Genomic DNA, 72,089 nt, shown 5'->3' with positions numbered 1-72,089 from the left:
ATTTTGACCGTAGTGGTGAAAATTAAGGTTAATTCGCCGGATTGGATTCAGGACATGGTCATTTAAGAGATATGTGTTGGTACGTTACTTTTGAATGTATATGTGTAGTTTTTCAGTCTTCTTGCGATTCTGAAGCGATAAAAGACGCGTGAGAAAAAGTCGAATCGAGCGAAGGGTTGTGGTCACGCTTGCACTCCTTGTGTTTATTTATATAACCGATAAGGGGATTTCACAGTGTCAGATATTGATAAAACGTCAGACTCCTGTGATCTTTGGTACATTTTACCATACAAAGGTAAGGGAGATAATCAAAAGTGCCCTTCATACACATGTTTAGTGAATTTATTCTGATAAGTCTATAAAGCTCCAAAGTTAAGTATTGATGGACGGAAAAAGCTGACTCAGTGAATGTCCTACACTTTTAAAGCAAGTTTATGGAAATACTGAAACCTAATGTCATAATTAATACAATAACTATAATGATTTTACCCTCACACATAACCGTCAAGGTTTTTGTGTCAATAAGGTGTGTGTTTGCGCGAAGATCATCACAAAGGTATGAAAAGAAAAGAACTCACCTAAAAATATTCTGTGATCTTCCTTTTAGATCTGAATAGACACCTACAAACAATGGGTTCTAACGATTGGCTCGTCAAATATATAGGGCTGCTTTATATGATCAGACGTACGTCAACACCGTATAGTGCATGATTGACTCGTCAATTTCTGTTTTATCGTCCCCCACAAGAGATAAAAAGTAACAGATGTACATAGATATAAGAATGACAAGGACGTTACATAACAAAGGCAACAATGTCACCTGTGACTCGCGCATACATTGGACCAAGCTGTAACACTATCAATTGTTATCGCATTATTCCCACGCCATTCCAGTATTACCAGGTGAGAATGCTTCTGGCAAATCGACGACAACGGAAATCTTCCCTCTCTTGGGTGAAAGGCGAGATGGCCACACTTTACCAGACATTCAAGCATACACATGTTATTTCACAATAAGATAATCGTGATGAAATAGTTCAGTCGACCGCTGACGATGGTACCATTTGCGCTGCATGGAAAACTGTCTTAAACATATGTTACTCTTTTGACTTAATTCCATTCTAACTTAAGAGTGTAAATGGCTAATCTACCTTTCTGTATCAATTATTTATTCTAAATACACAAGCACATTTTAACAGATGTTAATTTATTAAAATTTCACTTCGTATTTGTATGATTTTTTTTGTCTAACCATCAATTACCCTTAAGCAAGAAAATTTTAGGATGCTGTTTATTATTTGCACTTTCACCCTCCCCCCCCCCCAGACACAGGCACACACACACACACACACACACACACACACACACACACATATATATATATATATATATATATATATATATATATATATATATATATATATATATGAAAGAAAACAACTCATCTGAAAATATTCTTCGAATATTCCTCTTAGATCTCTTGAAGTAAATTCATCGGAATTATGCAGCTCTAAGCAAACGACTTATTCAAAAATCTGTGTTTGTGTTTGGATTTGTAACGTAGCTTTAACAAGTTTGCAGTCATATTGGTACGATGCATGCAGTATGGCAGATTATAGTGTTGTCCCACCCAGTCACCTCATCCTGACACCAGGCCGATCAGTCCTAACGCTAACCTCTTAATAATGAGCACCTAGCAAGGTAGCTGTTAGTACCATTTTATAAGTTTTTGGTATGGCTCGGCCGGGGTTCAAACCCGCGATCTCCCGCATCCGAGGCAGACGCTCTAACCACTAGGCCACCGGAGCGGTCATATTATTCAAAAGTCAATAGATTACACACATCATTCTAAGATCCTTAAATATTGTGTGCTTGACCGTTTTCCGTGGCAGAGGTTAGATGTTACAGGTTTAAGTATGAGAGATGGTTTGTAATTACAGGCAGCATAATATTTCATATTAATAATAATGTTATCGGATTAATTATTCAACCTTTTGAAAAGTAATTAGTCCCTTAGTCGCAGATATGTGGTACAGGATACACCTCCTTTGCTTTACTGCAAGTGTTATTGAATTTGGACATTTGCCTTGCTATTATAGCTGATTTTTCAGTCGAACAGCGATACACGAAAGCTATCGAGTCTACAATAAACGCGACTTGGTATTACTGTTGTGTCGGATTGAGTATAGCAAGATGTGCCCTTTTGTCAGATAAAACGGACAAAATCAAAGAAACTCTCGCCAGGGCCGATGACACTGATCACGGGCCCTGGCCCTGGGGTAAGAAACACTCTAGCGTATTCTAGTTCTCGTTCAAACAAATGTTTCTTTTATAAAATCAAAATGCTTTGTTTGGCCCGGGCCTCTTTCAGGGCCCGGTCCCCAGGGATATATTTCGAGTTGCCCCCACCACCACCACCACCCCATCTTGTCATCTCTGACTCTCGCCGCTCTTTTAACAGGGAGCAGGATTCCTAACAGCAAAGTGTGATGCTGGTGTTAAAGCGACCGTAGAATCGACACATGTGTATAGGTCTATAGGACATTACTGCTATCTTACCACAAAATAATCCGGGTGTGTAGACAAAGACAAAAACCAGTGTGAATATACTGCATAAGCACCACGCATTAAGGTATAGTTAGAACATATATTAAAGCATTTATTTCCCCATCAAAGTCAAATTCAATGATATCCTCTTTGTATCTTTATCACATGTTTTTCTTTAGTTATATTTTTGGTGGACTGTTATTTTTACTTTATTATGTTGTTTGGTTTCCAATGCAGGTTTTAAATGGGAATTGAATGAAAATCCTTCAAACAATACCTGCTAACAGTTAAGTGGCCTTGTTTTGCTCTTTCCCATAACCCTATGCACTTTAGCTGCGATTGTGAAAGATATTGTGACTGAACAATAATAATTCCTGGGTCCAAGACATTTACGACTTTTATGTTATATACCATGCCAGGTTCACGCTTCGATTTTCTATATTGGCATAACAGTGAAAATATTCCCTCCTAAAAGATAATATCGGTATGTTAATTTACTGCAATACAGCCTTCTATAATTATGTAATATCTTTTCTGAACATTTTTGTTGTGCTATCCATAATTCGACGCATGCTTTATGTTCATAAAAGGATCCTTTGCCTGATTCTGCATGTCGCTTACGTGTCATTTCCGTGTTAGGTAGAGCTGTGTTAATTCATTGTTGTTTGTTTGCATTTGAGACCATCTTTTATCTGTACATTGTCATTCTTGTTTGTCTTTACCTCTGCATTGCCATTTGTCCCTGCGTCTGTGTGGTCACTTAGCTGTCTATCTGGCATGTCATTGTCATTCTTTGTCTCGGCGTCTGCATTTTGTTCGTCTTAGCAAGATGTTCAGTGTTCTCCTCATCAATGAGCCTTTTGCTATCTGGCGGATTCAGCTAAAATAAGGTGTCGACATTTTAATATTCGAATTGTATTGTGTATTTATAAAGTAGTGAATTCGGGTCAGTACAAACCGGGTGTAGAAGATATTTTAGTTTACCTTAAACGATAGCAATAATTTCGCACTTTTTCAACGAAATCTTGCGTATAAGGGTCTCAGGCTCAGTCTGTATATATGACGTTACTTGAGCTGATTTGCAGAGGATCTTATATCGCATTCTTACAAATCTCAATACCATTACTGTATTGACAAATTTTGTATAAGATTCTTCAAAAGAATATGGACGGATATTAAGATTCTCTACAGCACCAAAAGTACTTGTTCAATTTGTGGCTAACAGAACAATTTTATTTGGACAAAAGTTGAATATATTGACGTACCCATTTTAAGTCTCCTAAATATAACTTCTCCCCATGCAAGAATGTTTTTGATTTTATTGATTGGAGTAGTTACAATAAGATGACGTGGAGTTGTTTTGTTTTGCACAGATTGTATTTCATATCCGATTAAGTATTTTTGATACTCTTTATTAAATTTGTGCTACCTGTATTTTACCTTGGTCTTTCATGCCAAAAGTATAATATGTCAAATATATTTTCATTGCTCATTCTATTCCATCCTCGATGCAACAAGAGCATTGCACTGTAGGGCTGAAAAAGGAATATAAGTTAAATAACTAATTGTGAATATGGGGAAATATGATATAGTGTTCATGACGTCACGGCAGGGGATGTTTCTCTAACTTTAAAATGGGCCCTTTCTCTATATATTTAATAATCATCGCTTTTTCTTTAATTTTTTTTATATTGTTTGTCCTTTATTTCTTCGTTCAAGATTATATAAAAGCAAATGCAACATTACCCGAAGAGGGTAAGATCAATGTTAGGTCCATGTGTGAAATCATTTATTTTCCTTTCAAATGTTTCCCTGTTGTCTGCGGTCCAGATTTATAAGACTTTCAGTTATAAATTACTTTGATGCAACAAGTGTTCACAAACATATCTAACTCAGTTAGCTCCTAGTTTAACAAACAACAACAACAAGATCTTTTTTTTTAAAAAAAACTCAGTCAACCAGAAAGTAGAAGCTTATTACCGCTCATTGAATCTAGTGAAATGTCAAACCGCACTTAGTTTGAAAACACTTTTACATACCTCGTGTTATTTCAATAACATTGTGTCTTCTGCCAGTTTAGCTAAAGAAATAGATATTTCGTAATATCAACACGTGTAAAAGAGTGAAATCAGAAACGTTTTGTCAGACCAACAGCACACATGTCGTTGGCCTTGACCTTATGTACATTATCCGAATCTTGATGACTACAAATGCTGGCGTGTAACCCCCTCCCCTCAATACATGCATTATATACGCAAATAGTTGGCTGTACTTGTTCATATGTGTCTTATACATTTATGTAATCTGTCTTGTGTAAATTGAATCTCCTTAAGAAGGAAATAACAGATGTATGAGTGCAAGGTAACGTATGCATACTTCACCTTTTTCCCAAGGAGTTGGGAAGACTGTCAAAGTCGTCGAAAGGCACTAAGCTGGCTAATACAATACTGCAACGGTGCAGGACTATTATAAATGCAGTCCGTGATACGACAATTGTGTCGTTGTATCCATGTGAAACTGAATGTATGTACACTGTTACATTTATTATGCAACGGTATTGTGATTCGTATATCTTTGAAAGTTTGTTACCGAATGCGCCTATACAGGTGATACGGAAAAAAGATAGAATGAGGCAATCATTAATCACACGGTGCTAAGGTACATCCGGTCAACGGCAGTAGCCATTATATTATGATGTGCCAAGCTTTATAACTCATTCAGTTTGTACAGGAAAGTTCAGCAAACAATTCTGAGGGTGAATGGTGTGTTTTATATCTGTATATACGTTTGCAATCATCTGTACCTTAAAAAACAAACTTTACACATATATAGTAAACTGCACTAACTTACAATGCTGAATTTGATTCCGTTTGGCTCTCGTTAAAGTGCAAATTAAGAACACGTTCATTCTCATCAAGTTTCAGTATTTCCCAAATCTATCTTTTACTTCGTCCAGCTAATGCGATATATATATATATATATATATATATATATATATATATATATATATATATATATATATATATATATATATATATATATATATATATATTCACTACAGTTTTGCAGTCTTTCTCTTTATTAGAATCACATGGATGATGGGTATTTTTGTTGTTGATCCCTTTCTAGTTTTCCTGGTAGGGTAGGTCATGCTGAAAGTTAGAAACCAATTCAAGTTTAGTGTCATTTTATGATAATAGTATACTGTCAAGATACATACTATGTTTTTACATTGATTTTAAGTTAAGACCCTTTGGTTCCCATATGGTGGAGGAAAAGTATAAGGTCTAAAAAATAGTTTCTTTAAGAACGAAACTTATGGAAAACATAGCAACTTGCGTTCGTGTGTAATCAATTGTGCTTTAGTTGTATGTCGTTTTCGTTTTTACGCTGGGTCATTCATGACACCTGTTACGTGTTTAGGCTCGAATAAACAGTAACACAAGAAAGAGTGAAAACAACAAGCTTTGAAAAAATATACGAATGTATTTCCTTGGAAACATTCTGCAAGAATGAAAAAATATGAACTTACGGTTCTAAGAATCACATCCAAAATTAATCCAAGAATAATCCACGAATAAAAAATTTAGTAGTCCTAATAATAAAATGTTCTAATGATTTCAAGTTCGAGTCCCGTCAAAAAATCCATATGCTGTAATCTGTAGTGTTGAAGTCTACAGTTCCTTGTAGAAACAAGAAATATCACTCCGGGTTTGGAAATCCAAATAAATTTTTAAAAGAGCTGTCTTTGTTCAGGAATTTTGCATGAACACACACACACACACACACACACACACACACACACACACACACACACATCATTGATTCCTACCTTTGGTTTCTATAATAATAAAAAAACGATGGTCGTAAATATGTTGATGATAAGAAAAAATCTCCTCAGATTAAATTTCCTCTGATTAAATTTGATGATACAATCAAAAGTGTATATTCTATTCTTCATATATATAACTTATGTTATTCCTGTATAAAGTGTCAGAGCAATATCCCGATGATCCCTATGCGCTTTTGCAAGTATTCATCGTCAGATAGTTTCCAGAGAAAAATTGGAATCCACAGATATACAACATGCGTATCCCATTGATTCTTGTGTGTCGCTTGATTTACTTTTAAACTGTATCTTAACTATTGCTGATCCACATTACTGTTTCTTCCCACACGTTACTTGCATGAGTGATTGGCTTTTGATGCAAAATGCTATAAATATGTGAAAAAGGGGATAATATGTACATTGGATAAGACCCTATATGCAAAAGCACAATCAAAACTAAAACAACATTATATTGCCTTTTTACAGTCAACGTGGGTATCTTGCTGGGGAAAAGTTCTTGAGATTATCTTTTTTATGTTAACACAAACACTGACTGGCAGGTAAGTTAACCAATATTAGGTCTCACTATTATTATACTATTACTTGGCATGGATCAAATGGATTTTCTCGTTTGAGCTGAAGATGACACTAATTGTACTATAGAAGAGAAAACAGTTTCTACTATTATTGTTCACCTCTTTTTCTTTTCCTTGCTCTTTTTCTCGTGGCTTATTGTTGTTATCATCATCATCATCATCACCATCATCATCAACAACAACATCTAGTGCTTATTATTAACAGTTTTTATTAACTATACACATACAGCAAAGTCAAAGTAAGAAATGAGAACAAAGTAAATGTGTTATACGTTTGATAGGCACCATCAAAACTCTTCGTATAGGGATCACATAATTCTGCTATATGCAAACATTTGAGGACGTCACTTGGGGGTTGTGGGGTGGGGGAGTTTGAACCTAGGTTTCAAAGTCATCTCGAGTGATATAGCAAGCGCTTGCACACAGCAAAATGTGCATAATCATGTTTGATGTTTTACACATTAAATCACTATGGAAGCAGCATGCAAGATTGATTTCAGGACACACATCCGACCTGCCTTTACTGCAGACATGTTTCTGCTAAACAAAACTGAAAAGAACAAACCCTCAGTACTTCCCTTTCCTATATATATATATATATATATATATATATATATATATATATATATATATATATATATATATATATATATATATATATATATATAAAGAGAGAGAGAGAGTTATAAATTTATACCAGACAGAACGGAAAGTGCCATACATAGATTATATAACAAAATGCTTGATAATAGGAGGCAGAATTAATATTTAATATAAATAATACTATAATACAGGTTAGAGAATTTATAATTCGTACTTTATTGGAATATGGGCTGGTGTGTGCAGGCAAGGCGATGTGTGCCGTTTACCAGCGGAAATGGGATCGAATCTCTGTAGAAGACGAATTAAAAATTCTCTAACCCGTATGACTGTATTATATTTATATATAGTATGTACGCTGTATCAGTGCTGTACCTCAAGATGTATACATTTTTCAGTAAAAGGAAACGAGGATTGCCAAGTTTCCTTTCAATGAAAAAATTATACAACGAGTGGTACATCATTGATACAGCGTACATACTATACATATATTTATTTATATCACTTACAAATGCACATATTTGCACTTTGAATGGAGTTACGATATGCTCCTGGTAACTGTGCACTGACCGAGTGAATGAACTAACCTCCATGCGAGTGTTCCCGGTACAAAATATAGAGCAGCAGAGGAGGCGAACAGACCTTTTGCTAAAACGTAACTTTGAAAACTAAAAACCTCAAACGAAAAAAAAAAATAAGGTCATTGACGCTAAACCAAACTCTCTAACATACCGAGAGTTTCTCTCCAGGAGTCTCTCTTGGGGTTAGTTTTTTTTGTTGTTACTTTGTTTTTGTCGTTTGTGTTTTTCTAAATTTGTATGTGTGTTTTTGTTTACCCGCCTGACGTCTTATTGAGATCATGCCTCCTCTGCTGCTATGATTAGATCAACCAAATTATTTTTATCAAGACCTACACGATATCTTGTTCTAGGATCGTGTACATTTATTGTTATAAATCCGTGTGGAGTAGTTTCTGCTTCTGAGAAGAAATTTCTAAATCTAATTATGTCCATATCTCCGCTGCGCCAAGTTTGATGAATATTTCTCAGAGTATGTGTATCAACTCCATTAAACACAACTGGTATTTGTGTGCATCATTGAGTGACATAAATTATATCTGTATTTTAAAGCATACCTCTAGAAAATATTCTAGCTGGATTTGGTTGTTTGTCCAACATTACATCATCGTGCACAACTGACCAATTTTGTTTAAATTGTGTCAAATTAGAATATATCAGCCTACAGTATCATTATTGAAAATGTCGTTAGAATCAAGAAAAAATATTCCGGTGTGTAAAGCTGAACCAGTAAGATCATCATCCTGCTCAGATCAAAGAGATATTTTGAAAAAATATACTGCGATACAGGCAAGTTTGAAGAAAATAGAACAATATATACTTGAGGAAGCTAAAACGTCAAATATAGATCCAGCTATACTTGAGGAAGCTGAAAAGATAATAGCAGAGCAAATCAAACGTGAAGAAGCTGAAAAGATAATAGCAGAGCGAATTAAACGTGAAGAAGCTGAAAGGTTAAAAGCCGAGAAAAAAATACTTTAGAGATCAATCAAATATAACGTTAAATTTAATAGCTTTGAGATATCAGTATTATCCATAAAAACAATTATTTACTTATTTTCACATTTTTATGCGTGTTAAATTTTAACTGTTGGATACAACATTTATTTTGTCAATCTAATGCTTTATTGTTAAAAAAATAAATCACTTATATGTCCTTGCGAGTGAGGAAAGTCCGCATTTTACTATATAATTATAATAATTGCGGACTTTCCTCAGTGACGGTGATTTTTTTTCGATCCTGTTTTTTTTTCTGATTCGATAAAAATTCCCCAGCTGTTGGATCGTTTTCTTTTGATACAAAATGTTTCGTGTTTCCCTTTTTATAATAAATCAACATCGATCTGTAATTATTTCCTCCACATCTTCTGCAGATTTCTATATCGCCTTGCAGACCTCTTTTGCAACCAAACACGCTTTACGTCCAACAAAACCTTTCTTGACATACTGATTTGCCATCCGCAATATTCGCCGTGACATCTTCTATTACAAATATCGACTGACCCTTCTGGGAGACATTTACTGGTATTCGTACCTTCTGGGAGACATTTACTGTTATTCGTACCGATGTGAAACGACATTATATATATATATATATATATATATATATATATATATATATATATATATATATATATATATATATATATATATATATAGATATAGATAGATATATAGATATAGATATATATACATGTATATATACATATATATATACATACATATATATACATATATACATATATATACATACATATATATATATATATATATATATATATATATATATATATATATATATATATATATATATATATATATATATATATATATATATATATATATAATATGAACAAAATAATTATTCAATTTTTTGAATTAGACATAAACCCGTCTTTATATTTATATATAGAATGACGTCAGATACTCACGTGTGTAATGTCATCTGCAAATTAATTGCAGCGGATTGTCCATTTCGTGAAAACGATGACAGAAATTATCAACATCAACAAAATCGATAACAAGATTATTATTAAAAAAAGAGGAATGTTGTATTTGTTTGGAAAATGATCCTGATTTTATTTATCCTAATTATCTGCTTGAAGAAAGTAGTGAAGATGAGCTGTTAGACATCGCCAAGAACAATTATTTCATTTTAAGAGACTAATATTCCTTAATGAATATTAATAATTATTTTAATTTTCGACAATTTGATTCTATTTTGAATAATGTTTTCAAACAAATAATATGTCCGGGACTTTTTCAAACGTCCATAATTGCTAGGGAAATTCCTATGGATAACACCCTAATTGCTTAATTCTTTTTTATAATTATAAAATCATTATTAATTTTCAAAAATTCTGAACAAAAATAAATGTTTGTTTGTCTGTTTCGTTGTAACAAGTAAGAAAATCTCATATATATATATATATATATATATATATATATATATATATATATATATATATATATATATATATATATATATATATATATATATAGTATTTTTAATTTTGTCACCTTGAAAATTACTAGATGCTTGTTTGTAAAGAAGTTATTCGTTGTGCTTTGACGCTTCTGTTTGTATTGTGACAAATAAATAAATCTCATATATATTATATTTGTGATATTTGTCACGGTGAAAATTGTTGAGTGTTTTTTGATAGATTTATTTCTGAACATATATTTATAAATAAAATACATATTTTCCTTGATTACCAAAGATAAATGCTTTGTTTGCAAGGAATTAATATAGAATAGTTATTTTGTCGTGTTTTAACGTTTTTGTTTCGATGTGACAAGTAAACAAATCTTATATAATATATATTGTATTTTTGATATTTGTCATTGTGAAAATTGTTGAGTGCTTTTTGAGAAATTTCTGAACATATATTTACTAGAGGGTAAATATTTTCCTTGATTACGAAAGTCAAATGCTTTGTTTGTAAGGAATTAATACAGAACAATAAATGGTTTTGATAAATTCATTTCTGAACATATATTTATTGGAGAGGAATTTTTCCTTCATTACGAAAGATAAATGTTTTGTTTAAATGTCTAATGCGGGACAGTTATTTGTAGTGTTTTTACGTTTTTGTTTCGCTATGACCCTCGTGTAAAGTATTTATATATCATGTGTGTTTGGCGAAAAAATAATAAAAACCTCCGATAACATCACTGGTATTTTATAATATTGAATTTTGAATCACTGATGATCATGATTATCAATAAAATCTGATTTAGGCCAGACAGGATATTCTAGAGTGTAATCACTTCGATCAGTATTTGTATTATCGTTTGATGTTAAAGTTGCTCCGAATCCCTTATATTTCGATTTGATCTTTTCCATGACATCTCTGATCGTTAATTTTGCTGGTCGAATTTTCGTCTCAGGAAATATATTGTACCAGTTTTTCATCAGCATGTTGTATTTAGCCATCTGATCTTTATCCTGCTCATTACTTCTACACGTGTCTTAAGATCTTCTCTGGATATCGTGACTAAGGTTTTGTTGAGATATTTATCCTGAACGATATCCGGTAAATTCAACATCGTTAAGAAATCTCTTATCATAACAATTTTTTCAGGAGGACTGATTTTATCAGATCGAAACATTTTGTTGTGTATCGCCTTGCCGTTGTTAAATTTATCAACAATAACTTGCTAAGCCAGTATAAGATGATTAGATCTCTCATATAATTTTTCAATCTCATCAGCAGGTAACATTTCAATATTACACTGAAATAGATTGTTGAGATATTTCTTCTTTGCAACGTATCGTTCTAAGATCTCGTTGGGGTTATATTTATAATATATGGTTGTTGTTTTACTTTCCTCGATAAAATCATTGTTATTTTCTTCCTCGATAACAGTATTGTTATTTTCTTTCTCGATAATATCATTGTTATTTTTCTTCCTCGATAACAGGATTGTTATTTTGCTTTTCTTCATTTTTATCATTATCGGGTTTGGCATTTTGTATTCGTTTACCAACACTGGTATTTAGAAATTCGTCCACGCCCATATTATCGTGTTTTATTTTAATATTTTTTTTTCTTTCGATAACCAGGTTTGGCGGTATCTGTATTATTTCATAGCCAGTATCTTTCATTATCGATATCAATCTCGGTGTAAAGAATTTTTTGGAATTATTTTCTACGGCGATATCATGCATATATGCGAGTCCACATGGAGTTGATAATTCTTCGGAATTCAAAGCTCTGCGTAACTTTATTTTACCAGTGAGTGATTTCTCGCGATTTGTTATCAATTTTCTGATATCAGCGTAATTAAGCGGTATTTTACCCTGATGTGATTTTGTCACGGTTGAATAATTAATCTCATTAACACACCGGAATCTATGTAGTGCTTGTTTCGTTGCTTCAACCGATCCTAATTCATATGAAAACATAAACATCGTAGTGAATCTCTGATCAGTTATGCTTACTCCTGCTTCGAGTGTATGATTATAAATAACAACATCGGTATCGTCGTACGCGCCATTGATATCAGCGAAATCTAACTTCTTTTGTTTTGGATCGGTATCAGCATGATAATATCTCACACGGTATCCTTGTGATTGTAGTATTTATGCAAGATCCTCTACATAATAATTTGTGTTGGTCGTGTAATGTGTGAATGTATCGATTTTCTCGCCACATGCTGATGACTGTTTTATTTTATCCAATAGCGCTGGCATATTATCTTTATGATATATCGTCTGAATAACTATTATAATGACAATGATAATTATCTTCCTTCTCATCTTATCTTACTTCTTTATGCTGGGCGCATGTTGGGCGGGCGAATAATTCGGACGGTGAAACATATCCATATGAAATGCATCTTTTATTTTTTGTTATTTTACCTGGTTAATAAGATCTCGTATTTGCTAGTTTTATGCTGTGAAGTCCGGCTTGTGGGTCTATATGCCATTTTGGGTTATCTGTTTTAGCCTTTTGGGTTAGTTCTTTTTGTTGTTCTAATGTTACAGGTGTGGATTTACAGAGAATATGATATCCGTTATTTGTTTCAAAGAGATAAACTCGCGATCGTATACAATCACATAAGTTTGAAAAGTAAGCAATAATTTCATCCTGATTTTTTTTCATCAGTGATTGTAAAAGTCCCTAATTTATCCTCGAAACTCATGTGAATAATTATACACTTATGAAATGAATCGATGTCAAAAATCGGATATCTCAATCTAAACTCCGGTATAATTTCAACAACCGAACATTCGTTAATGAATTTGTCAGCAACTAGTTCAAAATCATTATCTGAAGAAAACAGATAGAATTTGCTGAAATGTTGGATTATCAATCCACGAAGGACGTATTCATGCATAAATTCACTTCTCAATGCTTTTATTGCTTCGGATTTACTATCGACGTATACAGATTTTTTTAGTGAAAAAATATTCATTAAGGAATAATAGTCTCTTAAAATGAAATAATTGTCCTTGGCGATGTCTAATAGCTGACACAATAAAAAAGCGATCGCTCACATGCGAAATCGTTGGAACCAATAGTATACTAGTATTCAGTAAAATATTTGTAAGATTCACTCTCATTGGTTGTTTCTCGAAATGCTGCAGGATGCTGAATCTTTAGTACTGAAGAGTACAAAAATGTATAAAAGTCATGGCGGGCAAGATGTTTAGTATTTTTCGTAGACCTAGTAATTCACCTAGACTGCGTTGTTTTATAGCCGAAATTGTTATACAAGAGACTTTAAATGCATCGAGGTAGGTAGATTTATATTATATTTATAGTATTCGCATATCCTCCCGTTTGTTTGTAAGCCCTCTGTCTATTTCTGATTTTTAGAATAGTCTATTTCAGTAGTAGCCTTAGTTCTACCTGTAAGACCCGACGCTGATATAGTAGCCTCGTCCTACATGTAAGACCTCGACACTGGTATTTATGTTGTGGGCACCATGTCACTAAAACAAAAATAATATGTGCTATGTCTTACATTGTAGGACTAAGTAGAAGCAGTGCCATCTGCATCCAATATGTGCAGTGTTTTTTTCTAATATTTCAAGAACAATTTGAACAAATAAATAGAAGGAATTCTTGTATACACGTGTTCAAAGAGATGTAAATCCCAAATTTATGGAATTACTGAGAGTTTGAAAGACAGTAATTTCAATCACAACTGTGTTTGAAAACAAGCTGGCCCAAGCAAAAATGGCGACCATGTTGCTAAAGAAGCTCCCTTTTGATTAAAAAAGTCAGTAGTGTTGGAGACCCACCTGGAGGCAATCAGTTTAGAACTCATAAATCAGTGAATGCAATGGCTAAGTTTTGTGCATTTTTGATATCTTTTATTCTTTCTGTTTTTCAAATCAGTACGGTGGTACAATCAAAGGGTATGGTGTGAGAATACTTTAGTAGTTCATAACCAATCAGCAGCATAACAGGCAGTCATTTGTATAATGTAATGTGCAGGTCAGGGTTATTGTTGCTTACAATTTACTCTTCAAATTATTTATTTATTATTATATAGTACATTTAATATTTACAGGAAAATTTAGTCTCGGGCTCTGCTCCGTTTTGAGAGAGCATGCCACTAGCTTCCCATCCGTCCGTGGTTTTTCCCAGTGGTTTTCCAGGTTCTTCCTCCACCAGATATATTTACTGTTGTGTAGCATGAAAAATGGCCTTAAGCTAATCATAACAGTGTAAGACATCAACCCTGATATTTATGTTTTGGGGATTTAGGTTTTACGGACTAAATAACGGTATGTGTAGTGAGTTCCAATGTTGACTAACATCAGAACAAGAAGTCAAATTGTCAGGAATATCTCACACTCTTGGCAGCCTGTCTCCACATTTTTCTACAAATTAAAGTAATAAAGTTTATCAGACTTTACTAACTCTGATGTCTTTTTTCTAATTCAAATTCTCACATAAGACATGATTTCAAGTTCGTTGGCCTACATTTCAGTTGGCAGTAATGCAACGGAAGTCAGAAATGCCAAAATTGGTTAAAAGGATGAGAAGTATCTTGAATGAAATGAAGCTATTTAAGCACTTTCTTAAGTATTAATATATTTTTTATTCTTTTCATTAGCTAAGTATCCTTCAACTTCATCTGATTTCAGCATTCCCAAAATGAAGTACATACTGTACGTACAGCAAGAGTAGTATATGTCTAAATACTGTGTTCTCAACACATTGAACAATTTATCTCCAAAACATTAGTCAGTTTGATTGTGTAAAATATACAGATTCACTGCTTATCTATAAATCTGCAGTAGCATGGAATAAATTGATACAAGTTGTACTCTTTAGATTAACCAGCCATGCTGTAAGAGTAGAGTGTATGACTTAAAATTTGTATGAAGTTGTTCTGGTGACAAAATTAAATTATTTTTGTATTTTCAGCACTGTATACCTCAATTTTGCTTGAGACGACCTGTCAGAGAAACCACCTGGTGTCACAGCAGATAGGTAAGTACCACACCCAGACAGGAATACAGAGCTGAAACAACAATGACCACAAACCATAGTAGGAGGTATAGCGTGACCACTCTTTTTATTGTATGCATAATGACGCATTAGAATTTTATTTTACATGTATCAGTTAGTTGCTACCATGGGTAAAAAGTTGATTGCATAATCATTGACCTAGTAGTAAACTGAACACCCAGTTGTTTCCAACCTATCAATTTTGGCCATTATTTCTTTTTAATTTTGGTTACGATTATTCACAATGCTACTTTTAACCGATGTGATGATAGAGATTTTGTGATTTAGGGTTTTGTTAGCTTAGCCACCAATGTTTTGTTTTCATTATTTGAAAATATGTTTGAAAATTTCTGAGAACATAAAAGTTATTTTAAGATCTTTTAAAGCCCACATTACCCATCCATTGATAATTGTTAAGTTTGGAAACAATTTATTATCCATTAGTTGTTTTTTATCTTTAGATTCATTACAAATCAGATACAGAGATGCTTCCAGGGCATCAATCATGCAAAATTTGTATGAATTTCCCAAATATTGATGCACAGGAACTCCAACAATTTAAAGTCACACATAGGAAAATGTACTCTGCACTGTAAACAGTTTTTATTTAAAGTACTTCGGGTAAGTCACACCAGTAGAGGTATCATCATGTTTTTTGCAACATAAGTCTTTTTTCAGGTAGACAACTGTTTACATCTGGATTCTTCAACTTGACATCAATGGTTCTTAAACTAGATTTTATTGGCACATTGTGCCCTGTAGCAAGCATTATGTCATAGTATAAGCCATGTAAAAAGGAAGTTTTACAAGTGCATGTTAAAAATACAGCCTACCCAGAAAAAACAAAAAGGCTAATTCCCTGCTTGGTTCATCTTCTTTTGTTCCGCAAATACTGGCCACTGACACTGATGAAGACAATGATTTCTGTTATTATGAAATATATCTGATTACTGGAGCTGGGAAAGTTTTAATGGAGATACTAGTGACTGATTGGTGTTAAATACGCGTCTGATGTACACTCTGAATGGACAAAATAGTTTTTCCAGTCCCCCCCCCCTTGAGCAGTAAATCAAACTTTAATGTAAAGCAGACATGATACAAAACCTAATTAAATTTCATACAATTTAAAATTAGAGTGCACTTTTCATTTCTTTTCTCAAACAATTTAGCCCTGCTGGATCATGTGCTTCAAAACTATACAGCCTTTAAGGGTTAAGATCTGTTGAATAAATAAAACTAACAAATGATAATAAGAAGTACAGTTATTTATTTGGTCAAAACACCTCTGTCGGAGCAAGCAAGCTATGGCATTTATGGACCTTAAACCCTAATACAGCATTAAAGAACAGATAAGAAATCTGTCAGTAGTGTGTGTGTGTGATTTGGATTTTTAATGTAGCTTTAAAAAAAATTGAGTCATATTGCTATGATGCCTGCAGTGTGGCTGTTTATAGTGATGGCCTGCAATTGGGCATCATGCTGCAGACATGTAACATAATGTCCTAGCCAGTCACATTAACCTGCCACCAGGCCAGCCAGTCCTAAAAATAACATCTTAATGTTGAGCGCCAAGTGAGGCAGCTGTTAGTACCATTTTTGAAAGAATTTGGTATGACTCAGCCGAAGTTTTAACCTGCGACCTCCCACATCCATCGTGATGCTATAACCACTTAGGTCAACCAGAGCAGTCTAATCATAGTATTCAGTAAAGCACTAATTTGAGAAAGTGAAACTTTGGCACAGCTTAAGTTTGTTAAAAATTCAGTTATGGAGCAGAAGTATCAAAAAGATAAAAGATAATACCTTTGAGCACTAGGAAATTGTACTTAACTACCATAAAGAACCATTGTCTGTCTGTATGCTTCTTTAGACATCATACTATGAAAGGAAGTTTCACAGAGTGGAGTTTCAAAACACAAGTTATCTGGCCAAAATAAGGAGTTAATCAATTGGTAATTAAATATTAAGCATAATCATTGTCAGAAATGGAAAATCACATATTCTGAGAGCTACATAAAAAATGGAATATGTGTTATTTTGAAAAATTATCTTTGTTCCTTTAAATATTTATAATTTTAAAAGATGAAGTTCCCTAAAATTATATAATCAATGTACCATTAAAAAATTTGTTGTGAATAATTAGATATTTGATACGTGGAGTAACTTAGTCTTTAAACATGCCACAGTTTGTATGCAACATGTCATTTTCAGTTAAACAGCTTATTTCTTTTTCATTTTTCAGTTACTTTGTTTCAAACAGTGATAAAATTGATATAGTGAAGGTTTCTTTTTTACTACATTTTCAGATGCAGATGTCATCATTGCTTGAATATATGTTATGTATAAAGACTGGCATTCTCAATTTTTTTTTTGCCTATAGACTATAATGAATGATTAGTTTTATTGTAGAGACTATAGAATATAATTTTATTTTTTGTGCATTATCAGATTTGATATGAGGACTTTTAATTTTTATTTGAGATCCCACCAACTTGTTGTGCTGCCTGTTCAGATAGAAGTTACATTATGATGAAGTAAACAATATTTTCCCAAATTTGAATTAAGAATATGCGATTTCATCGTGACTTTAAATTTTAAAAAAGCTGTCAACATTGCGTGAGGTTTTTTTACTTATTGATTATGGAATTTTATATTGTTACAGGAGGCATGACCTTTAATGAGATTTTAAAAATAATTTTGGGTTAAGAATATCAGAGCATTATTATCTTTATTGTTAAGACTCTTTTTCTTCATAATGGGTTTATGATTTTGATTTCAAGTCCATACTCGTATGCTTTGACTGAATTGTATTTTGATTGGGTTTTAACAGCCATTTAACACATTCCATATTATATGGACCATTTTGCAAGAGAGGATAAGGAGGAATCTGGGACTTCCTTATTTTTAATAAACATTTTCTATATTAAAATGAAGTTAATAACAGTAAATTTGTCATATACTAGGTTGGAATTAAGAAGGTATATTAAGATATACTGTTTTTATTAACTTCAAAGAAGAACCAAATTTTAATGCCTTATAGTCTCATGTAGCAAATATAATAATAATAATGAAATAATGAGGACTTTGTATAGCGCCTAATCTTTAGAAGCTCTAAGCGCTTTACAACATTAGACAACACCTATAAGATAAAAAAACATATATAATGATATAATTACAAAACAAACGCTACGAAATTAGAAAACATAACAAACATGCTGAGAATATTTAAGGTAGGAAACATTAGGTCTTTAAGTTTGTTCTTGCAGTCGAAATAAGTGAGTTTTTAGAGCACTCTTCAATGGGATCACTGTGTCTTTGTGTCTGAGTTCAATGGGCAATTCATAACACGTTGCTGGGTCCTGGTATGCAAAAGAACAATGTCCATATGACTTTGTTTTCATAGTGGCAATAATGAGTATATGATTGTCAGAAGAGGAGCGTAAGTATCTTGCTGGTGTGCACATATGGGTGAGGTCGGATAGGTATGTTGGACTATAGTCCGACAGTGAAACATTGCACAGAGAACAAATTTTGTGTTTGATTCTGGATGGAATGGATAGCCAGTGTAGGGTACAGAGCAGTGGGGAGGTGTGCTCTGATCGTGGTACTGTAAGTATGATCCAAGCAGCTGTGTTTTGAAGTTTCTGGAGTAGATACTGAGATGAACCAGACAGAATTGATTTGCAATAGTCCAGTCTTGAAAGTACTAATGAACACACAAGTGTTTTAGTGGCATCAACTGAAAGATATTTGAGAATGGAGCTGATGCGTCTCAGCTCAAGATATGCAGCCTTGCATATGTTCATGACATGTTGGTGCAACGTGAGAGTACTGTCCAGAGTAACACCTAGGTTTCGTACTGATTGTATGAATTTAATTTTGGTGTTGCTGATACTTGTTTGAGGTAAAGGATGTGAATGAGAAAGTCTTTTTGTTGTGATTAGAATGGCCTCAGTTTTATCATCATTCATCTGCAGCTTGTTACATGTCATCCATGATTTCACAACTTAAATGCACCTCTCTACACCTTGGATGATAGCATCAACTTCAGTTGGGTGGCTAGATTTGTATATTTGGGTGTCATCAAAAAACACTTGGTGAGACACTGGATGATGATCTATGACACTTGAGAGCGGCTGAGTGTATAGAATGAAGAGAACAGGTCCAAGAACAGACCCCTGTGGAACACAATATAGATCAACTGGGCTAGAGTATATTCAATTTGTAGACACAATATATGTCCTGTTGACCAAATAGGACTTGAGCCACAGTAAGGCTGTATCATGAATGCCAAATACATACTGGAGACGGTGAAGTAATATATCATGGTCTATTATGTCAATTGCGGCAGACAAATCAAGGAGGGTGAGGACTGTAATCTTTCCACTATCCCAAGCAGATAGAATGTCATTAACTACTTTTAGAAGAGTAATTTCAGTTCTGTGGCAAGGGCAATAAGCAGATTGTACATTACTGAAAAGACTATTTGAATTCAGATGAGATACAAGCTGGGGTAGAACAACCTCTTCTAAGATTTTTTATATGAATTTGAGATTACAAACTGGCGGTAGTACTTTAAATCGTTATGGTCTAGTGTTGGTTTCTTCAGCAGAGGCTTTACAATGGCAGTTTTGAAAAATGAATCTTTTGCTTCATCTCAAGTTAATATCAGACATTACTTGTTTTCATTGATATTTGTGTTATGAATCATTCATGCTGTGGGCTAATACAAGATGTAATATTTGTTCTGGCAAACCATAATACCTGCAGAAGGAACAAAAATTGAGACTTGCTATTTCTGTGTTTCCACCTATTGAAATGATAACTTGCTACAATCACTTGAACTTATTTCCCTAGCTACTAGGGAATCTTTGTATTTCTGAAGAAACAAAAAAAATGCCAGAAAATGTAACTATATTTTGACTAACCTGACCATTATTCATCTTCGTTGTGACTTAAACTAGGCTTGAAACAATCATATCTTGCATAAATTCAAATATTTAAAAGCCATTTTCATCCATTAAGCACATCAACTTGACAACAACAAAATATGGTTCACTTATTTTTATGTAGGATAATCAAAGACATCATTTCAAGCCCTTTCGGCTTGATGCATAAATTTTCATTTCATTCTAGGGAGAGTTATTGTTTGCCAGTAATATCCTACACATTATGTTTTGTTAACTTGTAGTAGTGTGAAATTTATAATTTTATTGGTGAACTTAAAGCTTGGTTTGACAAATCTCCAATTAATAACGAAATACAACATTCACCCAGTGAGGCAAATACTAAATTTTTTATTTGACTAGAATAAAGTTTTACTCTACCAGTTATGATACGAATATAAAAATTAACATTAATGACCTGAAATCAGTCATATGAAGGATTGTTAATGGAATATATTCTATTACCCTTCTGACAACAGTTACATGTAATTAAATTTAGACCAGTCTGCTCACCGTCTTGTAAACATTTATTAGTACCGAAGAGTGAAAACTTGTACGAGTTTGATAAAAACAAATGGAAAACAAACTTAGTGTAGAATGTATGAACTTTTAATGAATAAAGTGGGCAATGTTCTTGACATTAGAAACAATTATCAGCAGTGTTGCACTTTGAGGAAGGCCTGTGACACCCTCCCATCTCAAACAGCCAATGTTCCCCATATATTGATAATTATAGGGGCCAGAGATACATAAAATACCCCCCCACCCACCGAAAGCCCAACCAGTATGCGACACTTGGTCAGCACTGACTCTAAATTGATTTTGTCATAGAGTGGTTTGACAATCTCGACACCAGATATTTTTAACTCCCATTTATAAAAAGTTGGATTGTTTAATTTTAAGCCCCAAAAAGGTAAAGACCAAAAAACTTGCCAGTAGCTTCCCATGGATCAGTGGTTCTTGTCAGGTTCTTCCTCAGCAGTTATACTGGATGCTATGTAATACCTATTGTGTGCTGAAAAATGGCATTAAACCCCACAACAGCAACAACAATGACTTTGATTCATCTGATACTACAGTGATGGCATTCATCATGACATTATTGCAAGCTTGTTGATTTTTAAACCTGTACAATAATGCAATTCTCAAAATGAATAGGAGAGATAACTTTGCCAAACAGATTATTAAGAAATTCATCTGAACAATGTCAGTCTAAAATATCTCCCATTGCAGTAAACAATATGATTATGCCAGGCTGGATCAGGTCCATTGTTGGAGGAATGGGGTTGTTCCAAAATTTCCTTCAGGCCCTGACTTCTTTGCAAGGGCACCAAAGCTAAACTGTGTGTGTCTATTCACTCCAAGTGTGCATACTACCTAATAAACATGTGCAAGAATAAAATGATGGTCAAATTTAAAGTGACAAGTGATTGTACATTTGTGTGTGTATGTTTCTTTTTAAGCAGGAGTGGGTGCATGCCAGACACACACCCCCACACACACACACACACCCTTCTTGGCTATGATGATGCAAAGTGTTTATAATGCAAAACTCTGCAAAAACATATTGGACAAAGTACAGTTGTTCACATGCAAGTGATATGGGTTCCATTATTGAGTAGTGAAACAAGTTTGCTAACATTCTCTATGGAAAACTAACTTGCTGTCTTCAAGGCATGTCATGTATTTGCATCAATACCTATTAATTTGTCTTGCAGTGTTTTACTTATAACTGAATAGTTTATAAACAAATCTTCCTATTTGCATTATTTGTTATTTACAGTAATTTAGTGAAATCATGACAGTTAAATTAGCCTTAATGTTCTAGTGTCTTATATCCATAAATATTGTTGAAGTTTTTCATACCAAAATAGTTTGATTATTCCAATTTTAGCTTGACAAAAGTCTTAGGGTAGTGTATGAAATCTTTTTTTTTAATCTTTATTGGCTTTGATTTCATTTTACTGATTATAATCTCATTATAGGTTTCACTGCTAATAAAAGCTATAAGCTTGTTTCAAAAGATCATGTTTTGTCTTTCTTATTACAGATTGTTGTACTGAATAAACTGGAAACTTCCCATGATAATGAAAAGATGAAGTCAATAAAGTGATGCAGATAACTAACCAATTATGGTAAATGCAAATAGATCTAATTATGTTACTAAAATAGGCATGATAATAAATGTAAGACTGAATAAAATGCCAATAGAATCTGGTTGATATACTGTACCTACTCAAAGATACAAAGAGCAGTCAGCAAGGAACAGTGATCTGAATATGGCAGATGCTGTAAACATTAACAAAATATTTGGTATTTATATTAATTTTTTAATCAGCTGGTCTGATTATAATCTTCAAGTATTGGATCAGTTTGTCTGGCCATCCATATGTTCATCTGCAACTACATTTCATCTTAATCCACTGTGTAGAAATTGAAACTGTATGAAAATGATATACAATATAGCGATTCTTGACCAAACTGTATATAAAAATATACTGAGTTTTATATGGCAAGCGATGAAAGTAATTCTATTTCAGTTTGTAAAGTAATTTATTACTTGTCTTTTCTTCCTTACAGCAATTTTTCAGTTTCATAAATGTTTTATACAATTTTTACGCTCAGCTTGTTACATAATTCCTGTTAGCACAATCACCCCACCCCCACAGGTAAAAATAAGGTTAACAATTGGATTTGCATACATAGATGACATTTTTGGATTGTCCTGCCAGTATCACAGTGCTTTAAATGTTTAAAATGTTCATCAAATATTACATTGTATCTGTTTTTCAATGGGGCTATCGTGTTTTATAAACACATCTCTTTGTTCTTGTTATTTCTATTCCATCTTATGATTATTTAAATATAAGCAAATGTAAACTTTGTCTAGCTAAGACTTTAATATGAACAATATAATATTTTTAAAAAAATTATATATCTAAAAGTTTTGTAATTAAGCTTTTCTTTTGCATTATATTTTTTCGTATAATGTATGCAATAGTAGATTGCAAATATGCAATTTTTACCTTTTATAGGCTTCTTTATAACATAACAAATACATGCTGTCCCAATTTTGTTGCGCTTATTTTATCCTTCAGATGTGTTGATTGTATTTCACTGTATGCAAGAAACAATCTTCTTGTTTTATCTTTGCAGCCTGAGTGAGTAAAGAATATATTATTGCGGGCTGTCCATTTAGTACATGCGCATGGAGGGTGGATGTGGATGTGTCTACTGATGATGTACGTACACATATGAAAGGGGGTGGTGGGGGTGAAACCTCAATAATAATTTGTCTAATACGTAACCTGTTTGTCTGGGTTCAGTCGGCATTTGAATTTTATTGGACACTAGATCAACTTTTTAAAGTTACGCAGCTTATTTCTTTGGTGCAGCAAGACATTCTACGGCGGTGCTATATCTGTGTTATTAAACACATTAATATTATTAATCCTTGATCATTTCTGAGTATTAAATATGGGCCATTCTTTAGAATTCTGGGTGTGTGTGCATCAGGCATACGTACACAGGGGTGAGATGTAAAAAAGCATGTGTGTGGGGGGTGTGTCAAGCTTTGCCAGATTTTTGTGTATGTATTAAATGGATGGCCACTTGACAGTTAAAGTGGTATACTATCTAATATAGTATGTTTCCTTTGTCAATTTTAGGTCCATTGCCCAGCGGATCTTGTGATCTGTGCTCTGACCAGTGAAAGCATGTGAATTTGCTAAAGTCACCCAAATTGTGTAGGTATTTCTCATATGGGTCTCCAGATTTGATTGTGCTTTATAAAGTTTTGAAACATAAGAAAGATGGAAGAGAAGAGATCGAAATTACCACTTTTAACTTGCAAACACTGACATTTGCATATATGATTAGCAGCATATTTTATACCTAGATATTATGTGAAATTCTATGCTAAATCATAATATTGTAAAATCATCACAATTTTTCAGTTGCTTTAAAATCAACTTAATTTTCAAGAAAAAGTAAGTGAATAATTGATATCATGTATGTGCATTTCTAGCATGTAATATTTTCCTCATTTTATTTTCCCTCACAAAATTCTCTAAAATGTTATACTTGTTAAAATTATTCTCAGTTTAGTTTTTATGACAGTTTGGAAATCATCTATTTCTATGTTTATGTGGTAAAAATGGAAAAACCTGTCCATCATTCATCTGCTAAACAACCAGAAAAATGAAAACAAAACATAGCGCACTGCATCCACACAGAGTTTAAAATTTTTAAGGATAACACCAAATCTGTCAAAAAGTATAGATACTTAAATTCAACATATGAAACTTTGAACAACTTCTTTTAAAAAATCACTGAATATATTTTCATAAATTTATCAGAAAGTATCAAGGCATTATGCTGATCCACTCTCCTTATATCACGACTTTTACTCCACATAGAAAAATTGGTAAGCAACTCTCTCACAAACATCTGTGCAACAAAAATTTCACATTAAGCACGAGTGTATTAAGTACTTTATAAATTTTTCAAATGAACTTGATTAATCATCAGATTTGGCCGTCAGTACTCAAAGGGATAATCTTTAAAATGACTTAAAATGGCAGGGATCTTTGCATAATATCTAGCTTTGAGGGACTTCCCATAACAGATTTCAGCATAATAAAAGTTTGCTTGTAAGAATGATGTCATCCATTTATAAAAGTGGTTGATGACATTTCCCTGTTAGTGTGTCTGTTTTATTCTGTAGTAAAATCCACATGAGATGGAACAAATTACAGAATTATCACATGAATTATTTCTTACTTTTTTGCAGAACCTCTCTTGAGAAGATCCTAGATACTTTGACAAGTGAAGAGTGCTGCAGTAACCAGTTTCCAAGAAGGAAATAACTGTGAACAATATAGACAGAAAAGAACATCATACATGATTTCATACAGATGTTCACCTGAAATAAGCTTTGCAGTCCTCGCTGATTGACATGTGTAAAAAATACTACAATTTAATTCATTTGAGCATTAATATATAATGAGATCAAAACAAAGCATCATCACATTGTTACATCTTAAATGTTGCCAGCATGACAGTCTCGTTGGAGCATCGGTGGTTATTCTATTGGTTATTTGCAGCATAATTGACGATAGAAGCCAAATGATCATTTGGAGTAATAACTACCCATTGTGTATTTAATGATTCTATAAGCTTAAGCTCATAAGCTTCTAATGAGATAATATTGGACGTGATTACAGCAGATTGTACACCATTTTAAATGTTTTGAGACATCAGCTATCATTCTTCAATAAATGTTTCATTTTGAGAAAGTTAAGTCTCTATTGTGCTTTTGTCTCACTTGCTCATACTATTGAAAATAACATGATTAATTGTTATTGTGCATTAGCTGAAAGATGAGAAAAAAAATTCTGTAATGGAACAACATCCAGCTTTCTGTTACCATTTTTTAAAATTTTTTTGTTCCACCTTAAGCCAGACATTCATTAAAGTTCAGCTTGTATGCATCTCTGATTCAGAAAGAAATGTTTCTGTGAGAATCACACAGAATTTACCTCTCTCCTAGTGTCTGCTATTAAAGGGCATGGTGATTTTTATTATATTTTTTTCAGCAATATAAAGTTTTAATTCAATACATAATTCCCCCAAAGTGTTTCTCAGAGGTTTTAGAATAATGTATTTTTGTGATAGTAACTTGTAACATTATAACCATTTATTGTAATAACAGTCAATTTTAGTGACCTAAATGTCACTGACTACTAGAGCAACAGTCATAAGGTTCATGCTAGGGTTATCCCACCATTTTAGTGTCGCTCACTAGTCTGGCTTCATGGTAGGGTTATCCTACCATTTTAGTGTCGCTATCTAGTCTGGGTTCATGTTAGGGTTGGCTTACCATTTTAGTGTTGCTCACTAGTCATGGTTCTTGGTAGGGTTATCCTACCATTTTAGTGTCGCTCACTAGTCATGGTTGATGGTTGGGTTATCCTACCATTTTAGTGTCGCTCACTAATCAGGGTTCATGTTAGGGTTATCTTACCATTTTAGTGTCTTTAGTGCCCCTCACTAGTCAGGGTTCATGTTAGGATCATAGGAATATCAAACAGTACTCTGCTTCCTTACATTAAAAAGGTTACCATGACTGCATGGGTACCTCATTGACATTTTAGTTATAAATATTGATTGATTCATTGATTGAAAGAAGCGAGTGTAAAGATGTAGTCATTCAAAAGTCATGAAAGATTATACACTCAACAAATACTGCAAATATGGTTTAAGTGCAACGACCCACTTATAAATGTGTAAAAGATCTTGATGGTTTCATGGGAGCAAGTAGTGAGTTATCGTTACTACCTAGGTGCCACCACTGCTACTGGTCAAATAATCGGATTACATCTGTACTTTACCTTCAATAGATAAAAAAATCACTTCCTAGATTGAATTTTGAGGTTAAAATTTCTTTAAATGTTGGGTACTTCTATGGCACTGAGAGCGGTGAACAAAATTTAATCCCCAGACATCTATGTACATGTGACTTACACAATGAGTTTTATTTACAAAACCATCTGAAGACGCAGCCAGAAATGCAAACTCTTAGGAAGCTACAAGTGTCCATGTGGCTGTACTGAATTCCCAAAGTCCTCCATGTAGCTCTGGACAGTGACTGTTGCCTGACATTTGTGACAACATTTGATGTTTTGGCTAACTTAGCACTATCTGATTTGACCTTGCCTTACATGTTCACCCGAACACTTCATAGTTTGAATCATGAGGTTAAATGTTCTTCAGTTATGCCAGGTATGTGTTATTGTGTGCCTATTTTGTAAGAAATGAGAGAAAAATAAGTAGGCAAATAATAATTGAACTAATGATAGTTTTAGCCAAAACATTTACAATTTTAACAATGAAGTAATTTTTTAAATATCGGATCAATATTTTTATTTGTCTTTGATTGCTAGTATAATGTGTACATCCATATATAAAAAATTTGTAAATGCATAGTTGGGGAGAAAATAAATTCAATCAATTACATGTAACATGTTCAGCTGGCATAACTTTTAAGTCCAAATGAATTATGACACATTGACACCTTCAAAGAGTAAACTGTTCATGAAAGAACTATACTACATGTGATCCATTTTTAAAGAATTTCTACTTATGCTTCATTAATGATGTCATGTAATGTGCTAAGAAACACGCTTTAACTTACAAGCCTTTCAACCAGATCGTCTTCCTGAAATCCTCACATTTCTTGAACTTAATTCTTCTCAGCTGGATAATCATTAATAGACCAAATTTTGATTCCATGATCAATACCTAAACATACTTTGGAGCATACTTTGAGATATAAGTGTACATCAGTTGCTGGACTGGTAACAATGGAGCTGCCTATACATTTTCAAATAGCTGACCACTATTTCTCATTTTATATCAACAACTCAAAAAATATAAATGATATTGCTTCTATGTCACTTAGACCATAAAAAGTATTTCAGTGAGTAGTGTTTTCTGCTACATGTTATTATCTGCCATTTAATACTATATCTATAACGTACTGGTAAGTCTTAAGATTAATGGCAATAGGATGCAAACAATAATTTTATATGAAAAAATTGCATCACAGATCAGAAGAATCTTCATGAAATGAATATGAGGATTTGGATTAATTAATCATATGCTGTCCCACAATGGATCTTCCCTCTCGGTAATCATATACTGTCACACAAGGATCTTCCCTATTGGTAATCATATGCTGTCCCACAAGGATCTTCCCTATTGGTAATCATATGCTGTCCCACAAGGATCTTCCCTATTGGTAATCATATCCTGTCCCACAAGGATCTTCCCTATCAGTAATCATATGCTGTCCCACAAGGATCTTCCCTATTTGGTAATCATATGCTGTCTCACAACTGTCCCACAAGGATATTCCCTATTGGTAATCATATGCTGTCACACGAGGATCTTCCCTATTGGTAATCATATCCTGTCCCACAAGGATCTTCCCTATCAGTAATCATATGCTGTCCCACAAGGATCTTCCCTATTTGGTAATCATATGCTGTCCCACAAGGATATTCCCTATTGGTAATCATATGCTATCACACAAGGATCTTCCCTCTCCGTAATCATATGCTGTCCCACAAGGGATCTTCCCTATTGGTAATCATATCATGTCCCACAAGGATCTTCCCTATCAGTAATCATATGCTCTCTCACAGGGATCTTACCTATTTGGTAATCATATGCTGTCCCACAACTGTCCCACAAGGATCTTCCCTCTCAGTAATCATATGTTGTCACACAAGGATCTTCCCTCTCAGTAATCATATGCTGTCCCACAAGGATCTTCCCTATCGGTAATCATATACTGTCCCACAAGGATCTTACCTATCGGTGATCATATGCTGTCTCACAAGGATCTTCCCTATCGATCATCATATGATGTCCCACAAGGATCTTCCCTATCGGTAATCATATGCTGTCCCACAAGGATCTTCCCTATTGGTGAAGTGCATAATTAAATCAGACCTTATAGTCTGATTTAACAAAAGGAAAAATCCCTCAAAGGGGCAAATGCTTGACTGTCAGGTTATTTTTTAAGCATTTTGTTAAATCATCATTGATACATTATTTAACTCCACCAAACCAAATTTTTATTAAAATAGTATTTTTCCTACATGTCCAAGTTGACATGTTTGCACGATTCCTGTCAGTGCAGTACAAAATTCTTGGTGCCAATCTGACATCAATATGACTTCCACAGCAGTTAATTTGAAAATCTTATTGCTCAAGAATATCAGATACTTTCAACACTTAGCAGTTAAAAGGAATAAATGTCTTATCTAGAATTTCTTTAAATTTTTTTTAGCCAGCATAATCTGTTTATTTGAGTGATTCTTGTTTTCAAAGCAAATCATTTTCAAACGTATTCAGCAGGCATATGCACAAACTGGGATTCATTAAAACAAAAAATTATTGTTTGTGTTATCATGCTTGTAAACCAGAGTACACAGCTGTAAGCCTGAGACAAACCCATTGACCGTAAAACCAATAAATGTGTATTATCAGTTTGTTCACTGAATGCAAGTAAATAAAAACTATACTCAAATTTCACTTGTATACGTACGTGTTGCTGTGTTCATAACCTTTGATTATCATACGTGATAGACCAGAAGACGTGCATTATTAAGACGAATCCAGTCATACCTTGAAATTAAAGTCGGTTCAGCCGTTTGGAAGACAGGTGAATTTATGTGGCTTTTAGGGTTAGCGATTAGGGTTAGGGTTAAGCTTTTCTGGAGAAAACGTATGAACGGACAGGCCAGATTTAACAGGATTTTACTGCAATACGTGTATCATCAGCACCGATAAAATGGTACCTGGATGATGCAAATCGGTTTAGCGGTTTGCGAGAAAAATAAATTTTGGTGACTTTTAGGGTTAGGGTTAGGGTTACAGTTTTCTGGAGATAACGTACGAACCGAAATGACAGTCTTGACAGAATTTTCTCTGCAATATTGGCCTCATCTAATCCGACAAACAGGTACCTCGCTCATGAGAATCTGTCAAGCCGTCTGGGACAAAAATGGATTTTTGTCTTTTATGGTTAGGTTTAGCGATGAGGGTTAGGCTTCTCTGGAAATGACGTACGGACGAATATTATAGTTTTCACAAAGTTTTCATTGTTTGAATACCGGGTTCGGAAAAACTGGTCTGATTCCCCACAACATCCGGCCAATGTCAATGTCATCGACTGTCTTTATTTATACCGAATTATACACCATCCCAATGCTTTATAATTCATAATGAATATAATTCACAATGAATACCGAAATTTAAGTGTGATTCGAACTAAAACTGTTAAGTTGTCCTTTTAATGTATTGACTTATTTCATCTAAATTTTAACTGAAAGCTGCTCTCGGTTTAGTCACTTTTTTTTTCTAACATAATCCCGCATAGAGGAAAATCTTTTTCCATTCTAATGGCTTTTATATTTAAACTATTGCATGCTTGAAGTGGTCACAAATCTGCAATCGTTGCTGGTATACCGAAAACCTTCCGAATGCCAAAACGTATTAAAATTTTGAAGAATATTTTTTAAAAACATTTTATTTAAGATAATATTTTATTTCATATCAAAGCAATTTAATATATCTAATATATTATTTTTAGCTTTGCAGCATTGTGTAAGAGGTCAACAGAGATAAATTAGATATTATACAAGACCATCCTTGAATAAGCATAAACATTGCACAGTTCATTACATTTCACATACATACATCTTTCCTTATACACGAGGATCATATTGAATATGTCGAGAAATTAGTATTTGATATGATCTGATAGACAGGAAGAACAATCCAGCTAATGACTTTTGCATTCTTTGTTCTGCTTGCATACTATTACCTTTGTGCAAAGTTTCAGTAATCTTTGCCAAGTTTTTCGCATTGTAGTTAGTGTTTGATTTGGAGTTACGGTTAGGTGTAAGTGTACGGTAACTTTAATTTGCACTGACCTAGGGATAATTAATCGTGTTCTTTAAAATGTTTTTAATAAGAAAAGAAACCTAAATATTTATTTTTGCAGTAGGCCCTGGCTAATTTATATGGAATATTTTCGGTCAAATTTGAGAAAACTTTTTATAGATTTTCTCTAAATCAAATAGTTGTGTTAATGTCGTGTCATATGTAGTGATGTCCATTTATTCGTGAAAATTAAAGCCCAAAGATTTTAAAGGTTTTAATTTTATAATCTCATTGCCCTATAAATCTATTAGATTGTCTTGGTCTATTAGTAATTATTTTGGAAGGACCAATCACTTGTTTGACAAATGACTCTGTGACATTAAAATGGTTACGGGCCGGTTCATTTATATTGTGCTTGATATCAAATATGAGCCTTGCAAATTTGCCATTATGTGTTGGGTTTGCATGTCATACATAGTTTTCCGCATTTTCAAGATGTAGTAAGGTAAGTGATACTTTAATAATTGCATACATGATGTCACTTGAGATAGAATCTACATTAATCTATGAGTTTTATTCTACAAAACATGGACAAATATTGCAGCTACATCCATTGCTAGGTGTATATAGGCTACACGAACATGCCTGCTTTGTAGTATCATTTGTTATTTTTCCAAGAAAACGTTTATAATAACTAAGTGCACTACAAGCACTAAACAAATATATTGTTGACCGTTGCAAATATTTTACAAAGTCTATTAAACATAATTGGTTTGGAATTAAAATTTCTGCTAAAACTTTTATCCTCCAATCGAGGTTATTGAATATCTGCTTGGTAACAATGATTGTTCCATGGAGCATTCGTCAGGCACCATAGATTAAAATACATTCACAAAAGCGAGAATTGTCCTTAAAATGTTATTGTTTTATAAATAAGCACATCTTGGGGATTATCTCGTACTTGAGGACTTCATCCTCTCTTTTATCAAGCGTAACAAGATTTATGCAGATTGTCATTGACCTTTGTCCGTTTGACCCCAAAATCGCTTGGTTTCTTCCTTAACCGAAGTGCAAGTAATACTCAAAGTTTGCGCCACGTTGCTATGTACAACTATTGTTATTGTGCGGAAACCAATTTTCTTCTTTTAGCAAGTGATCTCAACCTTTGGCATAAAATTCCACAACCTTCTTCCTCGCCTCTTGTGCAAGCAGTCGCAGAGTTTGGGTGAGGTATGTCGTTTTCAACTTTTGTTTTTGCACGGAAACCATGTTTTTAAATCTTTCAGTCACCGTGCGTGCGTGCGTGTGTGTGTGGATTATGTCGCAAACATGTAGCATCATGTCCCTACCCCGGTATCTTTATCCTGAAGCCAAGCGTACCAGTTCTAACACTAACCTCTAAATGCTGAGCGCCAAGCTAGACAGTCTTTGTACCATTTTTATACCGCATTATAGGCGGACATTCTAACCACTTAGGCCACCAGAGTAATTTCGTTCAGACAGTGATCTTGATATTTGTGTTTTTGACCCTGAAATCAATCGGCTTCTTCCTCAACATACGTAACGTATCCAAGTAGTCTGGAAGTTAAGAGTCCCTAAAATGGAATGCCACTCTAGCGCAAACTAGATGTCACTGGAATTCAAGACAGTTTCTTCCCTTTGAAATACTGAGTGTTTAATATTCTTCAGTGGTAACACAATTTTCAAATTACCTCCTGTGGTGGATATACTGTATGTCAGCTTGGCACAGTTTTCATTTAGGACCAAGAAGGCATCATAAAGAGTGATCATGTGGAAATCCCGTTTTGATATTTTCTATTTGTCATAGCAATGGTATGATACCAAGATGGATGCCATAGTGGTCACATCCAATATCACATTGGCAACATTTCTACCTATTACCAACTATACATAATAAGTCTTTTGAAGAGAGACACAATGTCAATAAGACCAGCTGTCTGAAGTACTGACCAAAATGGCACCACAAACTAGTCTTCTGGCTAAAACCAAATGACAATATTTCCCTTCATTTTGTAAGCAACATTTCAAGATGGCCAGATACACCTATTCACTAAGAAATATCCAAAAGGTAATAGTGATGGATTGGTCATAAACTAAAAATGCTGCAAATCCACAACACTAGCTTGGCCATACAATTGTTAATAATGGACCAACCATACATCATAAGAAGTCTTTTTGTGAAAAACGCATGTTTATTTTACCATTCACTGAAATACAGTAATAACAATATTTTCCAAAACGCTGTCTGCTGTGGTGGCTGTATTGGATGTTTGAGTGGCACCATTTTCATTTAGGATCAATTAGACCCGAGAATGAATGTGTGTGTGTGTGTGTGTAAAGTTATGGCGATACTTGAGATAGTTTAGGAGTAGCAGAAGTGCTAACAATCTTAGCATAAACAGATAGATGACAGACAACACAGATCATCCCATAAACTCTTCTGTGCTGTGACTAGTATAGCTAAATAAACTCTTTAGAAGGTCACAGGAACATATCTCAATGTACAACATACCACCATCCAAAGATGTACTTACAGTGCAAGTTTTCATTGCACTCCTGAAATCTGTGTTAATCATAGACAGGGAAGATGGCCAGATGGACTCAAGGAGTATGGCAACAATAACATAACAGGAATACCGTGCATGGTACATTATAGTGGTTATAAATAACTTTAATCATTGGTCAAGGTATACTAACCTGAACTAAACATAATGTACAGAAGACACTATTTTCACATCTTGATCCCAAATTCAATAGGGCTTATCTTACCCAAAGTGTAAGAATCTGCATAGTTCTTTAACTTAAGATGAAGGACAGTTAGTACCACTTTGCCAAAATGAATACAGTCAAAGATCAACTGACATCATAATATGTCAGCCTTATGACCAGAGCATAAATCATATATGTAAATACAAATTTACTCCAATGAATGAGAAATCAATTTATTCATATTTTGCATGGTAAAATATCAACACATTCACAACAAGCAAATCATTTATTTTTGCTCTTTTTCAAATACATTACAATTCTTAAATACAAACAATAACCATTCACTGAACAAAATAATACAGATCTCAAATATAAATGCATGTCAAATCCTAAACAATGCATGGATCCAAGTGCTGTTATGGAAAACATAAATGCATTATTTTCCAGAGATGACCAGCCTTATAAATGCAACAAAATGATTTAAGTACAGTTCACGAAAATAAAAATGTCTATTTACAAGTTATCAGCCTAACATGTTATCAAGTATATTCTATTCCTTTTTAACTGTATAATGGTTATGAACCTTTCTTACCCAGAATTGTAATTGGGGTACATAAATCTTAAGCACACACACACACACACACACACACACACACTGGAAATACCACGCATTAGGCAAAGTACTATAAGACATAATTTCCAATCATGTAAAGTCTAAATTTTCCTTAAGCAGAACACACGCTCTCATAAAATTCCATTCTTCTCACAGCAACTGATACATGTACAGGAAATATTTTTCTACCAAAAACATATGCCTATTACTTCCTGTTTAAAAATCTCTGAACTTAACATTCATATTTTACAAAAAAATGTGTAAAAAAGTCCACTTTAAATCTATGACAGAAGACTCATTGGTACCTGATAAGTGACATAATCAGCATTACATTGGTAGTTACAGAAAAAACATTTTGGGTATTTTCATGAAGTAAATAAGTCTACAAAATCCTTAAGCATCAAATCATCTTAGAAAATGACCACAATAAAACAATTGGGAATGAAAATGATACAAAGAGGTTTCATATGAATTAATTTCTTTTAAATTTAAGAAAAGATAATGTATACGACTTTACACTTTTCCACATGACTGTAAAAAAAAATGCTGTACGAAAATCTGTCGCATGATAAAGGAGGACAGACTGTTACATGTAACAAATATGTGGGGACAATGTGTCACATTATAATTAGGTACAGACACTTCTGTACAGGTTACAAATACATGGGGACAACATGTTCAATGTATACTCAATTTAAGAGTCTTGGAAAATAGATGAAATACTAATCACTGCAGTTTTACCACTGGTCTGTTTAATTAACTTAAGAACAGATTTGGTATATCATGTGCTAGCCACAACACTATCTGAAATTTGTAATAAACATATCAAAATATTTATAGATTATCCAAAACCAGCAAACTTGAAGGATCTACATATTTTATTCTACTGTCAACATATTTTATTCTCAAACAACTTGCAATATAAATATATCCATTTTGTAAGAGAACTGCCTTAAAATAGTCTTAAGATGCATATTATAGACAGGGACAATAATCTGCTCAAATATGGTACATCCATTTGCACAGTAAATCATGCATATTAAATTTGTTGTACTAGACTGATATAAGTACAGTGTGGTTAGTGTATCAACCAACATAACTGAAAGCTAATGTACATCTTTTGCAGTTCTTCTTTTTCTTCTGGCTCCATTGGTGCATAAAAAACTGCAAGTAGTGATTGAATTTACCCATTCCCATAGCTCTTGCTGAATATTTGATGTGCTGAAGAAAAGCATTTGTTTGCTCACATATTTCGGTGTTAATTTTTTTTAACAACATGAGACGTGATGACTTGTATACTGGTGGACACTTATGGGAAAAGCCATGAAATGTATCATGAAAAAAAATGTGTTTTTCCAAAAACCAGGTTCTTGATTCAAACAGTACTCCTCAAGCTGGCAACTAAAATCATAAAATATTTCTTCTGGGGCATTTTCCATGTATGCATAAGCAGAACAAGCAGGATCTTTTCTCCCTTCATGTCCTGGTATCATATGATATCCATAGCAATGCCCATAATGCTGTGGGTCAAACCAGATAAATAAGTATGTTGTACCCTTCCTTCCCACTTCAGGGTAATTTTTATGGCATTTTTCTTCAGCTCTTGCAGGTTCATCATCATAAGTACTATTATGAGATATTTTTTCCATTGTGTATTTTGGAGTGTCTCTTAACTGCTTACCGGGGGGGGGGGTGAAGTAATATGCTCTCCCAAATTTAGCAGGATTATAACTACCTGGTTTAGGATTAATTTGGTCTGGTTCTTTACAGTTTGAAAAAAGCTGTTTCACTCTTGACACCAGATGGTCCAAAATTTCTAAAGTTGCTGAACATATACAAGTATTCGTGACTGCAAATAATACATCTCTAATTTCAGGAGAAAACTTGGCAACTCTGTTTATAACATTTATGTCTAAATCTGAATTTTTCCTAAGTAAATTCAAAATAGATTGGAAGTCGTCAACAAATCGATAGGGAATAATGCTTGAAATGGAATGATTTGAAGACAGTATCATAAAAAGAACTGCTAACTTTCTCAATACTCGGTTGCTACAACCATTTTGCATAAAAATATTCAACAGTGAGTGAAAGTTTCTATCAACATGTTGTAACAGAATATCATTTCGGTTTTTTTCCTCTTCTAAAGGTAGCTCATTAGCACTGCCCAAGGTACCAAGCACTTTCTTAGAAAGATAGAGTAAGTGATTTCTACTCTGAGCTTTATCCTTTGAATCATGATCACCCTGGGCAAAGCTAATGAAAGCCCTCTTATTCCTTCGATGACAAGGATCTATTGAAAAGTCATTCGTTGGAGTCTCTATTGGTACAACTGTTGAATGTCGAATGTTGATGCCTATCTTAGTTCCATCAGCAGCTAACAATTTTGGACTAAATTTGCAAATGGAACAAGGCTGTCTATAATCTAAATTGAACTTACTTATCCAGGAAAAAAACCAAGCAATAAAAGTATTATTTGACATAAAAGAAGCAGAATTATGACTGACACGTTTGTAGAAGCTATTCATGATTGTACAATAGAAGCCAAAAGAAATATATGAGTTCAGAACATGGTCCACAAAGTCCCAGCCAATTTCATCGCCAGCTCCAGTATCCCTGGCAAGAAAGTGGATGGCCTCTCTCTCTCCTGGACCTATGTCACAATCCCGAGTGCCACTTAAACAACGGCGATACCAAATCTAAATACAAAATAAGAAATATCAGAATCCTGATTAACACTTAAACAACTGTGATAACAAATCTAAATATAAAATCACACACACACACACACACACAAAATGTATCATTTACCAAATAAATAAAACATTATACAAACAACACAAATGTAAAAACAGATTCCTCACTGATAAAAAGTTAAGACTATTATCTTTTATACTGCTGGAAACACTAAGGCATGTACACTGTCTTGACCACTGAAGTCAATCTTTTAATATCATAAAATTAGATGCTAATGCATGTTGTGAAATTTGTGAGTTTTCAAAGAACTAGATTTGGGTTTGTAAAGCAATAGAAAAATTATTCTCCCACATCCCCATAACTTAGTCGATACATCTTCGCTTGATAAAAAGGACTTATGCATGCCAATATAAGCAACAACATATTTTTCATTTGTCGGTATAAAGTGTTTTTAGTGTGCATATTTATGCTAACAATCTTTGACAGAAAGACAGAGATATGAATAGATAGGAACAAATAAAAATGCCATGCTTTCTAATAAAGTGGTTACTTAAAAGATGAGTTAGTTCATCATCAATGAACTGAAGCTCACTGAAAGAAGAAAATAAAGCAAAAATTTATACCTTGTGTTTTACAGGTCCATGACATGTATATACAGTGGAAATATGGGATACTGCAATTGTCTCTCCATTAGGAAAGACATATCCTACCTGAAATCAATCAATTAAACAAAACTTTAAGTAATTCAAATATGACTGAGGAAAAGGATGAACAGAGAGTGAATGTTCAAGGACCAAAATTTAACCAAATTTCTTGTTGCAATGTGACAAATATTTCCTGAAGATGCAGCATAACCAAAGTAAATGTACTTTTATTTATTGTGTACAGGATGTGATATTAACTGTCTAGTCCTGGTCCATCTGAACCTGTACTGAATCCCATTAACATGTGCAGAAAAATCTGACAATGATACAATTGTTTTAGAATGAAATTTGATTTAAATTATGGATAAGCAATTAGTACATATATTGTATAATTTTCCATAATAAGTAATATGCATATGACAATTCTGTATGATAGTCAATCAATGAAAGTACATCCATCCTTGGTCCACACAAATACTGGAAGTCACAAAGACGATGATTATTCTGTATTCCAGATGTTTTCTTTAGGCAATAACTTTTTTTTCTCCAAGCAATTTATCCTTCCTTTATTGCACACTAGTTGATAATGCACTAACTCTTCCATACAAAACTGATAGATAACCTCAGTTTTTTCATGTAAGCATCATAGATTTTTCTCAAACAGTATGTTCACGTTCCCACTCATAATAAGTAAGAGAGCTGATGAAAGATACACTAGAAAAATAATGTATGGTGACTATCTAATTAAAACTGTAACCAATAATAAATGGTAATTACAGGTAATTTACTTCTGTTACATGCATATAGTTTGTATAATTGTTGTAATGATTTATGTCAGTTGTTGATGTGATCACGAGCATAATATAGCTACCTGAATGCATTTTACCATAGACCCTTATTTAATATTAGTTATTTTCATTCTCTTTTAAATACATTCTCCCAAATTAAGTTTGGTTTGGCATTTTACAGTACATCAACACAATGTAGTTTATTGGGGCAAAGTACCTTGCCAAGAACACACCACTGTAATTGTATCTGGCCTGATCCCATCAGTAGATCCATCCATGTGTTAGCATGGACTTTCAATTGATTGAGGTGAGGACAAAGGGTCTCAGCGTTGTCAAGACGGAGAACTTTACATTTTGAAGATGAATAAAGTGCATTACAAAATCCAGACTGACAAGATAGACTATTGTCAGTGATATGAACAAAAGTACATGTTTTGTCATCATCAGAATACACTGAGAACTTCAAAGTTTTATCAGATGAGGTTGGCATCTGGCAAATAGGCTCATTAATTTATCTTTGGCAGCTTCAAGTTTTTCAATTATCTTATTTTCTGACCTGGAAGAATTATTTAATAGAGAAGGTATATGGTCACTGATCAATTCATTAAAAAGTCTCATATGGCAGCATTTCACATCACTCAGATCTATCTCATCAAGATTTTCCTGAGGTATACTTATTGCGGCTAACTGCAGTAATATGCCATACATTCCACAGCTACAAGACAATTCAGTTATCTATATCTGTTTTGGTCAAATGAACATAACAGTCTTCCTGAAACACTCCAGTTGTCATACTAACTTCATTCATTGTAAAAATATTCACATTAGCTGCACTACGTCGCCAAATTACATGACCATTTTCAATCATTGCATATTTGAATTTATCATAACAAGATCTTTCTTCAGCTATATTTTCTGAAGAAAACTGAGGGTCTACAGTGTGTATGTTTGTCATCAATTCTTCAATTGTCAAACGTCTAGTAGTTTCATGACGTTTGCGTTTGGATGCAGGGGGAACTATGTCACCATAATCAGATGACTCGGGTAAACTTTCAAATGTGGAAGTAGACTGAGCTGGATCTAAGGCAATGTTTTTATATTTGGAGCAAATGGAATAGAACTTATCCATGTTACCCTCTCTAAAATTGTACAGCACCTGATTCCTTAGTGAAGCAGGTTTATACTTTTCTTTCATATCTGGAATTGATAGCCACTGGGAATAAGAAACTGTCTTGTGCTGCCATTTATGCCAATTTGGAAACATGGAGATATATTGAAGCTGCAGATCCCATGAAACTGGATATTCAAGTGGAACAAAGACATCTGAGAATGTAACTTGTTGGCACATACAAACTTCAGTTTTGTGAGTTTCAAAAGCGGCCTGAAAGGCAGTCCCATCAAAACATTTACTGGCAGAAAAAAAACTGAAATGTAGGAAAAGAAAACATATTATTCTTTTACTGCATGCTAGTTGAAACAAATCTGTGATTAATATTTCTCGATGGAGATTTTATGCAAAACGTAAGACCCTGCAAAATGACTACACTACAAAAGCAATTGAAAATCTCAAGTACCAATTTTTTTCTCTTTAGTGTATTTGTTACAGATTGCAAATAGTAAAGCCAAACCCATCATGAGATCTCAATCAATTTTGTACCCTGCAAGAATGATCATAAGTCAATTACTCATGTCACATTTCAACAATATCATGCACATACTTGAATGGCAGCATGTAACAGTGATCACTCACAAACACAATATCGAATTTTTCTTCCAGTAATTAGGTTATCAAACGGGTATTGTACAGATTCAGTTCTTATTAAAAAAGACCAATAACTAAGTCAGCAATTGAGCTGCAAAGACACACTCATTAAAAGAATCAAGTTCACATACAATGCAGTTAACCTAACGAATTGTATTTGGGTTTTTTTGAAAAGGCTACTAACAATGATGCTCACAGCTAGAGGAAATGTGAGCAATTTGATCATATAAATATACCAATGCCTCCTCAACATCACACCCCTAGCCCATGATGAAGACGTGTAGAGCTTAACAGTGCACAACTGTTTTTAAAAAAGTGCAAGTGAAATGCCTGTAAAGAAACTTGTCTTCTCATGATGAGCTGAACAAGTACCAAGTTTCAGGGTAATCCACTAAATACTTTGAGTAATTGCATTAACAAAATTTGGTCATACACTGTATCCACTGTAATCCAAAAATGTCCACAACCCTTACAAATATCATGGGAGCACAAAGATTTGTACATGCAGTTTTAGATGAATATTGTCACACGTGCCAATTTTCATGATCCTTTCAAAAAGGCACCACAATCGGTAGCACTGACAAGATTTTAACAATGCATTCTGCTGCACGACAATACATCAGACTAAAATTGCAAAAGCAAAGTGAACTGTTTATATGAACATTTTCAAATGATGACTGTAACATGCAGTTACATGGCAATCCAATGAAAAATGTGAGACAAGCTGACTTCACAAAATCCTATCAAACATTAATCTAAGAAAGTAACTAGCTCTAACTGAAATAGCAGCAGAGATTTGTCAACGTATGCAACTTCCGATAATGATGAAAACATTTTTCCAAATGTCATGGCAATCCAATGAAATCTGAAAGATTAGATGATTCATTAGATTATATTATGCACTGTCTTTAGATTGAAGTCAATAAAGGGCAATAATTCTAAACTTAATTAGCGGAGCAGTGATTTGATATATGCATTATTTGTTAATGAACATAATATTGTACTGAATTTCATTACAATCCATAAAGAAGTTGTACAATTTGCACTCACAAGTTTGTATCATGCACTGCATTAATCTACAAAAGAAAAATGAACAAAAATTGCAGAAGCACACTGATTCATTAATATATGTATCTTCTGATAATGACCATAGGATTTACCAAGTTCCTAGTCCAATTAAAAACAAAAGGACTAGTTCAGGGGGCAATTTTGTTGCTGGCTTGCCAGACGAATACCTGTGGGTTCTGAGGAAGGTCATTTAAAATTGATGGCCATCGGCCCAATTAAATTTTCCTCCATCATTATTTTCGTCTGATTGGGAGAGCCAGTTGATTTTCTGCAGGGCCAATTGATTTTCACACAAGATGGTCACACCAGCCAATGGAAAAAGTCTGTGTCACATCAACCCATGCTAACTGTACTAACAAGACTGTGACATTCAATGACAGAAAGAGCAATACATATAATAAAAATTGCAGGGGCAAATGAGTCTCGGATTCGGATAATGTGGTTATGTGAGAAAGCTTGCTGGTAGCTTATCGTCGGTCGGTGGTTCTTTCTGGGGGTTTTCCGGGTTCTTCCTCCACCATTAATACTGGCCGCCATGTATAGCCTATCTTGTGCTGAAAAATGGCGTTAAACCCTACAACAACAGCAGGTGCAAAGTGACTGGACAGTTGGTGCATATTTAGGTAATGACCAGTACATATAACATGTTTTATGGCAACTCATATAAATATATGAGAGACTAATTGTCTTAACAGTGTGCTGAATGGAAGGAAGGATAGACATATATGAATTAGTATATGGACATGGTTATAACAAATGGAAAATGAAAGATGGATATAGAAAGACTGATGGAAAGGTAATAATGATTTCCTGTATTTCTTCTTAATACTTACTTCGCATTCTGCTTGTCTTTGTAGCTCTTTTTCTTCTCTATGTACACCATCACCCCCATACACTCAAAATTATTTTCTTTGAAAATATTTGTTTGTATGTGATGAAGAAGATGATCTAACGACTTCCTAATACTGTATTTATTTTGGAACAGTATTTCGGAATACCTTCTTCCTGTGGATGGTAATTTCTTTGACTCTGTAATGAAACAAAAAAAAAACAAAAAAAAAACAACACTATAAGCATAATGTTACTGTGTTAAACTTGCTCACCACAGACAATCAAATGTAGGTTATGGCATGCATCTACTTGCCAGCATGCACAAATAAAGATCCATAGCCTCTGTCAAAAGAACTAAACGTGACTATTTCGATGCAAGTTATATACATGGTAAAATATACAAGGTATAGATGTTAAATTTCTGTAAAATGTACATAAAGTATAAAGGTTTTACTGGGATGAATGGTGCAATTTTGTTTGCAGGTTTAGTGCTCTTTGTGGATGTCATTCACTTTATCTTACTTCTTTCCTTACTGTAGCTGCTTAATATTTAACAATTTGAAGGTCTGGTTAAATTGCTTTGATGTTGTTGCCATTTTGGTTTCTGGCTACTTTTCTCTTATAAAATGACATATTTTCCATTTTTATCACTCATAAGATCATGTGTTCTACTTTGTTTCCTCATGTACCTCTTGAAATAAAAATTACTTGGCATCCAAATGATGTACTTGTCTTATGGACACTACAAGACATTCTTCTGTTTAAGCTGTATTCTCAAACTTGAAGTAGGAGTTGGTAAGTGTATATTACTATGGTACCAACACTACAAAGTATAAAATTAAATGCACTATTAAACATTAAAGACAATCTTCTGTTCACATCAACAATGCCTATCTTGTTCTCACTTCATTTTTGTTCAAAGTTAGGTTTTAAGATAGTTGATTTTGTGGCTTCTAAACACTTCAGTATTAACTAGAAAGCTGGCAAGCTACAGGTATATTTGGTCATGTATTAGTAAGAAGAAAGCCTTGAATAATGCACAAACCTGGCTCTGGCAGCTTTTTGCGTTTCTCGGTTAGCAAATTAAAGTATTCTCCTTCAGCTGCTTTGATATCATCCAATGTAAATATGTTTTCCCAAAAAAAATCCTCGTTTCTATCACATTCAAGCGCCTGTTTGATAACATCCAAACCTTGAAAGAGAAAGATTTATATGTAAAATGTTGTGCCTCGATTCTGGAGATAACAAATCATGCAGACAAAGACTCATCCACTATAATTCTTCAGAATGAAAAGTTAACAATGTTTATCAGATGCAATACAATTATATATATATATATATATATATATATATATATATATATATATATATATATATATATATATATATATATATATATATAATCAATAGATTGTCTTTAACAAGGAGAAAAGAACATTAAATATTTGTATAAACTGATAACCTGATAAAAAAGCTATATCTGTAAATTTTGACAAAATGACAATGTTAAAGATAACATTACTGTAAGCCTAATGTGCTTTCATTAACCACACATATCAGAAGATTAATAACTGTTCTCTGACAGTCTTAATTTCAGTTTAATGCTAAATGAAATAAAACTACAAATTCAACTTCTAAAAACTTTCCTATCAGTGGGATAAACAAGGTTTTAAACTACACTGTTCTAACTTAACTGATATTTCAACATACATTTTTATACTTTTATAGCTGCAACTAGGGTATGATAGTTTGTATCCCTCCCCTGTGGTTTATTTAAGGTGGTCATAGGTCAAATATAGAATAAATGCAATTACAAAGAGATGTCGTAGAATAGAATTTGACAAATGCTTACAAACATAAGCACAATGTACTCTGTTCTTTGATCACCAGTTAACCATCCAGTAATTTGGAGCCAGTTTGAATGTCCCAAAAGCATGAGCATTTGCTTTCATGAGTCTCAAATGTAGCTATAATGTTGTGATGATGTGATTACCTTTGCTTTCAAAGAATCCACTGAAAATGCCGCTTTAAAAAAAATCGTAAATAGTGCAGACGTCCCTGGCGAAATACAACACGATATGCATAGCCTTCTGACAATCCTGCTATTGCCATGTCCATCATACTCTTCTCCAAAAGGAACATGTAAGATGTTTCTGGTAAAGTTATCCTTTGGAGAAGATGGCAAAAAGCTGACTGCCGAGTCACTGCTGCATGACATAATTCCATGTTACGTCTGAGACTGGAAGTCCACTCTGTAAACACACAAAATAAAAAGATCATATATAATTAAAACCAGTTTGTGGCAGTTTACAGACACTGCACACAACTGTTTACTTCATCATTATCTATAGAAATATTCACACCACCAATATATTATTAGTTCTACGTATCTACATCTTATCCACCACCTTAACAGAACTGACTGAAGATAAAAGGATCTTTCAAATGTATAAGAAGTGTATGTATATACATATATATACACATACACACACTGGCCCTGTTCTTATTATGTGGCCTTTTCAATTGAGGACTAAATGTTTTGTGCATAAGTGTATAGAATGTACATAGTACGGTAGTAAGAAAGTTACATACAACATCAAAGCATTTAACATCTTCATTTAAAAGCAGCATTAATTATTAAAATGTTCTTGTCTTAAGAACAGACTTATTTCAATTGAACAACTGAATAATTCTTTTTCTCGACTTAAGAATGAAATGCAAGTGAGGTATATTTATCATGCAAATTGCAGAAACATTCAAAAATGTCATTTAAATCTTGGTACATATACAATGCTCTTTCCATTTACTCCATTTTCCAATGCTGATGAATATCCTCCTTATCTGTTACAAAAAATGTATTGGATTGGAGCCTTTCCAACATGAAGCGATTTGGGCCCCACACACCACCGCTAAGGATGTTGAGTCGAATGACTTTAACTTTTCTTTTAAAGTAATAGGTCTCCATTTTCGTGATGAACTGTTAAAGTTTTCTAATGATTTTTTCCTTTTTTGCTGATGGTACAGTACTGCAATTGATTATGAAGATGAAACTTTTGTGGACAAAATGCCTAGTTTATAAAGGAAGTGATGCATGAGTTGTCTCATGATTTTCTGGTCTTTGTCTGGTACTCAGTGCTGTTCAAGGTTAATTTCTTCCTGTGTGCTAATCCACAAATCTATTTTTAGCCCATGAAGACCATTTTGTAATCCTGGCATTTATAGATAATTATATATTAACCTTAGTGGTACACTCAAACCTGACATTGGGAAATAGACATCAGAAGAGATAATCATGTTACTTACTGTACCAATCAAATATTGGTTTCGGACACATATTAAAATAAAATGTTACCACTTGTGAAGTGAGAATCTTACATTTGTGCACAATTATAATTGCTGCTGTTTGCATTTGAGGGGTGGACTTTCTTGGGGATACTTTTAAACAGGAACTCTTCAGTGCCATGGAATTCTGGCCATAAAAAGTGGGTGGACACCGGTCAAAGAGACATTCAAGAGGGGAGCCACTGTATATAAAGGCTTCTAATGTTTTTTGTTGAACCCTATTGTTTTAACAGGGCAAGGGAATTATAAAAGCATGAAAATGACAATAGTACTGACCATGAATAATACAAAATATTGAAATATGTATTTCATGAACTAATGTGTGAGAATATATGCAGGTTCCTTTCTGGATGTGCTGTTGCATGGTTATCATTATCAATTTATAACATATTTCCCTTTCAACTTTTTTTATTGTAAAAAATATATTTTCTTACATTAACATTTAGTTTGGAATATTAACCTGAAACAGTAGTTTCTTGTGAATTAAACAAAATCAAATTTAATATTAGTTAACAGGCTCAAGTCCATGAAAATGTATAATGCTTACATAGCAGACAAATTTGGTGAGTTTGATGGTGAACTAGCTCAAAAATAGTATTCTGTTATGGATAATAAAGGTTATTTCTGTTGCTTACATCTTATCTAATTAATGCAAGCCATACAGGTTAACAACCTTGACAGTCTGTATTAAAACACATTATGATTTGTGGTGAGACAAATAAATGTGAGGATAATGGATGGATGGACAAGGACATGGAAACATTATTTTACAAATATTCAAAAAGAAAAATTGTGAATAGCAAAAGGCACATCAGAATCAACAGCTTAAAAAGGCTAACAAGTTTTATAAAAGATATTTTGAATTGTTTGGGAATGATGCTCTTAAACTGAAAATGTGCTTGACAGTCTAATACACAGATGGCAAGATGGAATCCATTTATACATCTTTTGTCAACTTTTGTTATCTTGGGGGTGAAAACAAAATGTCACCAAAGTACTATTGTGAAGTAATCAATCCATAACAGGCCTGCACAGGGCTAAACTACTTGTATTAAACAGGTAAGATTCCAATGATTTGATAAGTTTTGACTACAAAACACTGCATTTGCATCATTTTTTAAATCAGTCACAGCTCCTTAAATGATTATATTTATTGTCACAATAAGATGTCATATCCTCTCAAGTTTGGTTTTCACTATGAGTTTCCAGTGTTTCACCATTCACTGAATGTCTCTTATACATTCTTAACTTTAAAACTGTTGGAAACACCTGGAGATTTGAGAGATAGATCCTTGCATACCAATTTTAAGTTACTTTATACAACCATACAAGAATCTAGCATTTATATTAATTTTAGAAACATTTTCTTGGACACTGTATGCATTAATGGACATTTCATCATAGTAACAACTCATTTACCTCTCCACTTTGAACAATATTTGAAGTGTCTTTTGTGAAGATAAAACAACAGAAACAAAACTATTTCAGCCTTTAGAAACCAAAGCTTAATGAAAGCACTATATGTATCAGAACTGTTATGGAGGACAATCTGCAAATATAGTTGCTTAGTAATTTAAAACTTTTCTGTTAGTCATATGGAAATGGATAATCAATGCACACTTAGAGAACTACCTTTGTTTTGCTGCATTGTTGCTGTGTATATACCAAGTTCTGGACGGTCTGATGGAACACCCATGACAAGCACCTGCAAGAAAATAATATCCTTCATAAAATGCTGGGTGGAGATGGAAGTTTACATGCAGTGATTTAACCTAACCAATTAATAAATAAAAAAACACAGTATGGCCACATGTGTATAACACTGTATATGGGTGTTTATTATTTTTTTAACAATAGCTTTTACAAGTTTTCAGTCATACCGCTATGTCTGAATCCAGGACAACCAGTCTTAACACTAACCTATTAATGCTGAACGCCAAGCAAGGCAGCTGTTAGTACCATTTTTTTAAGTCTTTTGTATGACTCGACTGGGGTTCAAACCTACAACTTCACGCATCCAAGGCAGATGCTCTAACCACTAGGCTATTGACACTGTATACAATCATTGAGCATATTTATGGATGTATGTATGTAGAGAGAGAGGAGGGGGTATTCAACATAACACCAGTACATGCCTTAAAAAGCCAACCTAATTTGGTCAAAAAATATTGAAAAAACTAACCAATTTCATATCCCTACTTGTACTCTGGAAGCTGATGCTAAATTCAACTAAAACAAGATGAAGAAGATGGAACAAACATTAAATCTTGTCTTAGATATAAATATGACATTTAAAATGATGTCTCATTATTACCTAAGTATGTTGAGTGGTTGGCAGAGTTCTGTATTCAAATCATATGAAATACTGTATGACTATTTATCTCGGATTGCCAATTTAAAAAAGGAAATGTTATCAGAGCAACTCATTGATCTTGGTGCAAAAATTAGTTTACCTTCTTTTATTGAGAACTAAAGTGATTACTATCACTGGAAAAGATCATAAAACAGGGCCATAAAGTAACATTTTCATATACTGGTCTGAGTATATTATTCCTTTTCTTAGATTTACGTAGAATTTACCTTTATACCATATGCTGTATTACATACCGCTTATACTAAATAAACCTTATAAAATAAACTAAGAAGCTGGAGTCTTGTTTAATTCATTATTTAATTTGATATGTCATACAACTGAGTTAACTATTAATAAAGTGCAATTATTGGGCGACAATACTGAACTTTCCACCAATGAGAGTCACTCAATATTCATTTAAACATTCTTATTTGTAAAAGTTTAAACAGTAACTTGCAAATATCGAAATACGGGTAATGAGTATATTACGTATATCGTGTTACGAGGTATGCGGCATCCTACGAATAGCTGTACGTAAATTATATACACGGCGGCAGTGCTTATAGTCTTTAAAGACATGGTAAACGGCAGCTGTTAGGTGTTTTAAAGAACGATTCAAATTGTTAATATAGGTTTTAAACTAGAACAACATAATCCATGGGAAAGGAGTAACTTGCTAGAATTCTAAAATATTTCCTCTTTCAAACGGCTATGAATAAAATCACATTTTGTTTTCTTTAATAGACCAGCCATTTCGGGTGGGTGGGTGGGTACGGATGAGATGATAATTTATAATTGGCAGCTGTTTGGTACGTCTATAATACACACATTGGTGTAATCTTTTCAAGAAATTGAAATACAAACCTGTTCACTGCTCTCACTGCGTAACTTCTGGTAATGTGTACTTCCAGAAGTACTGGGCACGCCAGTGTTCATTCTTGATGGTCGATTTTCATCTTTTGACGCCATATTTACAGCTGCTGAGTTTGGTTTTGTGTGTGATGTCATGACCACGTGACACACTTTTTGGAAGAAATTACGCGATTGGTTCCAACGATTTCGCATGTTCATAGTCTGAAAATCCCCAACGCTCACATTTTCAAGAATTGTTCGCCCGTATCTAACTATGAAAATCCAGAGAGAGAGAGAGAGAGAGAGATAGAGGAAGGCGACCATTTTGAGCATATTTTTAAAATAATAATTAATAATCGAGTTTTAGAAAATTATAAAAGGTTTAAGAATCAACAACAACAAAGCATTAAATACCCTACAGTATGTTTGCCTCGTAATCGACAAATGTAACATGTAGGCCTAGTATCGACTGGAAATGGCAACTATGTATCATTAATATTATGAACACTGTAGATAGATCCAAAGGAAAGCGTAAACAGACCATTATGACGAACCAGATTAATGTAGGTTACTTGGTACCAGTTCAGTTTTAATGTTTTCGTCCAACGCAATGTTTTTCTCTCTCAATTCACATTTTTTTCTTCCCTTACGCACGAGAGGGGAGAGGGAAATGGAAAAAAAGGATTCCGATGAAATTGTGTACCATTTCATTTAGAGTACAGGAACTATTAATACTTTTTGTCTTTATTTTTATATGACATTTATAATTAATGAATGAGTATAAATTCATCATTGATCTATAGACCTGCAGTTAAAAGAATATTTATATATTCGTATTATTTCGCCATGGGCGGATCACAGTTTAATATACCAATAGTATTGATATATCAATTTGCTTTATACCAACGTTGTAAATGCCATGCTATTTTTAATGCATGTGAGATTGACCTTTGTCCATTCTTTAGGGTAGGGGTTTGGACTCGCGTCAATAATACCATTTTGTAAACAATACATTGCATAACTAATTTGTCTATTATTTTTGATTATATTATAAGATAATTATTACTTGTATGTAAACATGTTTAACTGGATTAAAGTTCAGAACATTGGGTTACCCTCGGAAATACCTGATCTGCCTGATATTTGTTTCCGAATAAAATTTAGAGGAATGTCTTTGTCCAGGAATTCTGTACAAGCACTCAAATATTTCCAGGAAAAAGAATTAATCTTTTAGAATCCAAATAACTTGGACAAGAATTAAAATATAACTGCAAACTGGTCACAATATTTTTTTTCTTTCTTCGTTAAGGAAAACTTTGCCTCGGTAAGACCATATTTCTGGCAAATTGAATTAATTCATCTTTTTTTAAAAGATCTAAGTGGTCTTGGGTAGGACCTGAAAGAAAGATTTCCACTTTTGGTGACATTTTAGATAAAGCTTGCCGATTTCACTAAAGATTTCAAAAACATGGGGAAATTAAGGTTCAGAAAACAAAGTTTTCTGAGATATTTTAGCCAAATATTTAAAAAATCCAAGGACGAGCCCCCAATATTTATGTTACGTTTTTAATCTCTAATAAACAGAAACAAAAGAAAGAGTGAAAACAACAAGCTTTTGAAATATTTAAAACATTATTTATTTCCCTGGAAAAAAACAGTGAAAATTAAAAAAAAAACCTACGGCTTAAAGAATCGAATCCAAAAGAAATCTAAGAATAATCCACTTACTGAATTTTAGAAGTCCTATTAATGAAATGTTCTAATGAAATTTGAGTTGGAGTCCCGACGAAAAATCCAAAATGGAAGGCGATGACTTATACTAGAGTCAGTATTTTGCTGTTGTGTCTTCAGTTCCTTGTTGATTCACAAACAACAATATTCCGGTGTTTGAATTTCCGAATAAAATTTAGAGAAATGTCTTAGTCCAATAATTATGTATGAGCACTTAAATATTTCCAGAAAAAGAATAAATCTTTTAGAGTCCAAATAATTTGAATGAAAATTAAAATACAACTACAAACTGGTCACAACAAATAAAAACACCTTAACATCGAGTGTTTGAAAACCAAAACTGAGAAATATATCTCTAGACATCACTAAAATATTTAACTACTGCGCAATTTCGGAAAATCTAGAATTGTGAAATAGGACTGTTTATAACCTAAGGTCACAGTCTGACCTTGATAAAAATCATTTCACTCCAAGAATAAAATAAAAGTTGAACGTTGTTAACGTGTCTCAGTGATTTCTGAATCAAGGTTGGGAACTAAGTTAAAAATAGAAACAGTGTTTCTGTTATTAGGTATTTATACAAAGATTCAGGTGAAACTGAATTTTCTGGAAAATATATAATTCCTTGTGTTTATATTAAGTTAATATTGACATGTACTGAAATTGAAAATAAAAAAGTTAAAACTGACAAACAGACACTTAAATCAACTATACATATCACACATCAGAATTACTTATGTTTTCTAAAATCTAAAGTGGAAGTAGTCTTTTAGTTGTGGTTAGTTAAACCTTGAGAGAATTTTTTAATTTAATTTATTCGTTGGAATTACAAAGTGGTCATTGACTAAATCACTATTTATGGACTATTTTTGAGTTCTTTTACAGGCAATTTGTATTACATTATCGTGATTTATCAAGACTGTTAGTAGACCAACACTATTCCAGGATATTGTCATATCAGCACATTCAAGATTTTAATTCATTCCGAACCTAACTGGAGTTCATTTGGAATATTGTAGAGAACTTATATGACTATTTTGGATTTAATTCAAAATGTTGTAAGTTCTGTTTTCAATTTTCACTTTTATATTTTAAGGAAATAAATTAATAATTTAATTTTACAAAACCTGTCCATTTTTGCTCTTTTCTGTTACTTAGTTAAGACCATAGTAGCGTTGCAGTATTCTTATATGTATAGGTGATTTATATCTTAGTCTTATATTTTTAAGAATGTGATAATATTTCCAAGCAAATCCGCAATTATAAAATATGATCATACAGTACTGAATTACCAGTGTGCACATTGTTTGAATGTAGAGTCTTAATTCATCTCTAATGAAATCCAACCCCATACACAAGTGCTTGTAGTTGTCTAGGTAACGTTTATTTAACCATGTTGGTAGTCTAGATTTTTTCAAACGTATTGTTTGTACATGAAAGCGTTTACAAGGAATCACAAACTGAGTACAATTCATGACGAAATAGTCACTTCGGTGATGATCCATTTTGCCAAATAATTTGACAATATGTTGTAGGCACCATTACCCATGAAAATGTACAAAACACGTAAGTAATAATTAAATTTATGAATATGCTTTAATATGCTGACACAAACTTGCGTAGAAAAAATAAAATCATCTTGCTCATCATTGAATCTGCAAGAAGATATGAAAGTAACTGTTACAAGGTGTGCAAGTATCCATTGAAAATGTAGTCGACATGAAGTACTTGAAATTGAAAACGAGGCCTTGCAATCTGTTATTTCTTGAGAAGCCCGTTCTTACTTAGGGTAGTACATTATCTTCTAGAATAATATTCACATTTTACAATCAAGAAAAAAAACCGGATAAATATAAAATAAAAATTGTTATCATGGCGATATCAATTATTCAAACAGGTCATTCTCAACTATTTCAGCACCTCAGAATGTTTAAGCTAACTTTAGCAATTAATCCCAGTGCAATTAAAATTTATATGCAATACAAAAGTACCAGATATAAATAAAAGAGAATAAATACATATGAAAGGTAATGTCGATTAAAAACGTCAAAAGATTGTACATATTTATGTCAGAACGAAGTGTCTAAAGTTCGAATATTGATAGTTATGTATTTTTGTGATAGAGGTGTGCAATAAATAGAAAAGAGAAAGCAAGGGAAATAATTTAACAACCTAACCATGTCCTCTATCCTATAATTCCCCCTGCTAGTGCTCCCAATAGTAGTCCGGCTCCTAACTCCTCAAACCCAAATCCTACAGGTGGTGGAGGTACGAACACTGGAACTCCGACAGGAATTCGAGGAGCAAACCCAAATCGGACTGGATATCTTCCAAATCTGCCCCAAGAACCAAACTGGCATTCAGCTGGGGTCAAGGTGGATATCAAGACTAGGGCGAACAAAATGATACAGAGTGTGTTCTTCATTTCTGTAAAACAAAACAAAAAACAAAAAAAAAAAACACACACACACATAATATTAAACGTAATTTTATTGAAGAAATTGAAGGTGAATATGATCAAAACGAAACTGTATCGTACGAATTTCTGAGAGAGTTTTCTTTATAATGTTATTCTGAACCTAAATATTTACCTTAAAACTATATCGGATATGAAATTTGAAATAAACCTTACCTTAACAACCAATCTAGTCTTACCTGGTTGAATCGTGAGATTTTGTATCTATAGATGTACTCAGATAATAAAATAGCTGGAACTGATTACTTAGTAACTGACTTTGTTAAAGGTAAACGACGATTATGTACATTTTCTAGTGGTCACGCGTTTGCTAGAGCACATGGGAAAGGCTTTGAAAACTGACCCCTTGAATAAATCGGATGTTTGCATATAGAAGAACTATGTATGATTCCTACTTGAAAGTTTTAAAGGTAGCTTCGAAAGATATGTACCTAGTTCTCCTTTGTTTCTTGAAGAGTAATCTATGTCTGTACAGAGGTAACAAACTGTTACAAACAATATACACTTAATAATAATAATAATAATAATAATAACAACAACAACAACAACAGTCATAATCATTATCATCTCAAAAGTTGTCAATCGTAGCCGATGAACAGTAGACGTAATTACCACCCCTATGCTAAAATGAATTTCTTTTCTTCTTATTATCAAAACCATTCCTAAATTCAAGCATTAACACAGCACATAACATGGATTAAATCGTTTGCTAGTCAGTTTAGTGAGACACTCAATAACCTCCAATGAACTGGGTCTTTTTCGTGCGAGATTCTCAGCTCAACAGAAATGCATTTAGGACTGTTAATTTTCGTAATGATTTCTTGTTTAAGCTTCTATTTTGTTTATTCAATGTTTTGTCTTATAAAATATGCACAATTTTCTACTTTAGGTATTTTGTACTTTGTATTACAAAAAGACATCTCTCATGCACATAATGTAATGAAACAAGATTAGTTCATCGGCAGCAATGATGAGGCTCCATTTTAAAGCTTTTGCAAATCAGACTCAGGGACTTAGTTACCAGACAACAGGGACAGAAAAATGTGACACGTTTCAAACATGAATATCATCAGACTACACTTTGCTTTATTATACACGTATTTACAAACATTATTTCATAATGATGCGTCGAAATGGCATCCACACCCAAACTCTAAAACGTAGGGTAGAGGGGGGCAAAACGCCTCCATGGAGTAAAACGCCACTGCCATCCTGTCGCCCCTGCACCAGAAAATGGACTGGTCTTTATACAGCAAGCTTACACAAGCCTTGTGAATGGCAGTCATTGTTGGATGCAACCGCATGCATGGTTTTTATGCAAGAATATTACTTTTAAGACATCTTCCTGTAAAAGTATTCAATCCATTTTTTGTAGTATTTTTTATTGGAACTACATTAAGTAAACAGGGTACATATTTTTTTAAACAACATAGTATAGAAATGCATTATGTATAATATTGCATGATTCTCAGCAGTTATTAATTCTGCCTATTGGTAAATTGTCAATGCTGTACGATAGGGGGCGTGTTGCCATATAGCTGTTTAAATGTTGTACGCTTTTTAAATGACCGTTCATATGCCTAAAATTATTCTATACTTTTTTGCGGATGGTTCGAGCTTACAGGAGGAACACTGATCGAGGACATTATGGGACACCAGATCTAAAAGCGGCTCTTGAAGCAATTCATTATGGAACTTCACTGAAAGTTGCTGCCAGGAATTATGGAACTCCAGCTAAAACTTTGCACAGACATAGAGATTTGAAGGTTTCGCAACCTGGAGTGTCAAAACTGGGAAGTAAGACTACTGTTTTCAAGCCTAGTTATGAGTTACTTCTAGTTTAGCACATACAGTCCATGGAAAATGCATTATTTGGACTTACCGTTATTGACGTACGGCATTTGGCATACGACTTAACAGTTCATCTGAATATTAAAAGCCATCCATTTCAAGGCAATGCAGCAGGTATTGATTGGTTGAAAGGCTTTATGAAAAGGCATATAAATCTAACCATTAGAGCTCCAGAGGCAACCAGTGTCAGCAGAGCCTTGAGCTTTAACTGGACACAGGTAGTCAATTTTTACCAAGTATATAAGGAATCTCTTTGACGCAACACTTGCTGATGGTCTCAGAATATGGAGCACGGATGAAACAGGCATTACTACTGTTCACAAACCAGTAAACATCATTGCATCAAAAAGGTGGAAGATCAGTTGGTAAAGTTACAGGTGGTGAACGTTATCAAATTATTACAGATTTATGTGCCATGAATAAGGTCGGTACCTTTGCACCGCCAGCATTTATCTACCCACGTAAACGAATGGTTAAAATAATAATGAATGGCGCACCAGCCGGCGCACTGGGCTTGTGTAGCCTAAGTGGGTGGACAGACAGTCATATTTACTTGCCATGGCTGGAACATTTTACTTGTTTTTTGAAGTGTACGAAGGACTCTCTCCACATTCTTCTTCTTGATGTGCACCGTAGCCATAAAACGTTGGAAAATATTCTCTGTGCACGCGAGAAAGGGATTGTGTTGATAACCTTCCTCCCCATTGCACACACGGCTCCAGCCTCTTGATGTCACATTTTTCAAGGAAACTAAAAGTGCTTTCAATTTGGAGTCTTGAGACTGGATGACAAGCAATCCAGGAAGTCGAATAAGTGCATTTGAAGCTGCTAAAAAATATCTGCAACATTTAACCGTTCTGCCAGTTTACAGAAAGCTGTCAGTGGTTTTGAAACATGCCGACTTTTGGCGTTTTAATACAAATAAGTTCACAGATGACGATTTCGCTGCCTTTATGCTAACTGATGAACCTCAGCCAGTATCAGATAGGCCAAATGCATGTAAACAAGCACTACCTATGTCATCACAACTGATTGAATCAAATAAGACAGCTGATCACCTGTCGGTTACTGGCTGCATAGACAGGTCGGTGGGGTCGGGTGATGCAGAAACATCTGTTCAAGAGGACATGACAGCTGACAAGCAATTAGTATTTCTATAGCTATTGCAGGTGGGCAGGCGATACAGAAACATCGAATAAGGGAAATAAGACAGTTGATGATCAATCGCTTAGTAACGTTATGATCACTTCTAACAATGCAGAAACATTGACTGAACCAAGAAAAACGGCTGAATTTCTGCTAACTGGTAGTTCTACAGTCACTGTGGATGGGTCGGGTAATCCAGAGACAGACAAAATAATTTATACTCAGTCACCTGATAATCAACAAACACATCACTCTGCCATCACCGTCGAGGAGGCAGGCGATCGGAAAATGTTTGACGAAGCTATTCTTGCTGGAAGAACTGAAAGTGCTACCTTAGAGGTATCTTATAACGAATGCAAAAATGCAGACGATTCAGAATTTATGAACATATTGCTTAAACTTCCGTCAAAAACTAGAATATCCAGTCAGCGCACAAGAAAGCGAAAGGCAGAATCAGCCATGAACTTAACATCAACACCGTATAAAAAGATGCTAAGTGAAAAGCAAAGAAAGACGATAGCAAATATAAAAGGCAAATGTCATAGTACTGTAAGGCAAGTGGGAGCAAACTGAATGAAACCAATGTTTCAAAACAGAAAGATATACAGAAGAAAAAGAGGCAGACATGTAGAGAGGACAATAAGATAGGTAGAAAACCATCTAAGATTATGAAGACAACTTGTATAGAGGACCATGAAAATGGAAAATAGGCTTCGGGTCCAAAGTCAGTTGCTAAACATGATCTTGCCTTGTCAGCAGACACAACACAAAATAAAGGCACAATTTGTGGAAACTGCGAATTTGAATATGGAGGAAGTGATGATTCCTTGATACAAGATTCCTGGTCGCAGTGCTAGAAATGTTCCAGGTGGTTCCATGAATCCTGTGACACCACCCTCAATATGCAATTTCGCTGTGCTAAGTGTAAGTAATAAAGAATTTACCAGAAAGGCTTTGCCTTATTTATCATTAACGGTGGAAATTAAGGACTATTTAGACTTGAGCATTGTTGTAGCTGCTTGCTTATCCGCATTGGTGTGCTAATTTAAATGATGCAACATTATGTAGTGTTAGCATCTTTGGCATGTATAACATGTCCATATACAAATAATACTTGATTTTACAGTTCAATAGTGTCCTGTAGTTTTACTGACTTGTACAGATGTCGAATGCATTGTGGTGCAAAATGCCCCTGAGGGGGCGTGTTGCCTCACCATAGGGAAAAAATGCCCCTTTATAAAGTTTTACCATTTTTCATTTTTCTCGTAAATAGTTTCTTCATTGCAACCAAACAGCATTCCATTATGTTAGACGTAACACATACTTTAATAAACTGTCTTATTGCGAACACAAGCATGTAAATCATGCCATAAATTACAAAAAGTTGTTAAAAGGATGAAAATATAACGTGATTAATTTTTATCATGTATTGAAGATAGCAAACAACATGGTCTTATCATGAAATCCATTGAGAAATGGTATTTTTGTTTTCCTGCATTGATGACGTAATCATGTAAATGAAACTGAATTTTTTGGGTACATTTTACCATGCAAAAGAAAGGGAAATAATCAATAGTGCCCTTCATACACGTTTTGTGAATTTATTTCGATAGGTTTATGATGCTCCAGTGTTTAGTATCGATAGACGGAAAAAGCTGACTCAGTGAATGTCCTACACTTTTAAAGCAAGTTTATGGAAATACTGAAACCTAATGTCATAATTAATACAATAAAAAAATGATTTTACCCTCACACATAACCGTCAAGGTTTTTGTGTCAATAAGGTGTGTGTTTGCGCAAAGATCATCAAAAAGGTATGAAAAGAAAAGAACTCACCTAAAAATATTCTGTGATCTTCCTTTTAGATCTGAATACTTTCTAGACACCTACAAACTGAATGGGTTCTAACGGTTGGCTCGTCAAATATATAGGATTGCTTCATATGATCAGATGTGCGTCAACACCGTATGGTGAATTATTGACTCGTCAATTTGTTTTATCGTCCCCTGCAGGAGATAAAAAGTAACAAATGTCCATAGATAAAAGAATGACAAGGACGTTACATAACAAAGGCAACAATGTCACCAGTGACTCACGCATACATTGGACCAAGCTGTAACACCAACGATTGTTATTGTATTAAGCCCACGCAGGAACGTCATTTAAACTTTTTTCCCCCATGACGTCTCTGGTCCCCTGCCCCCCCCCCAAAAAAAAGACGTCCCTGGTCCCATGCCGTTTCAGTATTACCAGGTGAGAATTCTTCTGGCAACACGACGACCACGAAATCTTCCCTCTCTTGGGTGAAAGGCGAGATGGCCACACTTTACCAGACATTCAAGCATACACGTGTTATTTCACAATAAGATAATCGTGATGAAATAGCTCAGTCTACCGCTGGTGTTGGTACCAACTGCGCTACATGGAAAACTGTCTTAAACATATGAGACGGTTTTGACTTAACTCCATTCTAACTTAGGTGTGAAAATATGTTTTCTCTACTATACCTTTCTGTATCTATTCTTTATTCTAAATACACAAGCACTTTTCATTAGAAGTTATTGTATTAAAAATTCACGTCGTATTTAATTTCTGTCTGACCATCAATTACACGTATGCAACGTAATTTTAGGATGTTGTTCCTTTCTTTCATAACTATATTTGTTAATTGTTTTCACTTTCATTTACATACACATACACACACAGACAGATATATATATATATATATATATATATATATATATATATATATATATATATATATATATATATATATATATATATATATATGTATATTCAAAGTGACACCTACACCCAAGACAGTTATCAAAGGTGTGTGTTACGGTGAATTCTGATATAAAAAATACCCTGTCCGATTAGCAATAGGTCAACAAAGTAGAATTGTCAATGAACTCTGCTAAATTGTGTAACAAACGTGAGATGTGTCAATCTAGTCAGGTAAATGTGGTCGTGACATGTTTATGACAAATCATATACACAACGTGTTTGCATCCCATTCTAAATGAAATATAACTGAGAAACTACTTATTCCGTACGTTACTTTTGCAGTTGCTACACGAACAAACGGTTTAAGTAAAATATATTTTCCCGAACATTGTCGCTATCCAAGCACTTCAATGTAAAGAACATCGTCGTATTCACTTTAGTGTACTGCTATCAGTTACTAACTCAGAATACAATTCAACAAAATGTAGGATCTGCGAGTTGAAGAGGCGTTTACATTTACAAAGAAACGTTGTAATGGTAAACTATTTAACATACTGGTTGATGAGTTTACAATCTGTGAGAGGCGTGCATTCTTTTGTTGACATTTACAAACAACGTGATATATTACGTGTGCACGTATACTTTGTAACAAAAGAATCTCTAGCAATCCATGCAAATCATCTACATGTATCTGTACTAGAAATATGTTACAGGACTTAGATTGAATGATTGTCTTTTAAAATAGTTTGAAATGTGTGGTCGTGCTATATGAATAAATTGTTTGTCATGGCCGTCGGAACTTCTTGTTCAGATGTTTCAAAAGATTCAATCTGGTACCACTGCCTCTGAATGATATAATCTAGGCTTGGAACATAGGGATAGAAATAGAAAAAAAAAACAAATTGAATGCGCGTCAAGGATGTCTTGATTTTAATGCTTCTCAATTGACGAATCTATTTTTGGTATATCTTAGTCGATATATCCTCTCTGATAAAGATGATTGTTAGTTCTTTGAGTCTTAATTAAAAGTTAGCTACATTGGAGCATATGCAGTTGATACGAATGCAAAGGTTGTAATGATGATTTTTTACGTGTTAGCTGACAACTTCATGAGATCTTGATACAAATTGGATATTGTTATCATTATTTCAATAATTTAAACATTAACGTAAATTATTAAGGTTTTAGTTTTTTATATGAATCTGGTCATGTGGAAAAAGTTACTCGATGCATACATGGAAACATTTAATTTTGTGATTTATGAAAATTTACAAACTTCATTAGACAGCATATAAGGTTGAAACAAATTCATCTTAGAAATACAGTTCTAAACAAATGACTAATTCAAAAATATGTATGTGTGTGTGATTAGGATTTTTAACGTAGCTTAAACAGTTTTGCAGTCATATTGCTACGGTGTACACTGTGTGGCAGTTTATAGTAATGTCTAGCAATGGATCATCATGCCGCATATATGTCGATAATATGAAGCATGATGTCCCACCCAATAACATTTTCCTGAGACCTGGCCGACCAGTCCTAACACTAGTCTCTTAATGCTGAGCGCCTAGCAAGGTAGCTTTTAGTACCATTTTATAAGTCTTTGGTATGACTCGACCGGCGTTTGAACACGCGACCCACTGCATCCGAGGCAGACGCTCTAACCACTAGGCCACCGGAACGGTCATATTATTCAAAAGTCAATATATTGCACACATCATTCTAAGATCCTTAAGTATTTTATGTTTGACCGTTTTACGTGACCGAGGTTAGAGGTTAGAGGTTTAAGTATGAAAAATGATCGGTTTGTAATTACAGGCAGCAGTATTTTTCATGTTAATAATAATGTTATCGAATTAATGATTCAACTCTTTGAAAAGGAATTAGTACCAAAGTCGCAGATATGCGGTGCTGAATACACCTGATTTGCTTTTCTGCAAGTTGTTTTGAATTATGTACATTTGCCTTGCTTGTTTAGCTGATTTTCGGTCGAACAACGCTACACGAAAGCTATCGAGTCTAAAATAAAAATGACGACTTGGTATTACTAATTTTTCGGATCGAGTATAGCAGTAGGTACCATTTTGTCCGGTAAAACGGACAAAATCTACGAAACTCCTGGCACTGAAGTAAGAAACACTCGGGCCTCTCCTATTTCTCGTTCAAACAAATATTTTCTTTTATAAAATCAAAAGGTGTTTGGCCCGCGCCCCTTTACAAGTCAGGGCCCCGGGGATGTATCCCGGGTTGCATCTCCCTCCTTGTAGGCCCCGTCTCGCGCCGCTCTTGGCATTCTCATGATATCTCATTTGTCGCGTTGCATGTGGGAATGAATTTAAAGGAAGAATGGGTCCTAGATTTGGCTTTGTAGGCGGCTATATTGTATTCCTCTCTCCACCGTCTGGCCCTGGATTTTGGTGGATTAGGAGAAGGACTACTATTGGGAGTACTGGAAGGAGGATTACTAGGATTGAACACATGGTTAGATGCTTACATTGTTTATCTCACGTTCTCTATATATTTATTCCTCTTCTATCATTAAAATACACAGCCGTCATATTTCGTACTTAACTCGCATAGTTCTGGCTCGCTTGAGGATGACTATCTAATCTAATGACGTGTTTGATTGGAAATTCTGTTTTAAATATATATGTTCACTAGTATTTCCTTTTCATATCGGATATATAGTACCTGTTATTAGTACTTGCTAATACATGTCTAACATGTACGGATTAATTTCTAAAGTAAAAATAAATGAGAAGGACCTTAAGGTTTCAACATTATAAAATATGAAAACCATTCGACAACATATCGTAGGACTCGATGTTAGAAAGAAAGTGTTAGAAACATAACACGTTTCAAGGTGTCATTTTCTTTTATAATCACTGCATGTCGATTAGATAATCAACGGATGCTTAAGTCTTGCATTTTTAAAAATACACATGTTACTTTATGAGAGTACATTAAATACATATTTACCAATTGCATGGCGTTCTTGTGTTTCTCTTCTTGAAGAATGATGTTGGAAATGTGCGTTCAGAATAATGGGAAAAATGCCCCTTTATCCCTAGTGAGCTGTCATCTTAAGTTTGATTGATTCTTTGATGCCAAATAAATGTATTGTGTTGCACATAATACGTTGTAAACTCTCTAGACAACACATCTTATATCAATGTTCTGTGTATATGGTGTCGGTTTTCTCCGAATACGCCGTATACATTAAAATACTTTTTGTGAGAAAACATGTTCACACTCGTAATTACAACATTTTCAAGATGGCCGTCGTGGCAGCCATATGGATGTCCGAACTGCAGATGAACTGTTAATTTCAGTTTTGTCTCTCTGCGTATCACTTTCCTAGATCCCACAACCACACCATGACCAAATGGTCTTAAATTTAAATCCGTATGAAATCTAGTATGTGTCATCGGCATCATACATTACCCGGTGGTGAGAAATACATCCAGTCATACTGTCAAGCAATCCTCTACCAGGGACCGAATGAGAGGGAGCAAAAAGTAATACCCTTCACCCATGTGATAGTTATACAGAAAATTACACAAATACTTGACTGATATTTATTCATCCCAAAGTTACTGACAGATGCAGGTATCGCATCAAATTAGAAAATGTTCCATGCATTATGTAAAGCTAGGAGAATTTCTGAAATCTTATTAAAATGTGCTTTTAATTTGTACTTAAAAAAGGAAATAATTCAAATTCTGCTTTATAACTTTCGGAATAATACCTTGAGTTGTAATGATTCTTTACTTCTACATATGATGTATGTGAGAATGAACATGATCAAAAAGGTATACACATGTATTATTAAATACACTCACCTTAAAAGTATTCCCTTAACATTCCTCTTTAATTTGATTATCTTGTACAAACTCAGTGGGTTGTAACGGTTAACTGATGTCTTTGTAAATGGTTACTATATATGTCCAAATGTATGTCAGCACCGTATAATGAATGACTGACTCATTTATTTATTTCTATCAGCCTCTGTAAGAGATTCATTATGTAGCAAACGTCCAAATATATGAGAATGACTAGGTCGTTACATGACAAAGGTCACAATATGCATTGCACCAGTTACTTACACATCATCATCATCAGTCCCGTAGTCTGGTAGACCGTTTTGGCACCACACAACCAGCTTCCTCCATTCCTCTCGATTTTCCGTCTCTCTCAGAGTAGCTCATTGTCAAGCCTGTCCACTCTTGAATATTCTATTCCCACCTCCTTCTTTGCCTGCTTCTCCTCTTCCTTGTATAGTGCCTTGCATGATTTTCTTGGCAAGTCATGATGATCGTGAGACCTGCCCATACCACTGCTGTTTAATAGTTTTCACTGTGATCATGAAGTCATCGTGAGGCTCAATGGCTTGTCTTATCCTTTGACGTATTTATTTCTTCATTGATGATATGGTCTTTGTATGTGACGCCGAGGATCTTTCGGAAACATCTCATCGCTGTGGTCCGTACCCTTTTCTTTAAGTCAGCTTTCAGCTTTTATGGTCCATGATTCGCAGGCGTATTGAAATATAGAGATCACCAGCGAATGCATCAGTCTGACCAATGAATCGAGTGCGATGTTCTTGTCCTTCCAGATAGGCTTCAGTGTTGTCAGTGCTGCTGTTGTTTGTGCAGTCCTGGGGAGTACTTTAGGCTTCCATCCTTCATATGTTACAGTTGCCCCAAATACTTGAAGCTGTGGAATGTTTCCAGCTTCGTAACTTGGACTTGATGTCAGTGCTGACGCCCTTGGTGTTTTTGGTCATCATTTTGGTCTTCTCTGCACTGATTTCAATGCCGTAGGCTGCAGAGGTTTTATTGAGGGTCTCTACGAAGCTGGATAATTCTTGCTCATTTCCTGCTTGTCCATTAATGTCGTCTGCAAAACGTAAATTGGTGATTGTTCTGCCTTCGATGCTGACCGTCCTTTTGTATTTTTCAATCGCGTCTGCTATGATTCTCTCCAGATAGATGTTGAATGGTGTGGCAGAGAGCAGACAGCCTTGTCTGACTTCAACTGTCATTCTGAATCAGTCGCCTATGCTGTTATTGAACTATTCAGCATTAGTGGCCTTGTCATAGAGGTGCTCTGGTACTGTGGTACCGATCTTGCTGGTGTTGGAGGTACTCCTCACAATATCCTGAGGTTAAAGATCTGCTTTGTTGTGCTGCGTCCTGCTCTGAACCATTCCTGCTCCTCGACAATAATAGTTTCAGCCTGTGGTTTTAGTCTGTTCAAGAGTATCCTTAACAGGATTTTGCTTGTATGGCTTATAAGACTGATTGTAGGGTTATGATGAGTGATTGGGTCCACGGCAATGTCCATATTCCTGTTCGCCAGATCTTGTTGCAGATGTTTGTGAGGGTTCTAATCATTGCGTCTCACCCATCTTGGATCAGTTTTGCTGGGATATTGTCCACTCCTGCTAACTGACTCTTTTTCAGAGATCTCACTGCGGCTTCTACTTCTTCACGCACGATAGGGTGGTTGTCGTTCTTAGTTGTTGGAGGGACATTCAGTATCTCTGGATCTATTGTGGCTCGGTGGCTGTAACTTTCTGCGCAGTCCTTTGTCCATCTTCTAGAATATATTTTTCTTCTGTGAGGCAGTTTCCGGCTTTGTCCTGAAAGGAGGTAACACACCGTTGTTTTGTGCTTGTTAGAATATGGACCAGTTAGTATGCTTTCCTGCTGTTGTTCCTTTTCATGTTTCCCGCAATATGGATATACTCTTGGTATATTAAGTAGATACTGTCATAGCTAAAAACTTACAATCATTATAGAGAAAACAAAAATTATCATATTTATTTCAAACAAGAAAGATACAAAGATATTTAAGATAAACAATGCCGACATTGATGTTATAGATGAATATAAGTATTTAGGACTTATATTTCATAAGACTGGTATGTTCTCCAATGATTTGAATAATCTAGTATCCATAGCTAATAAAGGTATGCATTCACTTAGAAAGCAAAAACACAATTTCGATTTTGCCTATTGATTGTCACATGAAACTGTCCGATCAAGCCATTGTAGCGATTTTAACATATTCTTGTTAAATTTAGGGAATTGTAAAATATGTTATTGTGGGGAAAACTCCTCATCTTTCTTTCATCAGAAGTATGTTGAATATTAAAAATGTACCCTCCATATGTTGTAAAAGACGAACTTGGTCGTGACCCCACTAATCAACGTTAAAACTCTACTGGGCTAGATTGGTTATTGGTTATAAAGGAAAATTATCTTATCGCATGTATTCTCAATGATACAAGCACTTTGGTTATAATTCCAATAACTATAGATATCTACTTGAAATAAAATCAGTATGAGATTATGCTGAGTTAAGCTACATACGGAGAAATCAAAATGTTGTGTCATTTTACGGTTAACAAATTCAGTTGAACAACGACTGAAAGATTAATACATACAAGCTTCGGCAGCTAACAGCAATATATCATCTAAAGGTCTTAATTACATGATATTTTAAACTAGCGTGGAGTTAGAAAAGATTTATTTCTCATTACTAAAACAAATATCTTGAGTTAAGTTTTGAACTGCGAATCATAGGTCTCCAGTTGAAATAGCAGATGGGCTAAAGTTCCTTGTAACGAAAATTTTGCACACTCTGACGGTCTCAAGAAAGAGATGAAATATCACTATCTTCTCTCATGTTCTTATTTTCACGATGAGAGACACATTTTTTTAAACATCATTTTTTTACTTCCAGGACTAACATTTATAACTATAAACAATCAATAAGTACATGTAACATACTACTCTTAAAAATATTTGCAGAATTTTAGAATTTGTTTTCAGAATTTCCTAGTACGCTGAGGATGGTTTCTGAATGCCCAATTGTTCTATCTCTTTTCAACACTTTGACAACCGAAATATCCTTCTTAGATAAATATAGCAGAATACAGAAAGGTATCGAAATGACACAAAGCAGGTAAAATGTTTTCATTTCGCCTGAAGTAATAATTTTCTCTTTGTTGATCGTATCATTCTGGATCTCGGCAATGAGAAATAGTGGCAACATTCAAATGAAATATTTTATAGAAATACCTGCTAACCATTTTGCTTCTTTTGATATGAGTTTCATTTTTGTGTGTATAATTTTGAAGCGATAAACATATATAAATCACTAAAGAAATGATAATTATAAAATTGTGTATAATTTGGAAGCAATGAGCATATTTAAAGCACTAAAGAAATGATAATTATAAAGTGAATATTATAAAAGTGTCTGTAGATGTGAAATGTGCATATCTTGCCGTCTCGGCATCACTGTACACTGTTTACATATTTTCACTTTCAGTTTATTAGTTTCAATGCAATGCTCGTGTTTCTATGGCGACGGAGATGGAAGAGAGTGAACACTGCCGAAAATACATCCAATATATTAAACTTTAAGTACGACTGAATACGATGCCACACAAGAACCATGCGTTTGATTGAGATATAAAAAACTATACATGTATCAATTACCAACCGTGTAAATATACAAAACCCAACATGGTATTGATCAATTCCAACCAATATCTTCAAATTTATTCATTCGCTGTCATCAGTTATATTTAATAGATTAAAGAGGTCCTGGAAATATGTAGGTCAAAGTGTAAATGCGCTTCAGATGCTGTCAAAAAACTTGAAACAATTCCATGTTTTACTGTGCTATTTTTACATGTTTTACTGTGCTATTTTTACATGTTTTACGGCTCGATAATGTTTGGGAGAGTTGTTATATTTTGTAAAAAAATATAACCTAATGTCACAGTTACATTTCTACCCGAGTGTTAAATTATTACTATCGTTTAATGCCGGATAAAAAGTCTGGTATACCAATTTCAGGTCCGGTTGAACACTGACATAAATTTCACTAGTTCCTTAACAGTCAATACTATTTAAATATTTTGATGTCATCATGTGAAGCTGAAGCTGTCAAATAGCAAATGACGGTTGAAGAAACGGAGTAAACACATTTCCTGATGTGGACAACATTGACTATCATTTTACGAAAGGTGAAAACGCAAACAAACGTGAATCACAAGCGCTAAACACAAATAAATCACCAAGAGAAACAAAGACAAACGAGAATGACAAAGCACAGACAGAGATAATGATAAGTCCAAGACAGAAAATAATAAATTTGGACAGACATAACCGAAATGGAAATGATAGGTAACTACTTGACAGTTGGGGAAACTGGACGAAATTAAACTGCACAAATTAATTAGAGATTGTTCTAAACAGAATAAAGTCTACTAAATTCCGTCGTACGTTATCAGCGCAGTAGTACAATTTCGTTGTCTTAGCTGAAATTGCTATTTGTGATTCTGAATATGTACGGATCTCTTAAAAAGAAATTCTTTCTGAAGGCCTTTGGTGAATAATTTTTTACGTAGAGACTGATTTTGTAGAAAGAAAGAAACGCTCATGTACATTTTGTTGTGTACAAGTGTTTAGTTGAGCACGTGGGACAGAATTTAAAACCTTGCTCTCAAAATTTCTCATTTCGTCAAATGAGTGCGTATTGCAAAACTATGTATTATCCCTATACAAAAATTGCCGATGGTACCTACGAAACTTATAACAAATAATAATAATAATAATAATAATAATAATAATAATAATAATTGGTACGTGTTTAGGCTCGAATAAACAGTAACACAGAAAGAGTGAGAGAAAAAACAAGCTTTTTAAAATTGAACAAATAATTTATTTCCCTGGAAAAATTCTGTAAAAATGAAAAAAGGAAAAGAACTTACGGTTTTATGAATCAAATCCAAAAATAAACACAGAATAATCCACGAATTAAATTGCAAAAGTCCTAGTAATATATGTTCTAATAATTTCAAGTTCGAATCCTGATGGAAAATCCAAGCTGGATTACGATGACGTATGCTGTAGTCAGTACTGTGTTTATCTACACTTCCTTGTAGAAATACAAATAATGACATTCCGGTGTTGGAAATCCAAATTAAATTTGTAAGCATTGTCTTTCCCAAATTTCTGTGTGAGCACTCCTCAAAATATTTCCAGAGAAAAAAGAATGAATCGTTTTGAAATCCAACAGATCTGAAGAAAATTATAACTCAAAATCTAGCTGCAACAAAATAACTTGACTTCAGTGTAAAAAGCCCAAAACTGAGAAATCTCTCTCTACGCATCTCTATTAAAGCTAACAAATGCGCAGTAATGGAAAAACCGGAATTTATTTATGTCACTTACACCAAAACTGACCCTGACGAAAATCAATCATTTTAAAATAAAATAGAATTTGTTTGCGAAGGTTGCTGCAAATTCTGAAACAAGGTCAAGATTTAGATCAACACCTGGTATTTACAAAAGAATGATTCCGGTCAACTGATTTTCGGGAAAAATATCATCTCCAGTGACTAAATTTACATTATAATAGCATATAATAGAATAAAAATTTAAAACTGACAAACAATTAAATTAAAATAAATATGAATTAAATCAGATATACATAATAATAATAATAATAATAATAATAATAACAATAATAATAATAGAGTGAAAAGAAATGCATGTTTTAGCCAATAAATATTAGACTTGATAATTCAGTCTTCCCCACTGACTTCTCCGTGATCTCTAGCTCTTGGTACTTTGATTGACAACTGTACTCAATAGAACTGGAAAACCTATCTTCTCTTCTGTACTAAATTTACCCCTTGTTTCCTGCTCAGACTAACCAAACTATTCCAAAACTTAGTGCATTAATATTAACGTATAAACGTGATTAATTTCATTGCCAGTGAATTTAGCGAAAACGCTTAATGGCCCCCCCCCCATGGACCCTTTTGTCCGTGGCGGTCACAGTGGCACTAAAATTAAGAAACCATATATCTAGAAATATCTGTCTGTTCGTTTTGTCTTTGTATTAGTTCTGCTTATGCATATAAGTTCTCATAAATTATACACTTATTTTGTCCCCTCATATAACATTTATTTTTGTCTTTCGCAGCGAAAGGACGTCATCCATGAAGATAGTGTAAGGAAACAAACTCTTGTCATGGTGTAAGAATTTTGAAGTAACAAGTTAAATGTGGATCATAATAAAAATCAGAATCAGTGGGATACATACTTTTTATATTACGTGAGAGCGTGGTATTATTCTTATTTCTAGAAACTATACTTGTCAACCGGACAATGTTTTGCCAGTTTACGCTGAAAAACGTAAGACAACAGGGGCAGCACTATGTTTCAAGTTTTACATATGAATAATAGAGTAGACGTATTCGATTTCATCATTATAAAAATATACTCAGAGGTAAATTTTATCATAAACATATTTATCATAACATATTTACAAACGTAATTTTATTATCATTCAAAAGAGTAGGTAGATTTAAGAGATGTCTCGGAATTATCGTCTCCCCATCACATCTTTGTATTTCGAAATCAAGAGCATTTTTTTTTTCATTCTACCGATAGATAAGGAAATAATCTCTTTTACAGTAATTATTTCACACATTAGGTGTATTTGTCTTGTATGACATGCTATTAGTGTGGCTATAATTTTTAGTTTTAGTGTTTCCCACTCAATATATACACCACATAACCAAACAGGAGGGCGGTGTGCTCGTGAGTACCGTTTAAAAAGTAAATGAAGTTCTAGCCTAAACATGACCAGTCCATATCAATAGATCTGCACTTAATTTTCATATTACCGTCATTTTAACGATTTATTGCTGACGCTCGTGTCAAAAAAGTTCTTTTATTCTGCGAGGCTCAAAATTTCAAAACATTTAATATTGTCGGTACATCCGGGTTCACAGACCTTAAGTTTAATCATGTAATGGAGGGAGACGGTAAACAGTTAATTGTACAGAGTTCATGAGAGTAGACACCCTTTGCAAAGAAAGATTACTAAAAAAATTGAACTAAAGTTCTCACTTTACAATAATAAAGTATAATGATTACTTTAGAATTTTCGGCCTATAACTTAAGAAATTAGGTGATCAATACCAGCACATACTGATGATTCAAAGGAATGTTCATTATTTCCATAAACGTTCAAGCACACAGAGACCCAAAAAATTTGAGCTTCCCGTTAATGGTATTACAAAAGCTTAAAAAAATAACATAGACATAGTAGAAACTACTGTTTGTAGACGAATACTAATAGTCAAAATATAGGTCTCGCAGGGTAGATTTTTTGTAAATAAAATGCAGTAAAATGAAAATAAGTCTACATTAAAAGTATATATTAAAACTAACCAATGAACCGATCTGACATCAATAGAGCAAAAACAAGGACATTCCCAGGTGCTGATGTTGGGAGTGATCACGACCTCGTGATTATGAACTTCCGAGTGAGGCTGAAGAAAATTAACAAGCCAAAGAACATCAGGCTCAAATTTAACCTTGAACAACTGAAGGACCCTAACATCTGCAAGTCATTCCAAGCCACAATTGGAGGAAAATTTGCTCCACTCCTTGTGATGGATAGTGATGTCAATGAGATGACAGACACCTTCAACACAGTCATGACAGCAGCTACCAAGGACATCATTGGCCTCCATTGCCCGAAGAAAAAACCCTGGGTTACAGAAGAGATTCTGAAGTTGTGTGATGCCCGAAGAGAACTAAAACAACACCAGACACACAACAGGGGCATTGAAGTACCGAGAAATAAACAAGAATATCAGAAAAAAACTTGAGCAAAGCAAAAGAAAATTGGACTAGACAAAAGTGCACAGAAATGGAGAACAGTCTGATAAAGAATAACAGCAAAAAGGCATTCCAAATTGTGAAAGACCTCACCAGACAGAAACAACCAAGAGTCAGTACCATTCAAGACAAAAATGGAAAATGTCTCACAGAAGTGAGTGACATTGCAGAAAGATGGACTAAGTATTGCAAAGAACTCTACAATCATCAGTCCACAGGAGACCCAGAGGTGCTTGAAGTTCCAAACTCCTCAAATGATGATGACTTCCCCATTCTCAAAGAAGAGGTAGAGTCAGCAATAAGAGCACTGAAGAATGGGAAGGCAGCTGGAGTAGACAACATCCCAGCTGAACTTATCAAGAATGGGGGAGAACCAGTGAAAGAGCTACTAACAAAAATCTGCAACAAGATCTGGCAGACAGGTGAATGGCCAACACAATGGACCCAGTCACTGATTATGACACTTCCCAAAAAATGCAATCTCCAGCTGTGCCAAAATTACAGACTATCAGTTTGATCAGCCATGCTAGTAAGGTAATGCTGAAGATCATCTTGAACAGACTGAAACCACAAGCAGAAGAAATAATCGCTGAAGAACAGGCCGGGTTCCGGAGTGGAAGAAGCACAACAGAACAAATATTCAGTCTCAGGGTTCTGTGCGAAAAGTACTCGCAACACCAACAAGACATCTATCATGTGTTCATAGATTTCAAAAAGGCCTTTGACCGAGTGTGGCATGAGGCATTGTGGGCCACAATGAAGAAGTATAACATAGGTCAAAAGTTAACCAATGCCATCAAGCAGCTGTACGCCAAGGCTACCAGTGCAGTAATTGCCCAAGGTGCTGTGGGGGACTGGTTCCAGACAACAGTGGGAGTGCGTCAATGCTGTCTCCTGTCACTCACGCTTTTCAACATCTACTTAGAGCGCATCATGAGCGAAGCCCTGGAAAACCACTGTGGGACAGTCAGCATTGGAGGGCGTAACATCACCAACCTCCGCTTTGCAGACGACATTGATGGGCTGGCAGGCAGTGAAGATGAGCTAGCCACCTTAGTGAAGAACCTGGATGAAACATCTTCCAGATTTGACATGGAGATAAGCGCTGAGAAGACAAAACTGATGAAAATAGTGGCAAACAAATCTCAGCCAAGATTAAAGTCAGAGGACATGAACTGGAAACAGTGAGCCAGTTCAAATATCTTGGTTCCATAATCACTGAAGAGGGATCAAGAGCAGAAATTTTGTCAAGAGCAGCACAAACAATGGCAGCTATGTCAAAGCTAAGACCCATCTGGAGAGACAAGAATATCTGTCTGAAAACTAAATAAGACTATTGCGAGCTCTAGTCATCTCAGTCTTTTTGTACTCATGTGGGGCATGGACCCTGACAGCAGAATTACAACGAAGAATCCAGTCACTTGAAATGAGATGCTACAGAACCATCCTTGGCATCTCTTACATGGACCACATCACAAATGAAGAAGTGCGTTACACCATCGGGCGCGACGTAGGCCAATATGAGGAACTCCTCACCACCGTCAAAAAGAGAAAGCTGAAATGGTATGGCCATGTCACTAGAGCCAACAGTCTATCCACAACAGTCCTGCAGGGCAACGTCCAGGGTGGCAGAAGGAGAGGTAGACAGAGAAAAAAGTGGACTGACAACATCACAGAATGGACAAGGAAAAGTTTTGCGGAGACACAGGCATTGGCACATGATCGAGACAAGTGG

At 34.2% G+C, this 72,089-nt stretch overlaps 2 protein-coding genes and 2 long non-coding RNA genes across 4 annotated transcripts; 1 reads left to right on the top strand and 3 right to left on the bottom strand.

Moving 5' to 3' along the window:
- The first annotated feature begins 13,722 nt into the window (after positions 1 to 13,722).
- LOC149772664 (uncharacterized) lies at positions 13,723 to 25,868 on the top strand. The gene is made up of 5 exons (XR_016417626.1): positions 13,723 to 13,896; positions 15,542 to 15,607; positions 22,622 to 22,706; positions 24,240 to 24,317; positions 25,364 to 25,868. It is a non-coding gene; the product is annotated as an uncharacterized LOC149772664 (long non-coding RNA).
- An 11,157-nt stretch (positions 25,869 to 37,025) lies between these two features.
- Positions 37,026 to 43,331, bottom strand: LOC149772663 (uncharacterized). Its single transcript, XM_089947515.1, has 5 exons — positions 43,202 to 43,331; positions 42,159 to 42,354; positions 39,630 to 39,919; positions 37,687 to 37,773; positions 37,026 to 37,065 (listed from the first exon to the last, which is right to left on the bottom strand). The coding sequence occupies exons 2-4, from the start codon at positions 42,215 to 42,217 to the stop codon at positions 37,754 to 37,756; spliced, it is 369 nt and encodes a 122-aa protein (XP_089803641.1). The 5' UTR covers positions 42,218 to 42,354; positions 43,202 to 43,331; the 3' UTR covers positions 37,026 to 37,065; positions 37,687 to 37,753.
- A 492-nt stretch (positions 43,332 to 43,823) lies between these two features.
- On the bottom strand, positions 43,824 to 48,908 carry LOC149772662 (uncharacterized). Its single transcript, XM_089947519.1, has 3 exons — positions 48,716 to 48,908; positions 47,131 to 47,203; positions 43,824 to 44,408 (listed from the first exon to the last, which is right to left on the bottom strand). The coding sequence occupies exons 1-3, from the start codon at positions 48,857 to 48,859 to the stop codon at positions 44,158 to 44,160; spliced, it is 468 nt and encodes a 155-aa protein (XP_089803645.1). The 5' UTR covers positions 48,860 to 48,908; the 3' UTR covers positions 43,824 to 44,157.
- Positions 48,909 to 51,835: 2,927 nt separating this feature from the next.
- Positions 51,836 to 57,791, bottom strand: LOC149772661 (uncharacterized). Its single transcript, XR_016417624.1, has 3 exons — positions 57,744 to 57,791; positions 52,607 to 52,861; positions 51,836 to 52,089 (listed from the first exon to the last, which is right to left on the bottom strand). It is a non-coding gene; the product is annotated as an uncharacterized LOC149772661 (long non-coding RNA).
- Positions 57,792 to 72,089: the final 14,298 nt, after the last annotated feature.

Source organism: Sinohyriopsis cumingii, unplaced genomic scaffold, assembly GCF_028554795.1.
Source record: "Sinohyriopsis cumingii isolate HCF-2022 unplaced genomic scaffold, ASM2855479v2 utg001306l, whole genome shotgun sequence".
Lineage (NCBI taxonomy): Eukaryota > Metazoa > Mollusca > Bivalvia > Unionida > Unionidae > Sinohyriopsis > Sinohyriopsis cumingii.
Note: the sequence above shows the minus strand (reverse complement) of the source record. Positions and strands in the feature narration are given on the sequence as shown.

Excerpts from the sequence above, each read along its gene's own strand:
- LOC149772663 (XM_089947515.1), bottom strand. The coding sequence starts at position 42,217 with ATGGGGGTGATGGTGTACATAGAGAAGAAAAAGAGCTACAAAGACAAG. Across the intron at positions 39,920-42,158 it reads AAAGACAAGCAGAATGCGAA|TTTTTTTTCTGCCAGTAAAT; the intron begins GTAAGTATTAAG and ends CCTACATTTCAG. Across the intron at positions 37,774-39,629 it reads GCTGTACAATTTTAGAGAGG|GTAGGATATGTCTTTCCTAA; the intron begins GTAACATGGATA and ends GATTGATTTCAG.
- LOC149772662 (XM_089947519.1), bottom strand. The coding sequence starts at position 48,859 with ATGACATCACACACAAAACCAAACTCAGCAGCTGTAAATATGGCGTCA. Across the intron at positions 47,204-48,715 it reads GCAGTGAGAGCAGTGAACAG|GTGCTTGTCATGGGTGTTCC; the intron begins GTTTGTATTTCA and ends ATTTTCTTGCAG. Across the intron at positions 44,409-47,130 it reads AACAATGCAGCAAAACAAAG|AGTGGACTTCCAGTCTCAGA; the intron begins GTAGTTCTCTAA and ends GTGTGTTTACAG.